Source organism: Hibiscus syriacus, unplaced genomic scaffold, assembly GCF_006381635.1.
Source record: "Hibiscus syriacus cultivar Baekdansim isolate YM2019G1 unplaced genomic scaffold, ASM638163v2 tig00111095_pilon, whole genome shotgun sequence".
Lineage (NCBI taxonomy): Eukaryota > Viridiplantae > Streptophyta > Magnoliopsida > Malvales > Malvaceae > Hibiscus > Hibiscus syriacus.
In genome coordinates this window covers 1,931,210-2,003,298 of record NW_024062980.1, presented here as the reverse complement: position 1 = coordinate 2,003,298, position 72,089 = coordinate 1,931,210, and the positions used below count along the sequence as shown (strand labels likewise).

General features: G+C 34.8%; 1 pseudogene; it reads left to right on the top strand.

Moving 5' to 3' along the window:
• Positions 1–45,560: 45,560 nt before the first annotated feature.
• LOC120152771 lies at positions 45,561–46,573 on the top strand (annotated as a pseudogene).
• The last annotated feature ends 25,516 nt before the right edge of the window (positions 46,574–72,089 follow it).

The window sequence follows — 72,089 nt, the reverse complement described above, 5'->3', positions numbered from 1 at the left end:
CATTGATATTAAAGTTCCTTATAACTAATAGAGATAATCTGGATATAGCTAATCTTGATCACAGTTCAAACATGCTTGTGACTCTGGTGTCCTCGTCGTTACCCGAATGGCAAACAAAGGCTAGTCTTATGTCACATTAATAATCGTTCTCATTTTCAATAATTATTATTGATGTACTCACTTGTAGTCTTATTAGAGAAGACTCGATGCCCTATTAACCCCCTTTTCATGCTCACAAAATTAGTTGGGGTTTCTACTTAAACCAAGATTATGGTATCGATAATAGGTATGGCAGTATCAATTCTAGCCTTATGATATTGATACTGCCCCGAGTACCGATACCAAAATCAACTTCAATGTTTTGGAAAATTGCTTGGTATCGATACTCTTGCTGATAATACTTTCACTTGATACCAAAAATGGCATCGATGTTTCAAAATAATTCCTAGTATCGATACTCCTAATAAGAGTATCGATACTCTACCCCTAGTATCGGTACTCCTATGAGTACCAATGCAAAAAATGACTACTAAATTTTTTAAAATGTCCACGACATCAATACTACCCTCGACAGTATCGATACTCACCTTGAAATACATATATTGATTGAATGTTTATCGATACTACTAGCCTAAAATCCCTTTTTTAAGGCTGTATGAAGAGAAATATCGATACTGTTCCTTGAGTACTGGTACGCCTACCCAAAAATACCCTGTTTAGGCACGAAAATGGTTCCCAAAAAACCCCTCACAAGCCTCTCTAAGGCTCTTAAACGTTTATTAAGTTTTATGGGAGTTCATGATATAATATAATCCATTCTAACACAATATAAACATTAAAACAACACATTTTCATTAAAACCCACAAAGGCACATAATTGCACCTATGAACACAAAAAGCAAGCAAACATAGTTTTAATGACATACATGCTCTAGAGGGGACCTTAATACCAGTTGATGAAAAGGGCTCCCAAGATCACCCAAGTACCAATTTTTCGTTGTTCTTGGCCTTTGTGCTTTCCCCTAAATCTCTCTAACCGTAAGTAAATAAGGTGATTACAATCTTGTTTAAGACTCTAAGTGAGTACAAACATGATTTTAAACACTTATAAACAACTTAGGAACATTTTTCAAGCCCTAAAACTAAAACATCTCTAACCCCCCTATTTTGGTCACCATGGACAAACCTTGCGATTTTGGACTGAACATAAGTTCTAGGGGGAGATTATCTTTCTTAACTTCACAAATTCATGCTAAGAATGTGGGATAATAAAGCTTCTACCTTTGGAAGATTTGGAGAAGAAGACGGAAGAAAAGATGAAGGAGAAGAAGACAAAGATGATCTTCCCAACGTGTGACATATGCACGATTAAGGGGATAAGCTTTTGTTTCAAACTATGGGTAAATTGCTCCCTTGGTCCTCTTTATTTTGACCCTAATCCAAAAATACCATTTTTAACATATTATGGACTTTCCTTTAAGCCCAGTTCTCTTTATTCTTGACCCAAATGATTAAATTAGGCTTCCTTAAGAAGTCTAAGCCTAATATTAAACTCGAAACTACTAACCCTATTTTCAGGGTGTTACAGTTTCAGACGCTTTTGGACCTTAAAAAATTCAAAATGGACCCTTATAAAACAAAAGCACATTCTATTACTTTGAACAATTAATTTAATAATTTAATAATAAATTATAGAAATGTAATTAAATTTTATCAAACACAACCAACAACTAGTAGATCTATTGGGATGAGGCACTAAATCCCTTAAGTAAGGTCAGAGGTTTGAATTCTGACGGTTGCAAATGGAACAAATTGGGTTGAAAGGGTCATAATCGACTCAAAAATATCCGATCCGAATTAATTGATCGATAGATTAGATATCGGTTGTTATGTCAAAATTCTTTTTTTTTTTTTGGATAATTTCAAAATTCTTTTTATCAAACACATTATTTTCATTATTTTGTGAGGGTGGAAGACGAGGCTTTAAGCTGGAGCTTAAGTTGCTCCCCATTGGCCGACTCTTATAAACTTAAATTGAAAATTATTTTTAATTGAAAATCAAAACGGTCTTATGATATGAATATTATTATATTTGCTCGGTCAAATTAGTATTATAATTGAAGTAGAAGTCGAGAGGAAGCTACTTTCTTTTTCTTTTTCTTTTTGTTATAGGAAGTGTAGGTAAGAGATGACTCCTCTTCAATTGAGATTTATATAATAATATACAGATTGCTAACCAATAATGACAACGGTAGGATTTGAACTTAGTCTTATAAACTCAAATTTTTTAATTTCAACTACTTGTATCAATACTCATTGACAGGAAAAAAAACTTTTCGCAAATTAAAAATTGTTATTTTTATTGAGAAATGGAAACGGTATTATTATATCAATTTGCAGTGATTTATACAATATCAATTCGTAAGGACAAAATTACATTTGGTAAAACAAAAGAAAATCACACAAAAATGCAAAGAAATATGAAATGCTATCGTAAACGCATATTTCATTAATATTAAGCCCTTAAAAAGCTTGAAGAAAATAATAAAACATCAGCTTACTAACACAAACATATACCACAAACTGAACCGATTAAAACAGATTACAAAGGATCCACCAGTATCATACGATACTACCACAGTATCCTGAACTAGGGATGAATCGAAAGAGACAATTTCTTGACGACCAATTAGTGTCAGAAAAGTGACAACTTTACTCCTAAAGGACAACATTATATTTTTCACATATATTTCCTTTGCAGAGAAGATTTTGGAAGTTTAAATTATCTAATATGTTACGATAAGGTCGATACAGAGTATGACAATTATTACTGTATAAACTTTAGTATCATATTCCATGTGAAGTGTGCAACGAGATACAGTCCGTGATATTATGTTGTTCCACTGGGAAATGAAGATGAGAAGCTTCTTGATGTTAACTCCATAACTAATGTTCTTATAGAACATTTCATGCATAATCACTACTTAACATTAAGTGACAAAAATAGAGAGTACGATGATAAATGTTGCGATGGCTGCATGTTATCGGTCTAGAATTCATTCTATTATTGTTCTCGTTCTGAGTTCTTTCTTCATAAAAGTAGTGCCGAATTAGGGTAAATGAAGAATATTTGGCTTCATTGTTGCCGATTAGTAGCCCTTGTCCTCACTTCAGACATTTTCAAATGTGAACTATGTGATTGGGTTTTTTGATGGCTTTGCCTCTAAATGTAATGAATGTGGAAGATGCATGGGCCTTCGATGTTAACAAATTGACGGTGTTAAGAGTTAAACGTTAATTTGTTAACAAATGAGGTGCGAAACAACACTCGGCACCTGATCCATATTGACCCCACAGAGCAAAAGCATACATACTTCACTACTATCAGTCTCGATAATTACCCGTCTCAAACCGAGTTGCCACGCCAACTCCAAGCCTTCGAGCACAAGCCGTACAACCCGAACGAGGGTTGCGTGCTCCGTCCATATTAACTTTATGTCAACCCAACTGTGGTGGGATCCAGCGAATATCATTCCTCCTTACTGCTGGAGCGACTGTCGTAGATAACACTTTATCCCTAGCCTGAGTTGCCTCAAGGACTAACCGACGACTCCGATGGATAACACTTCGGTCTCCACCTCTTCCGGACTGAAGATAGCTCGATTACGACGCATCCAAATGCACCAAAAAACTGAAGGAAACAGCAGCACCCAGTTCATCGAAGTCGAAGGGAAATAATCTGGCTGTTGGAGTTTTTTACAAATCCAATCCAACATCGGCAAACTATTGAAATCATCCAAACATTCTGGTTTTACGAGTTGTGTCCACGAGAGCCCCGCCACCAAATAGTCTTGGAAAACATGCGAGAGGCTCTCGTCAAAGCTCCACATAATCCGCAACTACCATTATTAGTCAAGTGACGCAGCATGCGTTCTACATTCGTCAGTAAGCATCCCTTACAAAGTGCCCAAAGGAACATCCGAACCCTCAGTAATCCTGGATACTGCTTTATAAGAGACCAAACCTTATTACCTGGAGTGCTCGTAGAAGGCAAACAACTGTTGTAAGCACTAGAAACATTGAAAGCACGGTTCGGTTCCAACGCCCAACCTGGCCTATCAGCTTCACCAAGAGGCAAGGGCGGCTTCACTGCAGTCAGGTGTAATAAAATTTCATCCGAGAGAACCGAACGAATCTTATCCCACTCCCATTCACCTTGATCCGACATCATGGAGGCGACTGATTCTACCAGCAAGTCACCAACGGACTAGTCTTTTCTGAACTTCATCAAAGGACCCAACTGCCCAACCCAAGAATCCATCCAAAAATCGACGGTGTTGCCACTACCCACGTTCTACACCAGGCCATTACAAACATCCGACCAAACCGAAGAGAGACCCGCCCAAAGCCGAGAGTACACATTCCTCTTAAGAGAGGACGACACGATCTGAGAAAGCTTATACTTGCCCCTGACTATCCGAAACCACAATCTGTCCGGTGTAGCAATTAGCTGGAAAACCAACTTCATTAGAAAAACAGCATTTTTGGTCATAAAGTCGTTTAATACCCAAGCCCCCATCATTTACAGAACTATAAATATCGTCCCAAGCAAATAAGTTAATACCTCGGTTACGCTCAATATGGCTCCAAATGAAATTACAGATCAATTGTTCATTTCGTCACAAATCTGTTTTGGCAAATAGCACGTTTGCATTGCATAAGACGGGATAGCGACAAGTACCGAGTTCGCCATGATGACACGCCCTGCCAATGATAAAGACTTCGCTTTCCAACCTGTCAACTGATTTCAGACCTTTTGAACCAAACATTTATACGTACCATAAGACACTCGCGTATGAAGTAATGGTATCCCAAGGTATCGACCCAAATCTACCACCAAAATAAACTGGAACCCATTGCTAAGATTCTCTCGAACCACCCTTTTCACATTTTAGAGAAGAAGATCATTGTCTTCACTAAACTAATCTTCTGACCAGAACAACTGCAGAACTTCGACAGGATATGCTTAATGACATTGAGTTGTGTCATGATAGCCTTCGCGAACAAGAATAAGTCATCCGCAAAGAATAAATGCGAAACCAAAGGTCCGTCTCTGCTTAACCGAATTGGTTTCCATATTCCCGCATTTACCGCAATCTGAAAAGAGTGAGCCAATCGCTCCATACATAACACAAACAAATAGGGCGATAATGGATCACCTGACGGAGACCTCTAGAAGGCATAAAACTATCAGTCGAGGAGCCATTCCAAATAACCTGAGTTGAAACATACGAGACACAATACATTATAAGACGATAAAGTTCTTGAAGGACATCCCACTTCAACCAGAGTATTATCAATAAAGCTCTCTTCCAACATGCTTTTTGATAAGTGCTTAATTTAGTTAATATTTTACTTTTAAATTACTCTTTAATCATTGATTTTTGTGGCTTATTTGTTCATTTTAATTCATTTTCTGTACATGATATAAGATTATGGAAATTGCACAAAAAGAACAAAATTCTGCAGTTTTTTTATTTTCGAAATCAAAGCTGGCTGGAATTCGGATTTGAATTAAACTCAAGTTTAGTATAATATTTTAAACATTATATTTTATCTTTATATTTTAGTTTAAATATGTTTTAGTATTTTAATTAAGTTTTAGGATATTATTTTTATATTTTTATCTTTGTTTTAGGTATTTTAGTTTAAATAAGTTTTAGTAATTTAATTAGGATTTAGAATATTATATTATTTTTAGGTATTTTAGTTTAAATAGTTTTAAGTGTTTTAATTAGGATTTAAGATGTTTTAGCTTGTTTTTAGGATTTTGAAGGCTATAAATACCCTCTAAGGGTGAGCCTAGAAACATATCTCTCTCATTTGAGAATAAAATCTTCTTTTTCTCTCTAGCTTTCTCTCTATTTTTCGCATACTTTTCTATTATGCTAAGTATGACTTTGGTTATGCTTAGCTAATTTTCTTTCAAGCCGAAGACTAAAGCAAAGGCTCAATTCCAAACGTGAGAATTGTAAGGTACTTAAATCGCTTCGGATTTTCTCTATGTTTTCTGAGCTTACTTTTCAAATCAAAACGATTTCGACGTTGGTCCGGATATTGTTATGGTTAACGTTTGAAGAAGGATTTGCTTATTGAAGCATATTCAAATTCCCGAGAACACACTTAGCAAAATTGTTTGCTAAGAGGAAACTGAGATCGAAATCAGTTGTTATTGAAATGACACAATCCGAGTTGGCAGCGAAGAATTGTTCTTGTAGTAACCGACGTGAATCTTGAAGTAAAAATTTGTTTAGATGATCCGAGAAATTTGAGGCGAAGCTGAAGTCTGAGGCTGCTTTCATAATAAGTTTCTCTTTATCTCAATCTCTTTAATTTGTTTATTTAATTATTTTTATTTTATTTAATTATTATTTTTGAAACAACTTTTAAAAATCTTCCTTTTATATTAATTACTATTAATATTATATTATTTTTCCTTTTTCCTTTTTCCTTTTATTTTTATATATTTTTTCAACTTCATCTGAAATTTTATATCTTTTTTCTAAAATCAAGAAAGAGTTTTATTAAATCAGAAATACCACAGTTCCTATGGATCGAACCTGTTTCTCTATACTACCTTTTCCTTTTTATTTATTAAGAAGCTAGAAATTGTTTTGATAACAAAACGACGATTATCAAATTGGCGTCGTTATCGGGGGGCAAGTACTGATTTATTTTTCTAGTTTTTGATTTATGACCAGAAGGAACCCATGTAAATTAGTAGATCCGGATCCGGAGATCGAAGCAGACACATGCAAAATTCTGATGCCAGAAGAACAAACGATTCGAGAACTAGTCACAACACCTATCACTCAGACGTCATTATGCATTAATTTTCCTAGTGGCGGGACTCCGTTTCAATTAAGACGAGACTCATTCATCTTCTTCCCACCTTTCACGGCTTTCACACTGAAGATCCACACAAACACTTGTTGGAATTCAACATGGTTTTCACTAGCATGAAACCACAAGGAGTTATCGATGATCAAATTAAATTGAGAGCTTTCCCTTTCTCCTTAGCCGACTTGGCTAAAGATTGATTATTTTATTTACCTCTAAATTCAGTTAATTTATGGGCTGACATGAATCGAATTTTTCTTGGCAGGTTCTTTCCAACGGCTAAAGCAAGCGAGTTGCGAAGAAACATTCTTTCTATTCATAAAAAGAATGAAGAAAGTCTTTATGAATATTGGGAGCGATTTAAAAAGCTTTGTGCAAGTTGTCCGCAACACGGATTAAGTGAGCAAATGTTACTTCAATCCTTTTATGAAGGCCTTTTACCAATAGATATGAAAATGGTGGATGCCGCCAGTGGAGGAGCATTAGTCAACATGACCCCAACAACAGCAAGGGAATTGATTTCAACCATGACAGTCAACACTCAATAGTTTTCAAGTGAACCCAGCCGACGGGTTCACGAGATAAATATATTTCCCCTTGAAAATAAGTTAGATAAATTAACTGAAGTAGTTAATTCACTTGTTACAGGAAAATCTAGAGCAACAAGAGCATGTGGGATATGCACAAAGCTAGACTATCCGACAGATTGTTGCCCGCTGATACAAGAAAGAGGATGGCGAGAACACCCAAACTTCAGCTATGCGACAAATCAAATACCATCATTGGAGGAACTCATAGGGACGTTAGCAATTTCACAAGAAAAGTTCGTTGCATCCCAGGAAAAATCCCAAAGACAAACCGAAACACATCTTCAAGAGTTAGATAACCAAGTAAGCTGACTAGCTCAAACTATGTGAATATTGGAATCACAAGGAAGACTACCTTCTCAAATGGAGTTAAATCCGAGAAAAAATGTTAGTACCATCACACTCCGAAGTGGAAAAGTTATCTCACCCGAAGTTCCAGCAGAAAGAGTCGCACAACAGGAAGAACAAGAGGAAACACCACCTTTAGAAATACAAGGTACATCTGACTCACATCCTTCTCTTTCTTCTCATGAAATCACGCCACCGCCCTTCCCATCAAGGTTAATAAAGCATGATAAAAGAGCTGAAGAAAATGAGATCTTAGAGGTGTTCCAAAAAGTTCAAGTCAACATACCTCTTCTTGAAGTAATTCGACAAGTACCAAGGTATGCTTGATTCTTAAAAGAACTTTGCACTACAAAGAGCAAATTAATGGGGCACGAAAAGGTAAATTTGGAAGAACATGTCTCTGCAATTTTTCAATGAAAGCTTCCACCAAAGATGAAGGATCAAGGTATGTTCACTATACCTTGCAAAATAGGTGATTTTAAAATTAAACGTGCAGTGTGTGACTTATGAGCTTCAATTAATGTTATGCCATTTTCTATATATAAAATGATTACTAACGAGCCTTTGAAGAAAACATGAATAACCATACAGTTGGTTGTTTGATCTGTGATCTATCCAGTGGGAGTAATGGAAAACATCCTGGTAAAGGTCGATGTATTATTCTTTCTTGCATATTTCTATGTCATTGACATAGAACATGATAGGTCGGATTCTTATTTCGAGGTACTCTTAGGCTGACCCTTCCTAAGCACAACACATACAAAGATCGATGTTAGAAATGGTATACTAACAATGAAATTTGATGGTGATATCATTGAATTTGATGTTTACAAAGCAATGAAATGACCTGATCATGTTGAAAGAATTAATTCTGTTGATGTTATAGATCCTTTAATTGATGATTATATTGAATCTAATTTTTCTTATGATCTTTTTAAGGATCTTGAACTTTGCCACGAAGAGGAAGAAAGAGAGTTTGAAAATATTAATTCAATTAATTCTGATTTATCTTTATCTTCCTCTAAAACTAAAATTTTTCCTTCTGTTTTGCAAGCACCTGAGGTAGAATTGAAGTAATTACCGGAGCATTTGAAATATGTCTTTTTGGGTGAAAATGAAACTTTGTTAGTGATCATCTCAAGTAAATTATCCGAAGGAGAAGAGGAAGCTTTGATAGTAGTATTACACTCTCACAAAGAAGCCATAGGATGGACCATTGCCGACATTAAAGGATTAAGTCCCTCGACTTGCATGCACAAGATCAAAGTCGAAGAAGAAGCAAAGACATCATGTGAAGGACAACACCGATTAAATTCACCAATGATGGAAGTAGTAAAGAAAGAAATTCAGAAACTCCTTCATGTTGATGTAATCTATCCAATTTCGGATAGTAATTGGGTAAGTCCAATTCTTGTGGTTCCCAAGAAAATGGGAGTCACAGTGGTCGAAAATCAAGAAGGGGAGTTAGTGCCAACAAGAGTTCAAAATGGATGGCGAGTTTGTATTGATTATAGGAAGTTGAACTCTCTTACTCGAAAAGATAATTCCCCTCTTCCTTTTATAGATCAAATGATTGAAAGATTAGCTGGGAAAACTCATTATTGTTGCCTTGATGGTTTTTCAGGTTTTTTCCAAATCCCAGTGGTGCCAGAGGATCAAGAAAAACTGACTTTTACTTGTCCCTTTGGTACATTTGCATATAGACGAATGTCCTTTGGTCTTTGTAACACACCGACCACCTTCCAAAGATGCATGTTAAGTATATTTCCTGACTATGTGGAGAAGGGAATCGAAGTCTTTATGGATGACTTCACGTTTATGGTAACTCTTTTAATGAATTTCTTGATAATTTAACTAATGTGCTTAAAAGATGCTTAGAATATAACCTTGTTTTGAACTATGAAAAATGTCATTTTATGGTTGATAAAGGGTTAATTTTATGTCATATTAATTCCTAAAAAAGGATTGCGGTTGATAAAGCTAAAACAGATGTTATACGCTCATTTTTTTACCCCACAACTGTGAGGGAAATTCGTTCTTTTCTTGGCAATGCAGGATTTTACCGCATGTTTTTTAAGGACTTTTCGAAGATAGCACAACCTTTATGCAATCTACTTCAAAAGGATCAAGACTTTGACTTTAATTCAAAATGCAAGGAATCTTTTGATTCATTAAAGGAAAAGCTTATTTCAACTCCAATTGTTCAGTCGCCAAATTGGAATCATCCCTTTAAACTTATGTGTGATGCATCGGACACTAGCTTTGGAGCCGTTCTCGACCGAAAAATAGGGAAAGAGCCACATGTCATAACCTATGCGTCCTGAACTTTAGACTCGGCTCAGAAAAATTATTCGACTACGGAAAAAGAACTTTTTGCTATAATTTTTACTTTAAAAAATTTAGATCTTATTTTTTTGGTACTAAAATTACTATTTTTTCTGACCATGCAACTATAAGGTATTTGATGAGTAAAAAGGAAGAAAAATCGAGGCTTATCTAGTGGATTCTACTTTTACAAGAATTCAACTTGGAAATCAAAGACAAAAAGGGATACGAAAATCTGGTAGCAGATCACTTGAGTCGAAATCCCCTTTCCACATCCGAACCTCCACTTAGAGAAGAATTTCCTGAAGAAAAACTGATGGTGGCGCAAAGCATAACTCCATGGTTTGCAAATATGGTTAATTATTTGACCACAGGTAAGTTACCATTAGATTTGCTGAAAGCTGAAAGCTGAAATCAATCGAATTAAGCGAGAATCCTTCTACTATATTTGGGACGATCCTTATTTATAGAAGCACTGCTCGGATCAGGTAATTCAACGATGTATTGTAAAAAGTGAGGTAAACTCAATTTTACAATTTTGTTAGCAAAAATTATTGATGTTTGGGGAATCAAAGAACTTTTTGCTATAATTTTTGCTTTAAATTTTTTTTGGGCCAAAACGTACAACTCATAAAATTCTTAAATGCGGTTTCTATTGGTCTAACATCTTTCGGGATTCTTATCTATTTTGTAAAACTTGTGAAAGATACCAACGTACAGGTAATTTAAGCTGTAGGAATGAAATGTCGCTTAATTCTATACAAGTTTGTGAAATTTTTGATGTTTGGGGAATCGACTATATGTGTCCTTTTATTTCGTCATTTGGAAATACTTATATTATTTTAGTTGTGGATTATGTTTCTAAATGGGTGGAAGCTAAAGCCACTCGAAACAATGATGCTAAAACTACAATTAATTTTTTCAAAAATATTTTTTCCAGGTTTGGCATGCCACGGGCTATAATAAGCGACAGAGGAACACATTTCATCAACCGAGTAATCGAGTCGCTAATGAAGAAATTTGGAGTAACTCAAAGAATTGCTACCGCTTACCATCCACAAACAAATGGGCAGACAGAAGTATCAAATCGAGAAATTAAAACGATTCTCGAGAAAATTGTTAAACCGGACTGAAAGGATTGGAGTTTAAAATTAACCGATGCACTTTGGGCATATCGAACTTCTTATAAAGGTCCCATTGGGATGTCACCATACCAGCTTGTTTTCGGTAAACCATGCCGTTTACCGGTTGAGTTAGAACATCGGGCTTATTGGGCTTTAAACAATGTAACATGGACATGGATGCAATTGGTGAAGCTCAGAAATTACACATTCAAGAACTTGAGGAAATTCAAAGAAATGTCTATGATAATGCTCGGATATATAAAGAAAAAAAAAAGAATTTTACGATATTAGAATTTCTTTTAAAACTTTTTCTGTCGGTCAAAAGGTTTTATTATTTAACTCCAAATTTAAACTTTTTACAGAAAAACTCAAATAAAAATGGCTCGGACTGTTTACAGTTACTCAAGTATTTCCTCACGGTGTTGTTGAAATTGAAGATAACTCAGGGGTACGATTTAAAGTTAATGGTCAAAGATTGAAGCCATATTATGAAAATGCTCTGGTTGGACTAATCGAAGAAATCAATTTAGAGGAACCCACACTTTGAAAAATTAGGTCGTCGAGCTAACGACGTTAAGAAAAAGCGCTTGATGGGAGGCAACCCATTTTGTTATATTTTTGTTTTTATTTCATTTTATTTCGTTTTATTTTTATTATATTTTTTAGCAAACTTTATTTCATCTATTTATTTTATTTTATTTTATTTTTCTCTTAACTGATCTGAATTCCGATCGAATATTTAACAAAAAAACAGTGTAGAAAAAAACTGATTTGGTTCGAACAGTGCAAAAAAATACACAGCAGATTTGAACAATGCATTGCAGAAAAAAACAGTGCAGAAAAAAAAACAGATTTGGTTTGAACTGTGCAGAAAAGTTCAAACAAAACAGTGCAGTATCGGACATTCTACTCTACAACAGCTCGTCTCGACGTAGTCGTGGTCGCCACTAGATTGGGGAGTATTATTTTTTCCTCTCTTTGTTTTTAAATTTGATATACGTTTTGGGACAAAACAGAATAAGTGAGGGGGAAGGATAAACATGTGTCAAAGTTTTCTTGACTTGTTTAATTGTTTAAAATTGAGTTATTCTGATGTTGATAAGTTGGAATCGTTGATTGCTAGTCTTGAATTTCGCTTTATACTCTTGCTTCCTTTTGGATTACGACCATGTTTTTGATCGAATTTAAATTGTATGATTGGTGATTGATATAGCTGATGAATTTTTTGTTGAGTATTGATATTTGATGCTTTTTTCGATAAAGATGAACTTGACTCAATGCATATAAACTTTTCTTGTGAGATTTGAGCCTAACAAGCATACATTTTCTTTCTTGCTCATTATTTGACTTGTGTGTGCCGAACTAATTAGGATATTCTAGAACTTGTAATCACAATGCATATCGAGACTACATGTTGAATGTAATGTTTTAATGTGATAGGGGCACCTAGGATAAACCCACTTTTCCCAAAAAGCCTACCCATTTATATATCCACTAGTGAACCACATTTGAGCCTATTTCCCTTTCTTTGTTTTACAGCTCATAATTAAACCTGAAGTCTTTCTTTTTATTTTTCATCTCTTTTCACACCCTTGCCGAGACGTGAGATCTTGTATCATTGTTGTTCCATGAAAAAAACGTTGTTCACTGTTTTGAATAACAACAAAAAAACCAAAAAAATGGAAGAAGAAAGAAAAATACCCTTTGTTCGAAAAAAAAAACTAAAAAAGGAAGGAAAAATCGATCGCTTCAATTGTCTTCCATCTATTCTTTTTCCTTGTTTTGTTCTTCATTGCGCTTCATGCTAATTCGTGGATTGTTCTTAATTATTTTGATATATTGTTTCGGTATTTTAAACCTTTCTTTTCGGCCTTTTCCCTACCCTAACCTAAACCCCGTTACACCTTATTTAAAGACCCCTTGATTATTGCATTATGTTCATTTTTCGTAGTGGAGACTTGATTGGTTTCCAAGCCTATGGTAATATTTTGGTTAGTTTCGGTTTGAGCTATTTCATTTACTCCAAACACTTTAAGCGGATATGTGTGAATCTTTGTGAGGTATTGAGTCTTGTTTCATTGAAGTTGACAATTAATTGTGATATCTTGCTTACTTTAATTTTTTCTTGGTTGTATCTTTGCTTGATTGTAACTTGAATTCGACAAATATTATAGACTTAATTCGATTGGAAGTTTGAGGAATAAATTGAAATTGAAGATGACAACTTATGATTTTGATATGTTAATTAAGGAATGCTTGAGGACAAACATTGAATAAGTGAGGGAGAATTTGATAAGTGCTTAATTTAGTTAATATTTTACTTTTAAATTACTCTTTAATCATTGATTTTTGTGGCTTATTTGTTCATTTTAATTCATTTTCTGTACAAGACATAAGATTCTGGAAATTGCACAAAAAGAACACAATTCTGTAGTTTTTTTATTTTCGGAATCAAAGCTGGCTGGAATTTGGATTTGAATTAAACTCAAGTTTAGGATAATATTTTAAACATTATATTTTATCTTTTTATTTTAGTTTAAATAGGTTTTAGTATTTTAATTAAGTTTTAGGATATTATTTTTATTTATCATGTTTTAGGTATTTTAGTTTAAATAGGTTTAGCATTTTAATTAGGATTTAGAATATTATATTATTTTTAGGTATTTTAGTTTAAATAGTTTTAAGTGTTTTAATTAGGATTTAAGATGTTTTACCTTGTTTTTAGGAATTTGAATGCTATAAAAACCCTCTAATGGTGAGCCTAGAAACATATCTCTCTAATTTGAGAATAAAATCTTCTTTTTCTCTCTAGCTTTCTCTTTACTTTTCGCATACTTTTCTATTATGCTAAGTATGACTTTGGTTATGCTTAGCTAATTTTCTTTCAAGCCGAAGACTAAAGCAAAGGCTCAATTCCAAACGTGAGAATTGTAAGGTACTTAAATCGCTTTGGAATTTTCTCTCTGTTTTCTGAGCTTACTTTTCAAATCAAAACGATTTCGACATTTGTCCGGATATTGTTATGGTTAACGTTTGAAGAAGGATTTGCTTATTGAAGCATATTCAAATTCCCGAGAACACTTAGCAAAATTGTTGCTAAGAGGAAATTGAGATCGAAATCAGTTGTTATTAAAACGACACAATCCGAGTTGACAACGAAGAATTGTTCTTACAGTAATCGACGTGAATCTTGAAGTAAAAATCTGTTTCGATGATCCGAGGAATTTGAGGCGAAGCTGAAGTCTGAAGCTGCTTTCACAATAAGTTTCTCTTTATCTTAATCTCTTTAATTTGTTTATTTAATTATTTTTCTTTTATTTAATTCTTATTTTTTATTTTAAAAACAACTTTTAAAAATCTCTCTTTTTTATTTATTACTATTAATATTATATTATTTTTTCCTTTTTTATTATTTATTTTATTTTAATATATATTTTCAACTTTATCTGGAATTCTATCTTCTTATAAAATTAAGAAAGAGTTTTATTAAATCAGAAACACCACAGTCCCTGTAGATCGACCCTACTTCTCTATACTACATTTTCTTTTTTATTTATTAAGAAGCCAGTAATTATTTTGATAACAAAACGATAGTTATCAATTTTTCAAGATCAATTTTGATCATCATCCAACCAAATTTACCTTTCTTCTGGCGCATAGAGTGTATCACCTCCTGCGCAATAATAGGATCTTCTGAAATATTCCTTCCGGATACAAAACTAGTTTCATTTTTTGAGACCTAAAGAAGCATTAACGGTTTCAGTCTATTCACAATGACCTTCGTAATAGACTTATACAAAATCGTACATAAACTAATCGGGCGAAACATGGAAAATCTTTCCAGATTCGGGCCCTTCGAAATTAAAACAAGAAAGGTTAGATTTAAATCCTCTGGAAACATCCCATTCTCAAACGCCTCACGCACCACTTGGTAAACACTATCCCCAACGACGTCCTAATTTTGTTAATAGAACCATGCATGAAAACCGTCCTCACTAGGTGATTTAGAAGGACACATATCAAAGACCGCTTGATGCACCTCCACATTCATAATCGGCACATCAAGCGCATTAATGCACTCCCCACTAACAATCAAAAATCGACCCCAAACAGGATAAACAACATTAAAAAACCCTTGGCTGGCAAATAGAGCCGAAAAAATGAACTGCACCACATTTCAACTCATTTAAAATGCATACACCATTCTTCATTCTTTAAACGAAGCATATCGATTGTATTCTTTCGTCTTCTCAATTTGGCACTAGTGTGAAAAAACTTTGTATTACGATCCCGTGAATAAACCAATAACACCTGGATTTTTGCATCCAAAGGCTTTCTTCCTGACTCAGGACAACCTCTAAATCATCCTTAAGTTGAGACTCTAAAGCCAAAAGAGCCTCCGAATGGCGATGCATTAAAGCTTTTTCAATGCCATGGATACGTGCCAACAATTGAGCCTTCCGTTTACCAATTGATCCAAAAGCATCCCTATTCCATAACTCAAGCTTACTTTGCAATCGATGTAAATTAGTACCAATCGCCTCATCTCACCTCCAAGTGTTCCTTAAAATAACGCCAAAGTCCTCATGGTGTTGCCAAGAAAACAGGAAACGGAAAGGGACTCCGCCAACTTTTGTGTATGCAATATGAGAGGGCAATGATCCGAACCCAATCTATCCACGTGAAAGACAATCGAATCTTTGAACAAATTAGACCAACATAACGCTGATAAAGAGAACCACGACTCCAAGTGAATTCAGTCCCTTGAAAATGGACTTCTAATAACCCTGAGTCGAAAACGAAAGAAAAAAACCTTGACTAACACCATCTCTACCAACAGCTCCTCCACAACGCTCGTCCGACCTTAAGATATCATTAAAGTCCCCCAACAGCCAGAGACAATTACTCCCCGGGTTAAGATCTTCCAGAACACTCCAAAACTCATTTCGAATGGCTATATAAGGACTCACATACACCACCGTAACGAAAATATGTCTATCCATCTCAGTAACTCGGACCAAAGAATGAATAAACTGGTTTGTGTAGACACTCATTTTCGTCCGATTTATTTTTAAAACGATTTTTTATATATATTATATATAGTTTGAAATCATTTTGGAAATTATATAATATATGTTTTTAAAAATATTTTTCGAAAACTGATATAATATATGGTTTTTAAAATATTTTGAAAATATATATAATATATAGTTTTGAAAAACATTTTAAAACTATATTATATAGTTTTTGAAAAACATTTTAAATATATATATATTATATGGTTTTTGAAAATCATTTTTGATAAAACTTATATAATAGATAGTTTTGGAAAACATTTTGAAAAACTTATATAATATATGGTTTTAAAAACATATTTGAAAAAAATTATATAATAAATAGTTTTAAAAATATTTTTGAAAACTTATAAAATATTTTTTAAAAATCATTTTTGAAAACTACATAATATGTAGTTTTGAAAACTTTTTTAAAAATATAATATATAGTTTAAAAATTATTTTTAAATAATTTATATCATATTATTAGTATTATTATTATTACTACTTTTATTTTTCATTTAATTTATTTTGTTTTAGTTTTCCAGGTCTAATGTTTCGGTACGGTTCAAGGGGTCCAAGTCCAAAAAATCCGAAAACTGGGCCTGACCCAACCCAGATTACATTAGGGTTCCAATGTTTGTCAAGGTGCCGCACAAACCAAACGACTGAAAAGGTAAAAGGCACAAGTCAATATGGATCGTTGGATCTGACCAATCCAAAGGCTAGAAAGCAACCTCAACAGTCAGAGGTGATATCAAGAGTCAGAAGCATCGCGCATCGTATGTCAAACATGCAACACGATCGGAGCAAAGATCGAAACTAGCACGTTCCGAAAAACGGACACCTAAATACACGCAACAACCGACCACCCCTGAATATCCGGGATCGACCCCAAAGCAGCCGAAAATAGTCCCCAACGGGGTTGTATAAATACCAAGCATCACGAACCCATCAAGGGACATCGACACGAAATCATCAAAACTAAACCACAAATACAACAAAAAAATAGAATCCATGAGACAACAAACAAAACCCACAGTAAGTAAACCCCAACACAAATATCAGACAAGAAGCAAAAGTCAAAAACAAAACGCCAGGGAAACAAACGGTTTTTAGCAAAGAAAGGTAAAGGTCGAAGGGTTTAAAACCTAGATCTACAACGTTTAAAGGTGTTTTCGCGTGATCGGTGCTCGGGGTTAAAACGAGGGGCTTTAGAGGATGATTTTGGTGGGTTCGAGATTTTTTCCGACCGCCAGCGGTGGCGGCCGGAGCGGCGGCAGCGATAGTCAGCCTGGGGTCGGTCTCCCTCCGGTGAAGGAGGTTGAGAGAACTTTAAATGTTCTCTCTTTGTTTTCGAAAGGGTGAGGTAAAATGAGAGGTATGAAGGAAGAAACCCCATTCTTTGGGTTTATATAGCAAACACAAAACTACGCCATTTTGCATGGGGCTTTCTATGCACGGGTAAACTGTGTTCTCGATCCTTATAAGTTGTAACATTTACATTTTGGTCACTTGAATAAATTTTCAACATTTTTTAATTTGGACTTCTAATCTTATTTTGTTTATATCTTAGACACCATTTCATTTTTAGGGTTAATTACTTTCCAGTCCTCCTAGTATTCTATTTCTTTATTTTTAAAGTTCTTTTTGTTTTTCAATTTAACCCATTAATTTCAATTTATTTCAATTCGATCCTCTAATTTTTTTTAATTTTTTTTAATTTTATTTTCTTAAGACTTAACCCTTTTTTTATTTAGTATTTATTTATTATTTTTCTATCTAACATTTTTTGACATTTTCTAGAGAAATTCCAATCGATCAAAGGTAAGTAATAATAATCGGGTTTTTAAATTTTAATTATAATTTTCAATTTTCGCAATTAAGACAAACGGAAAATTAATTGGTACCGAAAGGGCGGTTCAAGGGTGCTAATCATTCATTGACCGTAACCGACTCCCGAACCAGACACATTTCTTGTGAAACGCAGATCAGGTAAGATGGTGTCCGATCCACCTAAATGTTTTTTAAAGTGATCAGTGGCGACTCCAATTCGTGTAATCCAAGTCGAAGCCCAATTTCAAGCCCAACCGAAAGACGGTTGCGACAGCTTGGCGACACCACTGGGGACATGTAAGTGAGTCAGGCCGAAATTAATTTAGGGTTTTCTTTTTTAGTGAAAATTACAAGTTTAAATTTTAATTTATTTATTTGATTCTAATTATTTATCTTTGATTATTTTTCAAATAAATAGTTGTACTGACTTTTTTCCCCAATGATTTCAGATTTTTTTAAAGTTTCTATCTCTGGCTCTATACCTGAGCTCCAAACCAGACTTAAGTGGGGGTGAAAGTGATGCTCTCGTGAGAATTTATTCTTTGTATGGGCCTAGCAAGTAACCTTCAGGATTCCTATACTTTATCCATTCGTGTGAATTTATTCTCTGTATGGGCATAAGGGAATGTTTCCTCTCGAGTTTAACTTAGTCCACACAAGCTTGTAATGGGCTTAGGACTAAGGGTCTGGCAAGCCCAAGGGGGCACCAGCAAGGAGAACTCGAGTACCTTTTTTAGAACCTAAACCGGGAGACTACAAGGAGTTAAAGCCCACCCCAAAACCTCATTGCAAACACTAGGCTGCTTTGATATTATTGCCTACTTTTATTTCATGTTCTGTGAACTAGAAGTTTATGGGTTAGGACTTGTTCAAAATCAACTTGTGGGATAGAGATCATGTCCGGGTAGGAATAATAAGCATGTGGGGTAGATATCATGTGGGTTAGGACTTTTTATTTTCATTATCATTTTGATTATTATATTTATCTTACTAACGTTTTTCCTCCTTTCATTTTTGTCTTCTTTTATTTTATTATTTGTATCACTTGCATTATTCAAAAGAGGTGTTGATCCACCAAAAACGTTTTCGTTAAACGTAAACAATCTGCATTAATGGACAAATGGATTATAAAACGAGAGGTGAAAAACTCAGAAGTCCATCTATGGTCAAAGAATACTCAGGATGAACCGGGATTTACACTGTGCACACCAAAAGTTGACTTTTCGAGCTGGCAAAGGTTGCAGAGGCAAGACGAGAAAAATTGAATTGGAGAGTCCCTTCACAGGCAACAGACCATTATTGAAAAATTCAAGAAACAAGCATCCAAACTTCGAATAGTTCTTATCGGTGGAGCGCTCCAATGGCATTGTCGTTAGGAACAGGCTCAGTAGAGAGTAAAAATCGGAGATGTAGTCATTCGAGACTTTTAGGAGCAAGCAGTTCATCACTTGCACAGTTTAGCCAGAGAAGCCAGAACGGTTCGAAAGGGCATTCAATCGGTGACAGAAAAAAGACGTAAGAATAATCAACCTGTCAGAGGTTGTTCGAGATCTATACCATCAAAATGTTTGTTGTCTCTTAAGACGTAACACTTTTGTCCCCAATAAGGATTATTTATAATAACAGACACATTTTTGGATTAATGCCTCGAATATTTCATGCATCATACATTCTTGCATATTTTGCATAATTTTTATTTTTTATTGCATCCACACGAACTAACAAAAGATTTTCATAAACAAAAGGATACAAACACTGGACGTACCTCCACAAGCTTCGAACACGTGTCATCCTCACAACACTCGCACAAAGGAAAATGGAAGCCAAGATTGCTCAACTTGAAGAGAACATACCAAGATTATAGAAGGGACTGAAAGAAAATAAATCAAAATCAACAAAGTACCTTAGATTCCATCACTAGGAACCAGGACTTATTGATTGACCAGATTATTTCACGGTTGTCTGGCTTGAATCAAATGAATGCTCCTTGGGCAAGTGGGGCATCCTGATGAGGCCTTATTCAATTTTGAGGCATCTTGTTTGAATTTGTTTTTTGAATTTTCTCATATTTGGAACTTGTTTTTTTAACTTTCTTTGGATATTTCAATGAATTTATGCGGAGCATTAAATCAAATTTACAACTTGAAATTCCTTGAATATCAACTGAATTAAAAAACTCTGTAAATGATTTAGAGTTATAGATCTTTGACAAAGTAACACGATTAAAAAGTGGTAAAACAAGGAATTTGACCTTACCCAGAAAAGATAAGACCAAACACCACACCTTTCTCTTACAAGAACCGATGTAGCCTTCTCATCTCATAAAAGAATGAACAAGAGGCTTGGTGTATGTATAGGAGCAGACAACATGGGGCATCTCTTGTGTATGACATTATTGTACTTTCATTGAGGACGTTCAGTGATGGTAATGATCTTCACAAATGGAATAGTCGAGTAGGTGAATCTAGTTTAGGTCGGTTACTTGGAAATTAAACTCTAAAGATGAGATTCCTTAACTTTCAACAACACCTAGACTATAACAGGTTCTTCTTGACAAACTTAAGAAGTTGAATCCGTATACCCAAATTATAATTATATATATACAGTAAAGCTTGAGTTGTCCCTCTAGAGCAATTGGTTAAATGCCCCGGCTTTATGGATAATATTCAGCTTGCTTGATAAAGGCGATTATAATATCTATACAATGATATTGAGCTGTCCCTCTAGAGCAATTGGTTAAACGTCCCGACTTTATGGATCTAGCTAGCCATACAATGGCAAAATTAAATAAGGAGTTTCGGTAAAGATGGACTAAGGGAGTTAATGAACACCTGTTATAGTCAACTTCACACGAGCACTCAGGAATTTCATTTTTAGACTGATATTTTTGCACTACTTTTGTTAGAGGAGTTTACACAACTTGAACAAATAGAAGATTTTAGAGAACCAAAATAGAGGGTCTAGTAATTAATAATGCTAGTTGTTTCATTTTGTCCGCATCCAATTAAAATGTCAAGCCAAAGAAAAAGCATGTTGCAATGACCGAAAAAATGACATTTTTTTATGGTTGAAACCTTAGGTCAACCTAAAGCCAACTCATCCATTTGAACATTTTTCAAAGAGCTATAACTCTGAAAGCGTTAAAAGAGCTATTGATTAATTTGATATTCTTTGAACTCATGTTTATAATTTGATTCGATTTGACTACGAGCTTGAATTAAGGGGAAATGTTTTACAGAATTCTTCTATTTTCATATTCCTTTTTCCCTCTTGACTAAGAGAAAGGAAAAAAACATTTTCAAACAGGACAGTCTCAAATGTGAAAGGTTCTGGAAGGTGCTAAGGCTCATTTTGCCTCTATTGAAGAAAGAACGAACAATGCCAAATTTCGAGCATTTCACAAGACAATCAGTCCGAGAGATCAGATAGAACTTGTGACATTACCAATAACCTAAGAAGAAAATGGGGCATGGTCGATTCCAAGGACAAGTCCAATAGACAAAAATGAGGCTACATCCAAGGGATAAAACAAAATTAATTCATGTTGCATGCATCTTAGACATACTTAAGAGCATCGCATTTATCATTTTAGCATACATAATTTTTGCATCTTTTTGAGTCAAGTTTCAACTTCAAGACGAAAGATACTCGATTCAAAAGCACATTCAAAAGTTGATGGTGGTTGCTCGACCTCACAACAAAGGGGCGACTGTCTGACAACAAAATAACTTTCCGAGTTTCGTTCAGAATTAATTTCAACTTCACATGAAGGATATTGAACTCGAAGCAAGACAATTTACTCGATATTGGATTTCAACTTCACAACGAAGGATATCCAACTCAAAGCAGCATACAATACTTGGATTTCAACTTCACGACGAAGGATATTAAAGTCAAGGCTCAACTTCACAACGAAGAGGTCATCCACGATTTCAACTTCACAACGAAGGATATCGTGCCAACTCTAAATTGGATTTCAACTTCACGATGAAGGATGTCCAATTCAAAGCTCAACTTCACGGCGAAGGGGCTTCTCAGTTTCATTCAGAGCCAATTTCAACTTCACGGCGAAGGATATTGGACTCGAAACAATACAAGCTTGGATTTCAACTTCACGATGAAAGATATTCAAGTTAAGGCTCAACTTTACAACGAAAGGGCCATCCACGGTTTCAACTTCATGACGAAGGGAATCGTGCTCACCAGCAACATTCATCTTTAGATTGGATTTCAACTTCACGAAGAAGGATATCCAAATCAAGGCTCAACTTCACAACGAATGGGCCATCCACGGTTTCAACTTCACGACGAAGGGAATCGTGCTAACCAACAATATTCCTATTTAGATTGGATTTCAACTTCACGACGAATGATATCAAATTCAAGGATCAACTTCACAACGAAGGGCCATCCACGGTTTCAACTTCACGATGAAGGGAATCGTGCTCGCCAGCAACATTCATCTTTAAAATGGGATTTCAACTTCACGACGAAAAATATCCAATTCAAGGCTCAACTTCACAATGAATGGTCCATCCACGTTTTCAACTTCACGACGAAGGGAATCGTGCTCACCAGTGACATTCATCTTTAGATTGGATTTCAAATTCACGACGAAGGATATCCAATTCAAGGCTCAACTTCACAACGAAGGGGCCATCCACAATTTCAAATTCACGACGAAGGGAATCGTGCTCACCAGCAACATTCATCTTTAAGATTGGATTTCAAATTCACGATGAAGGATATCCAATTCAAGGCTCAACTTCACAACGAAGGGGTCATCCACGGTTTCAACTTCACGACGAAGGGAATCGTGCTCACCAGCAACATTCATCTTTAAGATTGGATTTCAACTTCACGATGAAGGATATCCAATTCAAGGCTCAACTTCACAACGAAGGGGTCATCCACGGTTTCAACTTCACGACGAAGGATATCGTGTTCATTTGCAACATAGCTCAAGGAAAGAAGGGTTATTTTCCAACCAAAGACCTTCGAGTTCGACTACGCTCAGCTCCAAGGCGCATCATTTGCAGCATAACTCAAGGCTATAATGGTTATATGCCAACAAAAAACCTTCGAGTTCGACTACGCTCAGCTTAAAGGTATATCATTTGCAGCATAACTCAAGGCTAGAAGGGTTATCTGCCAACCAAAGACCTTCAAGTTCGACTACGTTTAGCTCTAAGGCACATCATTTGCAACATAACTCAAGGCAAGAAGGGCTATTTTCCAACAAAAGACCTTCTAGTTCGACTACGCTCAGCTCCAAGGCACATCATTTGCAACATTACTCAACGTTAGAAGGGTTATCTGCCAACAAAAGACCTTCAGTTCTATTACACTCAGCTCAAAGGCACATCATTTACAGCTTAGCGCAAGGTAAGAAGGGCTATCTGTCAATAAAAACCGTCGAGTTCGATTTCATTCAGCTCGGTGACACATTATCCAGAAAATAATTCTTGGTGAAAGCCAAGGTCTTCAAGTCAAGAAGAAGATCTCGGGGCAATCTCTCAATATCAATACAACATAACTCAAGGCGAGAAGGGTTATCTATCAATAAAAACCTTCGAGTTTGGTTCCATTCAGTTCGATGAAACATCAATCACACTACTTTCCGGTGATAGCCGAGGTTTTCAAGTCGAGAAGAAGACCTGGGTTAGCCGTGCCTTAGTGACAAAAAACTATTTTCCGGCAGCACAGCTTAAGTCGAGAAAAGTTATTTGTCAACGAAGACCTTTCGAGTTCGATTTCATTCAGCTCGAGGGCCTATCAACCACATGGTGGAGTCAAAGAATTATTTTCCAGTCGAATTTTTAAACCAATGTCTTTAAATATAGAAAAAGATTGAAGGGCAACGAGAAGCCACATTTCGATTCAAATTTCGAACTACGACTTCAATTCCATATAATTTCAAGATGGACTCGACTTCGCGACGGAGGAGACATCTGCAACCCAATTCGACAGGGATTGAAATATCAAACTCTACCGAACGAAAATTTGTGTCCTTTTATCTTTGTCGTATTTTTCGTTCCACAAAAAAGGACAAAGAGGGGCAGCTATAGACACTCATTTTTGTCCGAATTTTTTTTTAAAAACGATTTTTTATATATTATATATAGTTTGAAATCATTTTGGAAATTATATAATATACGGTTTTTAAAAATATTTTTCAAAAAACTAATATAATATATGATTTTAAAAATATATATAGTATATAGTTTTGAAAAACGTTTTGAAAATATATTATATAATTTTTAAAAAATATTTTAAAAATATATATATTATATGGTTTTTGAAAATCAATTTTGAAAAAACTTATATAATATATAATTTTGGAAAACATTTTAAAAAACTTATATAATATATGGTTTTAAAAACATTTTTGAAAAAACTCATATAATATATAGTTTTAAAAACATTTTTGAAAACTTATAAAATATTTTTTAAAAATCATTTTTGAAAACTACATAATATGTAGTTTTGAAAACTTTTTTAAAAAATATAATATATAGTTTAATTTTTTTTAATATATATATTATACAGTTCATATCATATTATTAGTATTATTATTACTTTTATTTTTAATTTAATTTAATTTAATTTAATTTACTTTAATTTAATTTATTTTGTTTTTCTTTTCCAAGTCTAATGTTTCGGTCCGGTTCAAAGGGTCCAAGTCCAAACAGTCCGAAAACTGGGCCTGACCCAGCCCAGATTACATTATGGTTCCAATGTTTGTCAAGACGCCGCACAAACCAAACAGCTGAAAGGGTAAAAGGCACAAGTCAATCTGGACCATTGGATCTGACCTAATCCAATGGCTAGAAAGCAACCTCAACAGTCAGAGGTGATATCAAGGGTCAGAAGCATCGCACGTCGTCGGTCAAACATGCAACACGATCGGAGCAAAGATCAGAACCAGCACGTTCCGAAAAATGGAAACCAACGGGGCTGTATAAATACCAAGCACCACGAACCCATCAGGGGACATCGATACGGAATCATCAAAGCCAAAACACAAACACAACAAAAAACAGAATCCACGAGACAACAAACAAAACTCACAGTAAGAAAACCCAAACACAAATATCAGCCAAGAAGCAAAAGCCAAACACAAAACGCCGGGGAAACGAACGGTTTTTAGCAAAGAAAGGTAAAGGCCGAATGGTTTAAAACCTAGATCTACGACGTTTAAAGGTGTTTTCGCGTGATCGGTGCTCGTGGTTAGGACAAGGGGCTTTAGAGGATGATTTTGGTGGGTTCAGAATTTTTCCCAGCCGTCGACGGTGGTGGCCGGAGCGGCGACGGTGATCGACCTAGGGGCCGGTCTCCCTCCGGTGAGGGAGGTTGAGAGAACTCTCAATGTTCTCTCTTTGTTTTCGGAGGGGTGAGCTAAAATGAGAGGTATGAAGGAAAAAACTCCATTCTTTGGGTTTATATACTAAACGCAAAACTATTCCATTTTGCAAGGGGCTTTCTGCGTATTTTCGCGCACGGGTAAACTGTGTTCTCGGTCCTTGTAAGTTGTAACATTTACATTTTGGTCACTTGAGTAAATTTTCAACATTTTTAATTTGGACTTCTAATCTTATTTTGTTTATATCTTAGACACCATTTCGTATTTAGGGTTAATTACTTTCCAGTCCTCCTAGTGTTCTATTTCTTTGTTTTTGTAGTTCATTTTGTTTTTTCAATTTAACCCATTAATTTCAATTTATTTCAATTTATTTCAATTCGATCCTCTCATTTTTTTTATTATTATTATTATTTTTTATTTTGTTTTCTTTAAGACTTAACACTTTTTTATGTCGTATTTATTTATTATTTTTCTATCTAACATTTTTTTGACCTTTTCTAAAGAAATTCCAATCAATCAAAGGTAAGTAATTCGAATCGGGTTTTTAAATTTAAATTTAAATTTTTCAATTTTCGCAATTAAGACAAACGACAAATTAATTGGTACCGAAAGGGTGATTTAATGGTGCTAATCATTCCTCGACCGTAACTAACTCCCGAACCCGACACATTTCTGGTGAAACACAGATCATGTAAGATGGTGTCCGATCCACCTAAATATTTTTTAAAGTGATCGGTGGCGATTCCAATTCGTGTAATCCAAGTTGAAGCCTAATTCCGGGCCCACTCGAAAGACGACCGCGACAGCTTGAAATATTGAGTATCGTAATATCTATCTCATCAGTCCAAAGCAACCAAATTCCCCCACTAAAGCCTTGTGCTTCAACTCGAAACAAATTAGGGAACCCCAAATAACGAATCACTCTATCTGCTTTTTTGCGACTCATTCTAGTCTACATTAAAGCCACAAAATTAGGCCGAAACTTCTGTATAATTCTTTTAAAATGATGGTGATAGGATGGGCTCGTAACACCCTGACTGTTCCAAAACAAACAATTAAACATTAATAACACCTCGAGAAGGTTGGCCATCCTCGGCCGCTTGTTCTGTCTGAACATTAGTCTCGTCATCATGAACCATGGACTCATCGATCCTTGCACCCCATTTGATCTAGAAGCCATTCGGGAATCAATCCTGGCCGTAGAAGATTGGACCCAGTCTGACAAAAGATGTCGTCCTGGTATTTTATGGGTAGCCCATTTTTTAAATCCTAATCCTTTAGACAAAACATCACGCCCACCTTTACTTTGACTAGGTATCCCAACGCCCCCCGAATCCTGTTACCCTCACGATTACCACGTCCTTGGTCATCAATCGAGACATCGACATGCTTCCCGGTCAGTATAGCTGGCTCATGAAACGTCACTTGAAATTCTTGATTAACTCTCGAAGCTTGAAACACACAGTTTTCGGACAAACTAGCAGTGGAATGTGAATTCAGTACATTACCCGATATGTCCTTAAGGGCACTCTTTCTCGTGCCTGTACCTGAATCATGGATAGTCAACGCATCATTCTTCCTTGACTTACCCCGTTTCGAACCTTCCTTACTAACTAACCTCTCGTCCCTCTCTACATCATTCCCCTTGGACGTGCTTCCATTGAGCCGGTCATGAGTAACCCCTGTAGGCAGATTATCATTATTATGTGTAAGTTCAACCTGTTCTTCCTTCCTCTCAAGGTCAGCAAGAGCCTCAAAATGTGACTTACCTGACACTACACCAATCTCCTTGGAAGCATTCTCTTCAACAACGCTCTTCTTCGGTTTATGATAACGACTCTGTGCGACCATCCAAGGACCATAATAATCATCCCAAGAGTCAGACGGATTTGGATCATGTGTTGTCTCGAAATCAACCCGCTCCTCCTGCACCCCATCCGTCGCCTCCAAGTGTTTCCCACATAAATCCTGGAAGTGTCCATAAACACCGCATTTAAAGCAAATCTGTTGCAACCCTTCATACTCGATCTGTTGAACAAACCCATCAGTACCAATACAAGGAAGCAAGGGCTTATTCAGATCAACAACAACAACCAACCTCTCATACTTTCCCTTCTCTCTCGCATTGGTGTTATAATCCACTTTTACTACCTGGCCAATTTCAGCAGCAATGACATTAAATAACGACCTCGTATAATAGCGATGCGGAAGCCCCGGGAGACGAATCCAAACAACCGCTTGTGAAGGATAGCCATCCGATGTCAAGAAGCTACGACTCCAGGGTTGAGCCGTCAGGTAGCTACCAAACACAACCCAAGTTCCCTCAATGAAGACTTTATTATAATCGTCTGTACAATCCAATTTCACCAAATAATAATTATTATCCAAGTCGATCAAGTGGAAATTACCTTGAGGTTGCCACAAAGCCTTTATCTTATTCCACAGCGCTCGATAGCCAATTGTCTTCCCCAACAAACGGACAACAATCGACAAGCTCATGTTTTTATCACTCGAATAAACTTCACCTAAACCCTAAACTACACCTCGAAGTTTATTTGAGTCAAGTTTACTCGATTCGTATAGAGAAAACTTGACTCGAATAAACTTCGAGATGTAATTTCATAAACTCGACTCGAATCGAAAAATGTCAAATACAACTTAAATAGTAACTCAAATAACTATAAATTTTTATTAATTAATGGATTGATTTTAAAGTTTGAGTTTGAGTTGAGTTCCTCGACTCTGTATCATAAATGTATATCTCATGAAAAAATATGAGGAAATATACATGTATTGTATATGGTTATATATAAAAATCATTTAAATTGGAATCAAATAATATTATAAATATTTATGATTAAATTTAAACATAAACACGAAAAATCGACTCGACTCGACCCGACTCAACTCGAGTGTTATAAACTCGAATCAACTCGAAGGAATTTCAAGTCAACTTCAAGTTGTAAAATAACACTCGTCAACTCGAATAACTCAAAATTTTTTAACTCGATTCGACTCGATCAAACACTCACCCATCATACAAGTAAAATAAAGATTTAAATCCATATTCTTTTTAAAAAAATGTAAATTAAATTAAGATTTGGTGATATGAAAAATAATATTCATATATGGTATAGATGTGCTATAATTTAATGTGAAGATAAAAGCATATGGATGAAGGCATATAGGTAGGCATTATAGGATTATGTTCTTTTTTCCTTGGTATATGAATAAAGACAATTATTTTGTCTCCCTATAATCACTTGACATTGTCAATGTGTTCAGGTACCCTAATTGTTATTTAATGAATAGTTATTGTATGTATCAACTCCATTTTAATTTCCAAAACTTCAAATCATTTGTGAGAAATGGTTTAATTTTAAATGATAAATATATTAGTTTTGAGGTAATTTTTTTTTGAAAAATAGGCATTGAATTCATATTTATGAGATTAAAAACGAAAAAAACTAAAAGTTTTGGAGCCTAACAGTTGCCGATAGTGACTGAAGATGACCGACAGTAACCGATGATGAGAGTTTTTTTTATTGAATTTATGGATTAAATTACAATTTTATCTAAAATTTAAGAGTCAAAATAATATTTCATCCGAAATTTATTGTCAATCCCTTTATTAACACGTCACATCACCAAATTAATAACCTTTAAAGTCTTGGTGATCAAAATGCTATAAATCTAAGTGACCATAATGTTATAAATATATAATATAAGTGATCAAAATTTATTTTTTTAAATTAATAATAGAATTAACATTTATAAAAACAAAAGTGATGATTATGATAGTTTACTCTTAAGTTATTAGTTGATTAATTTAAATGAGGTGTTGTATAAACTCATTATGTGATGATTTTCTCGATTCGAGTTACGTATGATTCAAATCTTTGATACTGTTAGAAGGATCAAATATTCATCTAATTAGATTAATTGATAATTAATATAATCGAAACAATTTTTAGAAACAGACAAAATAAATATTGTAGGTTGTATTTTGAATTAATCTTTTCCTAGATTAGGAAAAGTAGGACTTTTAATAAATTAATTAGACATATTATGATACTAATTTAGATTTTAATAAATATCGTAACTAAAGACTAGAATTAACCTAAAATGATGTTCAAAGTCATTTGTTCTTAATGACACGATTTTATTTAAACAATCCCATTTATTTTGGAATCGCTTTTATATAGATTAAATTTATTAATACTGCCCCCTAAACGTTTTAAGGTTTTTTCTTATGTAAAATAATCTACCCCTAGGAGTATTTTAAAGTTTGATTTAAGTTTTGGGTTAATTTTTTTGGTTGTCCTCTTGGTTCGTAAGATTTTGTTCTAATTAATTTAGACCGACTTATGTTACACATCTGATTTTAGTAGATGAATAATTTAACGGGGATTTTCTGAATTCATAAAAACTCTAATTTGAAACATATTTAAATAATATTATGTTACTTATTACTTGAATTAATCCTCATTGATTATTTTGGGTTAATTTAACTTAAGGTAGAAAGAAATAAGCTTAGGCTATTAATTAATTAGGTTTTGACAAATAATAAAATTGATTTAATTTAGGGTTAATTTGGATTACGTGTGTACATTTTCTAAGCATGGTGTAGCCATGCATCGTGGAGCCTATAACAAGGTATTCTTAGGAGAAATTATTAAATGGTATCGACTCATCACGTTATCTATAGTTTCAACCAATAATATTCGTTCACATCATTTTTTTAATGTGAATCTTTATCTTTTTCTCAACATATAAATAAATAATTGGTAATTATTTAAGAATTATTTTAAAAAAGTTGTAACTGTCATTTATTGGAACCATAAATAAATAGGGGTGTAAAAAAACTGACCCGACCTGTAAAACTGACTGAAACCGACTCGAGTTAAAACTGTTTTTGACATGTGCTGTGACGATCCGAAACCGACTTGAGTCAGAACTGGTGTTGACCTGAACCCGAGTTGGACCTGGAAATTGTGGATTTGAACCCGACTTGCATCTGACCTGAGAACGACCTGAACCCGAATTGAACCGAAAATATGATACCCAAACCCGAACTGCATCCGACTGATATGAACCCGAACTCGAGATTGACCTGGTAAATAACTGGTATTACCCGACCTGTTTTCAACCTGACCTGTTATGAACATGACCTTTAATTGACTCAACCTGTTTAAAGTGATCTGATATTAACCTCACTTATAAGTGAAGTTACAATTAATATAATTATGTTATTTTAAATTTATAATAAACTTATGATAATTAAATTAATATGATTACTTTTTGAAATTTTATCATAAATTATTATGATAATCAAATTAATATAATTACTTTTTTGAAATTTAGTTTTATATTAATTATAATTTGTATATTATAAATTTGATTTTTATGTTAATTCTAATTCATAAATTTCTTTATATTTCTTATATTATAAATTTTATTTAAAATCACTAAATTAAATTCAAATATTATCTTATTAAACTTGATTTTATTAAATTATATTAACTAAGTTAAAATAGTCATAAATCTAATTTACTTTTAATGTGAAAATTGAATAATAATTTAAGTAAACTTAACTTGATATTTTAAAATCAAAATAAATTAATTGAAATAGACTTATTAAATATTAAAAACTTGAATAACACTATAAATACTAAATAAATATTTATAAATGAAGGTAATTTTATTACACTTGAAAACATTAAAATTACAATAAAATCAACTAAACAAAATAAATGTATGTTGAAATAAATGCTCTCAGATCTTATAGCTAATGTTTACAAGGCTAAAAAGCCTAACTATACTACCAGAAATATCATCATCGAGCATATACCTAAATGCTGCCAACATGTTTAATTATGGGCAACTTTCTAGCTTTAAAAGTCAAAATGCCACCAACATGAGTAACTATTTAGATAAGAATTTATAAGGTTCTAAAATTGATTTAAGTCAGACCAACAACAATAATTTACAAGGCATCAGTGAGTAATAGATAACATCAACCGGCAAGCATCAATGTACCAATTTAGCAAGCATCGTTTCATCGATTCAACAAGCATCTTGCATTAAGAAAGTATGCAATCAGTGGTAAAGCTAAAGGGAATTCGATGGCCAACAGTGCTAAACATTTCCGACTTTACCAAACCCTTACAAATATCAAGCAGAAGCAAACAATATCAAACAAAAGCAAACAATATAAAACATAATAAAAAAGAATCAAGCACCAAGTATTGCATCTTGTAAGGCAGTAAGGCATCCTACAAAAGAAAAGACTTATTAATAAATAATTTGGAAGTTTTATTAAATAAACATAATAAATATAAAATATCATTAGATTACCTTTGAAGGGAATAAAGAAGACAGAATCTCCAATTCGAATAATTTCAGGGACCTTTGAACACCCTAAAAATTAAAAACAAAAATTAAAATAATTAATAAATAAATTGAAATATTAATGACGTTAATGTAAAAAAATAATTTGGATTACCTTTACAACGAAGACTCGTTAACCACATAAAGGTATTCTTCGTCCTTATCCTCCGACTCAAACCCATACAACCAATTACGGGTTGTTACAAAAATCTCAACATTTTAGGTAAGAGTTTAGCTCTTAATTTGTTCAAAATTTGACCTCCCATACTAAAGGAGGATTCGGATGCAACCAAAGTAATTGGAATAGCCAATATATCTCTCGTCATGCGAGAAAGTATCGGATATGAAATACTTTGATTTTTCCAATAATCTAAAATATCAAATTCAGTTTCTCCAGTATGAGGCACAAGAGACAAACTGATGTAAGAATCAACATCAGATCGTCCACTCCTTAAACCAGCTAAATTGGCATCGAAAGTCTAAAAAATAAAAGACAAAGATTAGTAAATGAAAACAAGAAATAAATAAATTAAATTCAACTTAAAATTGTAATTACTAACCTGAAGTAAATATGGTTTTCTAAAAGCTCGAGGTCGATTGGAACTTGACTCACTTATGCCCAAGGATTTGTTATTTTGGACAAAAGAAGAAGAGGAAGAACCACAAGATGCATTTTTTGAATAAAATACATATAAGTCAAGAAACTCATTATAAATGAGACTTACCCTCCTTTGAACCTCATCCTTAACATAAAGAACATTGTACAACTCTTTCAGAAGTTGTAATTTATATCGAGAATCAAGTAAAACAACAAAAGACAGAATCACGTGGGGGCACTCGATTGGGATGCTTCAAAACGAGTCTTGTAACCGGGTCACTTGTAATGGGTTTGGACCGGGTTGTATTGTTTGTAATTTGGGGCCCGATTATTTGTAAATTGATTTGCGCTTGAAGTGAAGCCTGCTAGAGAAATAAAAACATATACAATATTAATACTAATAATAATTATAATTTATAATAATAATTATTATAATATAATAATTATTATAATATAATTTTTTATTTTTTCAGACAAAATGGGTGTCTACATATAGTATATAAATATAAACTATAGTATATATATAGGTCATATATAAACTATATAGTATATAAATATCAACTATAGTATATATATATATAGGTCATATGTAAACTATATAACTTATATATATAGTTCATATGTAAACTATAGTTCATATATATAGTATATAAATATAAACTATAGTTTATATAAATAGTATAAATATAGTATATAAATATAAATATAGTATATGTTTATATAAATATAAATATAAATATAAATATAAATATAAATATAAATATAAATATAATATAAATATAAATATAATATAAATATAATATAAATATAATATAAATATAAATATAAATATAATATAAATAAATAAAATATAAATATAATATAAATATAAATATAAATATAAATATAAATATAAATATAAATATAAATATAAATATAAATATATATAATATAATATAAATATAATATAAATATAAATATAAATATAAATATAAAATAAATATAAATATAATATAAATATAAATATAATAAAATATAAATATAATATAAATAAAATATAATATAAATATAAATATAAATATAAATATAAAATATAAATATAAATATAAATATAATATAAATATAATATAAATAAATATAAATATATAAATATAAATATAAATATATAAATATAAATATAAATATAAATATAAATATAAATATATAAATATAAATATAAATATATAAAATATAAATATAAATATAAATAAAATATAAATATAAATAAATATAAATAAATATAAATATAATATAAATATAAATAAAATATAAATATAAATATAAATATAAATATAAATATATAATATAAATATAAATATAATATAAATATAATATAATATAAATATAAATATAAATATAAATATAAATATATAAATATAAATATAAATATAAATATAAATATAAATAATATAAATATAAATATAAATATAAATATAAATATAAATATAAATATAAATATAAATATAAATATAAATATAATATAAATATAAATATAAATATAATATAAATATATAAATATAAATATAATATAAATATAAATATAAATATAATATAAATATAAATATAAATATAAATATAAATATAAATAAATATAATATAAATATAAATATAATATAATATAAATATAAATATAACTAGTATATATATAGGTCATATAAACTATATAGTATATATAGGTCATATAAACTATATAGTATAAATATCAACTATAGTATATATATATATATATAGGTCATATGTAAACTATATAATTTATATATATAGTTCATATGTAAACTATAGTTCATATATAGTATATAAATATAAACTATAGTTTATATAAATAGTATAAAATATAGTATATAAATATAAATTATAGTATGTAGTTTATAAATATAATATAAATATAATATAAATAAATATAATATAGATATAATATATATAGATATAGATATAGATATAGATATAGATATAGATATAAATATAAATATATATAAATATAAATATAAATATAAAATAAATAAATATAAATATAAATAAAATAAATATAAATAAATATAAATATAAATAAATATAAATATAAATATAATATAAATATAAATATAAATAAAATAAATATAAATATAAATATAAATATAAATATAAATATAAATATAAATATAAATATAAATATAAATATAATATAATATAAATAAATAAATATAAATATAAATATAAATATAAATATAATATAAATATAAATATAATATAAAATAAATATAAATATAAATATAATATAAATATAAAATAAATATAATATAAATATAAATATAAATATAAATATAAATATAAATAAATATAAATAAATATAAATATAAATATAATAAAATAAAATATAAATATAATATATAAATATAATATAATATAAATATAATATAAATATAAATATAAATATAATATAAATATAAATATAAATATAAATAAATATAAATATAAATATAAATATAAATAAATATAATATAAATATAATATAATATAAATATAAATAAATATAAATAAATATAAATATAAATAAATATAAATATAAAATATAAATATAAATATAAATATAAATATAAACCCTAAACATAAATATAAATATAAATTAAATATAAACATAAATATAAATATAAATATAAATATAAACCCTAACATAAACATAAACATAAACATAAACATAAACATAAACATAAACATAAACATAAACATAAACATAAACATAAATATAAACCCTAAACATAAACCCTAAACATAAACATAAACATAAACATAAACAAACATAAACATAAACATAAACATAAACATAAACATAAACATAAACATAAACATAAACATAAACATAAACATCAACATAAACATAAACATAAATATAAACCCTAAACATAAACCCTAAACATAAACATAAACAAACATAAACATAAACATAAACATAAACATAAACATAAACATAAACATAAACATAAACATGAACATGAACATGAACATGAACATGAACATGAACATGAACATGAACATGAACATGAACATGAACATGAACATGAACATGAACATGAACATGAACATGAACATGAACATGAACATGAACATGAACATGAACATGAACATGAACATGAACATGAACATGAACATGAACATGAACATGAACATGAACATGAACATGAACATGAACATGAACATGAACATGAACATGAACATGAACATGAACATGAACATGAACATGAACATGAACATGAACATGAACATGAACATGAACATGAACATGAACATGAACATGAACATGAACATGAACATGAACATGAACATGAACATGACATGAACATGAACATGAACATGAACATGAACATGAACATGAACATGAACATGAACATGAACATGAACATGAACATGAACATGAACATGAACATGAACATGAACATGAACATGAACATGAACATGAACATGAACATGAACATGAACATGAACATGAAACATGAACATGAACATGAACATGAACATGAACATGAACATGAACATGAACATGAACATGAACATGAACATGAACATGAACATGAACATGAACATGAACATGAACATGAACATGAACATGAACATGAACATGAACATGAACATGAACATGAACATGAACATGAACATGAACATGAACATGAACATGAACATGAACATGAACATGAACATGAACATGAACATGAACATGAACATGAACATGAACATGAACATGAACATGAACATGAACATGAACATGAACATGAACATGACATGAACATGAACATGAACATGAACATGAACATGAACATGAACATGAACATGAACATGAACATGAACATGAACATGAACATGAACATGAACATGAACATGAACATGAACATGAACATGAACATGAACATGAACATGAACATGAACATGAACATGAACATGAACATGAACATGAACATGACATGAACATGAACATGAACATGAACATGAACATGAACATGAACATGAACATGAACATGAACATGAACATGAACATGAACATGAACATGAACATGAACATGAACATGAACATGAACATGAACATGAACATGAACATGAACATGAACATGAACATGAACATGAACATGAACATGAACATGAACATGAACATGAACATGAACATGAACATGAACATGAACATGAACATGAACATGAACATGAACATGAACATGAACATGAACATGAACATGAACATGAACATGAACATGAACATGAACATGAACATGAACATGAACATGAACATGAACATGAACATGAACATGAACATAAACATAAACATAAACATAAACATAAACATAAACATAAACATAAACATAAACATAAACATAAACATAAACATAAACATAAACATAAACATAAATATAAACCCTAAACCCTAATCCCTAAACTTAAACCCTAAACTCTAAACCTTAAACCCTAAACCATATATACTATATATATATATATATATACTATATAGTTTATATTAATAAACTATATAATTTATACAATATATATTATTTATAATTATACATAATATATAAATATAAATTGTATAGTTTATATATAATTCATATATAATTTATATATAAACTATATAGTATTATAGTTTAAACATGGTATATATAGTTTATACATAATATATATAAACTATATAGTTTATATATATAATACATATACTTTATATATAAACTATATAATTTATTTAATCTTTATTTGTAATTTCATATTTGTTTAATTTAGTCCTCCATATTTTATTTGCATCTGAAATTGACCCATACTTATTAGTTATTTCTATTTATTAATTGGTCCATAACTATTTAAATGAGTATAATTTAGTACATTTTTGTATTAATTTTAACCTCAAAATTTAAAATTATTTCGATTTGATCCCTTTTGTGTTGTTTAATTTATTTAATTTTTATTTGTAATTTCATATTTATTTAATTTAGACCTCCAAATTTTATTTGCATCTGAAATTGACCCATACTTATTACTTATTTCTATTTTTAAATTGGTCCAAAACTTTTTAAATGGGTATAATTTAGTACATTTTTGTATTAATTTCAACATCACAATTTAAAATTACTTATTTTAATTTGATCCCTCATCAATGTGTGTTGTTTAATTTATTTAAATTTTTATTTGTAATTTCACATTTGTTCAATTTAGTCCTCCAAATTTCATTTGCATCTGAAATTGACCCATACTTATTTCTTATTTCTATTTTTAAATTGGCCCATTACTTTTAAATGGGTATAATTTAGTACTTTTTTGTATTAATTTCAACATCACAATTTAAAATTATTTTGATTTGATCCCTCATCAATGTGTGTTGTTTAATTTATTTAAATTTTTATTTGTAATTTCACATTTGTTCAATTTAGTCCTCCAAGTTTTATTTGTATCTTAAATTGATCCATACTTATTACTTAATTCTATTTGTAATTGGCCTATAACTTTTTAAGTGAGTATAATTTAGTACATTTTTTGTATTAATTTCAACCTCACAATTTAAAATTATTTCGATTTGATCCCTCATCAATGTGTGTTGGTTAATTTATTTAAATTTTTATTTGTAATTTCATATTTGTTCAATTTAATTCTTAAATTTGTATTTTTCATAAAATTGATGATTATTTATATTCTTAGTAATTTACTCTAAATCATACACAATTACAAATTGCAATTCAACGTTCGCGAAAGATGAAAATAATTAATCCAAAAATAAAATTAACCCGATTTGAACTCAATCCGTATTTGATAGAGATCCGACCTAAATTTTATCTGCCAATGATGTGACCCGATCTGAACGAGATTCGCCTGAAGTCCATCTGAACCTGAATTAACCTGTTTTTTAACTGGTTCGGACCTGAACTGACAACGATCCGAGCTGAAAGTAACCCGACCTGAACCCGAACTGTATCTGGTGTCAAATCAACCTGAAAATGAACCGACCAGATCCGAGTCGAAGCATCAAATTTACCTGACTTGACCTACATCCGATTTTACCCGACCTGCCAGGATCTGACTGAAACCTGAACTGAAACCTGCCAGGTCCATGACATAATTTCTCCATTCTTGGTCACCATTTCCTTTTCACTTTCCCGACACAGACACAAACGAAAACCTTCGATAAATTATCTAATCGGCAATGGCGTTGGCCACTGCAACCGCCACATTGCTCAACCCTTCTTCTCCTTTGACTCCCCCCTCAAATCTTCAGCACCCATTTCCAAATCCATAATTTCCTTTCCAACGATCTCTCGAAAGCTCACACCTTTTCGTTCAATCGTGAATTCCAGCTCTTTTTCACAGTCAAACTCCACTGCCGCCTTCACCGTCACCCCAATTACATCCCCTCTTCATGATTATGTTTCCCATTATTCATCTGACGAGCCTCAAAAGGGTGCTGATATCCTCGAGAAAGCTCTAGAGCTTGAAGGGGTGGGGCACGTGTTTGCTTACCCGGGTGGAGCTTCAGCGGAGATCCACCAGGCTTTAACACAATCCAAATCATTCCGAAACATCCTTCCACGTCACGAACAAGGAGGAATCTTCACCATCGAGGGTTACGTGTTGCGGAAGACGGCTATCGGATAGAGCAAAATCGCAACTGATAATTTGAGAAAATAAAAATGAAGATAAAAGAGACACAAATTTTTACGTGGAAAACCCCTAAATAATATAGGGTAAAAACCACGGGCAACGGTAGAAGAATTTCACTATGAGAAAAATAGGAATTACAACCTCTCTCGATCTACCAAGGAGAAAACAATGATAATTCTCTCTTGATAAAAAGGAGAAAACAACTCTCAAGAAACTCTCTAAATTATCTCTAGTATTGGAAGAAAGCTAGAATGCTTTGGGATGGTTTTGAAGCTAAATGAGCTAGGGTATTTATAGTTGAAGCTTTAAGGACTAATTTGTAAATATCCTAAATTACAATGACTAATTGCATAGTTTTACCATCCAAAATTTTCAACAATTTGGTGGCCAAATTTGACCAATTTTGCCACCCCATTAATGCCACCAAATTGCCACCCATAATGTTGACAATTGATGCAATTTGGTGTGCCAATTTTCAACAATCTCCCACTTGAAGATTTGATTGGAACAATCATATCTTCACACCATTCTTTCTACCTTGTACCTTTCATGTTGCTTACGTTTCTGACAGGCCACAGGAGGATCGACACCAGGTAAATTTATCAGCATTAATTGCCTTCATCATGAAATCTTCTATGTTGTCTTTGGTATGGATCTTCTGCATATCTACTGTTCCTTCTTCCACCTTTTCACGAATGAAATGGTACTGAACTCGTATGTGCTTAGTCCTTGAATGAAATGCTGGATTCCTTGCTAGATGCAAGGCGCTTTGACTGTCACAAAACAGAGAGACATACTCTTGATTGTGCCCAAGCTCCTCCAATAGCATCTTCAACCAAATTGATTCTTTACTGGCTTGTGTAGCTGTTACATATTCTGCCTTTGTTGTGGACATAGCCACAACTGACTGTAATTTTGAAACCCAGCTTACAGCTCCACCAGTAACTTTGAACACATATCCTGTAGTAGATTTGCTTTTATCCAAATCCCATGCATAGTCAGAATCTACATACCCATTGATTAGTAAGTTTGATACTCTGTAACATAATGCAATATTTGAGGTCCCTTTGATGTATCTTAGGATCCTCTTTACAATATTCCAATGCTCTTTGCCTGGATTCGCCATGTACCGACTAACCACTCCCACTGCTTGTGCAATGTCTGGTCTTGTGCATATCATAACGAACATTAAACTTCCCACTGCTGATGCATACGGTACTCGAGACATCTCCATCCTCTCTTCTTCACTGCTAGGACTCATACTGGAGGATAATTTGAAGTTAATAGGAAGAGGGGTAGAAATTGGCTTACAATCTTGCATGCTAAATCGTGACAAGATTTTCTTCAAGTAATTCTTTTGTGAAAGCCAAATCTTCCTATTACTTATGTCTCGGTGAATTTGCATCCCTAGAATCTTGTTTACTGATCCCAAGTCCTTCATTTCAAATTCCCTAGCCAGTTGTGCCTTCAATTCTTTAATATGATCTTTGTTGGGTCCTGCAACCAATATGTCATCCACATACAACAGCAATATAACAAAATTGTTATCACCAGACCTCTTGAAATAAGCACAAGGGTCTACATTAAGTATGTTGTATCCAAGGCACATACTGAAGGAATCAAATCTCTTATACCAACACCTCGGCGCCTGCTTTAGACCGTACAGAGATTTGTTCAACCTGTAAACCAAGTTCTTCTTTTCGTCTTCTTCAAAACCTTCAGGCTGGAGCATATAAATCTCTTCTTCAAGATTTCCATGAAGAAAAGCTGTTTTAACATCTAGTTGCTCTAGATGTAAGTTCAATGTAGCACACATTGCTAAAACTACTCGAACTGTTGTTAGTCGAACCACAGGAGAAAATATTTCATTGAAATCAATACCTTCCTTTTGAGCATATCTTTTGACCACCAGTCTTGCACGATACCTCTCAACTTGATCGTCACCATTTCGCTTGATTTTGAAGACCCATTTGTTACCAATTGGCTTCCTTCCTTGTGGTAGTGGCACAAGGTCCCATGTATTATTTTTATGAAGGGCTTCAATTTCTTCATGCATCGCCATCATCCACAGTGAAGCATCTGAGCTGTTTATTGCCTCCTGGTATGTTGATGGCTCACCGTCCTCTGTTAAAAGGCAGTATGCAATATTACCTTCTATAACATAATCTGAGTGCCAATTGGGACGTCTTCTCACACGATCTGATTGATGAGTTGTTAGAGTTTCAGAACTCTCTGATTCTTGTTCATCATGTGCTGGTTCTGCTTCAGAATAATCTCTTTGTTCAACCTCCTTTTCCACATGTATATGCGTAGTCTCTGACTTTTCAGCGCTATCATCATCTTTTTTTTCTTTGTAGTTTATCTTCTACAAAGATAACATCCATGCTGATGATCACTTTGCGGGCAGTGGGATCTCACAAGCGATACCCCTTTACACCATCAGCATACCCCAAGAATTTGCATTTCCTGGATTTTGGATCCAACTTTGAAATTTCTTGGGCGTTGTACATCACGTACACAATACTTCCAAATACATGGAGGTTTGAATAATCAACTGGTTTACCAGTCCACATCTCCATTGGTGTATTCAGCTCTATTGCAGTTGATGGAGCTCGATTCACCAAATAACAGGCGGTATTGACTGCTTCTACCCAGAATGATTTTTCTAGGCCTGCGTCCCTCAACATTGCTCTTGTTCTTTCTAACAAGGTTATGTTCATCCACTCTGCCACTCCATTTTGTTGAGGAGTGTTCGCCATTGTGAACTGTCTTTTGATGCCTTCTTTCTTGCAAAAGTCATCAAATTCTTCGCTTGTGTATTCTCCTCCATTATTTGTTCTGAAACACTTGATCTTATTTTCAGAATCAAGTTCCACCCGCGCTTTGAAGTTTTTGAAAGTTGAAAACACGTCTGACTTCTTCTTAATAGGGTACACCCAACATCTCCTGGAGTAGTCATCATTAAATGAGACAAAGTATTTTGCTCCGCCTAGGGATGTAACTGGTGCTTGCCATACGTCAGAGTGAACCAATTCTAGAACACTTTTGCCTCTAGAATTTGATGTGTTGAATTTCAACCGGTGCTGCTTACTTGTTATGCAATGCTCACACAAAGTAAGTGATACATTCGTTAAGCCTGGAAGTAGCTTTTGCTCCACAAGGACTTTCATTCCTTGTTCTGACATGTGTCCAAGTTTCTGATGTCATAGCATTGCAGAATCTGAACTATATGAGGCACAGAGGCTTCTGCTTCTAGCAAAGTCTCTCCATTCAGCATGTACAAGTTTGCTGCTATCTTTTCGCCTTTCAGCACCACAAGCGCTCCACGGAACACCTTCATGATTCCTTTCCCTGTTTAAATCTTGCTTGCATTATTATCCAATAATCCGTAGGATAATAAATTTTTTTCAGGCCTTTCACGTGCCGCACATCTCGAACAACTTTAATTGTTCCATCATACATCTTTAATTTGATGGTTCCAATGCCAACGATCTCTAAGGCATGATCATTGCAACTATACATAGATCCTCCTGAGACAGGTTCATAATGATGGAACCATTCTCTTCTTGAGGTCATGTGATATGTTGCTCCTGAATCAATGAGCCATATATCTGCAAATCTTTTTCTGCCTTCCACGGTGGTTGACGCTTCACAGCATAGAGCATCTCCATCATCTGAAGTGTTTGCGGTATTACCTTGTGGTTTGGAGTTTTTATTTAGACTCCAACAATCCTTCTTCAAGTGACCCTTCTTTCCACAGTGGTACCACTTTAAATTTTTCTTGCTCCTCGACTTCGATCTACCATGTTTATGACTGCTGCTTTGGCCACGTTCTGTTGATCTCCCTCTCATCGTTGTCAACGCTTCTGCTTGTTGCAGATTTACTTGTCTGTCTTCCTTGTTCTTGCACCGATTTTCTTCTTGTAAAACAGCAGCTGCAACGTCATCGAAGACTAGACTGGTGACATTACTGTTTGTCAAGTTAATGATGAGTTGATCGTACGAATTCGATAGACTTTGAAGTAGAAGTTCAGCACATTCTTGTTCTCCTATTTTACAGCTTAAGGATGTAAGCTGAGAAAATAAGGTGTTCAGTGTATTTAAGTGCTTCGTCACTGAAGTAGATTCTGACATACGAAGAGTGTACAATTTCCTCTTAAGGAAAATTTTATTGTGCAGCGATGTGGCCTCATACAATTTGGTGAGATGATCCCATATCTCCTTAGTTGTCTTCTTCTCTTCGATGCTTGACAATACTTCATCTGCTAATGCTAGATGAAAGTTTGCCATAGCATTCCCGTCCATCTCGTTCCATTTGATGTCATCTGCGAAATCCACCGGCCTTTCATTGATAGCCGCTAGACATCCGTCTTTCCTTAGGATGACCTTCATCTTCAATTTCCACAATGAGAAATTTCTCCCATTGAATTTTTCAATATCAAATTTCGTTGCCATAGCTTCTTCTACGGATAGCTCCCACTATTTCACTATCGTGAATAGTTCTCTGGAACCTTCAAAGAATGGGTAATAACTTCTTATTTTCTTATGTTGGAGGATCTACTTTTTGGTGGCAACCACAAAGACAATAAGCATATATTACACATTCTAATCTAGCTCGGATACCAATTGTTGCGGAAGACGGCTATCGGATAGAGCAAAATCGCAACTGATAATTTGAGAAAATAAAAATGAAGATAAAAGAGACACAAATTTTTACGTGGAAAACCCCTAAATAATATAGGGTAAAAACCACGGGCAACGGTAGAAGAATTTCACTACGAGAAAAATAGGAATTACAACCTCTCTCGATCTACCAAGGAGAAAAAAATGATAATTCTCTCTTGATAAAAAAGGAGAAAACAACTCTCAAGAAACTCTCTAAATTCTCTCTAGTATTGGAAGAAAGCTAGAATGCTTTGGGATGGTTTTGAAGCTAAATGAGCTAGGGTATTTATAGTTGAAGCTTTAAGGACTAATTTGTAAATATCCTAAATTACAATGACTAATTGCATAGTTTTACCATCCAAAAATTTTCAACAATTTGGTGGCCAAATTTGACCAATTTTGCCACCCCATTAATGCCACCAAATTGCCACCCATAATGTTGACAATTGATGCAATTTGGTGTGCCAATTTTCAACAATCTCCCACTTGAAGATTTGATTGGAACAATCATATCTTCACACCATTCTTTCTACCTTGTACCTTTCATGTTGCTTACGTTTCTGACAGGCCACAGGAGGATCGACACCAGGTAAATTTATCAGCATTGATTGCCTTCATCATGAAATCTTCTATGTTGTCTTTGGTATGGATCTTCTGCATATCTACTATTCCTTCTTCCACCTTTTCACGAATGAAATGGTACTGAACTCGTATGTGCTTAGTCCTTGAATGAAATGCTGGATTCCTTGCTAGATGCAAGGCGCTTTGACTGTCACAAAACAGAGAGACATACTCTTGATTGTGCCCAAGCTCCTCCAATAGCATCTTCAACCAAATTGATTCTTTACTGGCTTGTGTAGCTGTTACATATTCTGCCTTTGTTGTGGACATAGCCACAACTGACTGTAATTTTGAAACCCAGCTTACAGCTCCACCAGTAACTTTGAACACATATCCTATAGTAGATTTGCTTTTATCCAAATCCCCTGCATAGTCAGAATCTACATACCCATTAATTAGTAAGTTTGATCCTCTGTAACATAATGCAATATTTGAGGTCCCTTTGATGTATCTTAGGATCCTCTTTACAATATTCCAATGCTCTTTGCCTGGATTCGCCATGTACCGACTAACCACTCCCACTGCTTGTGCAATGTCTGGTCTTGTGCATATCATAACGAACATTAAACTTCCCACTGCTGATGCATACGGTACTCGAGACATCTCCATCCTCTCTTCTTCACTGCTAGGACTCATACTGGAGGATAATTTGAAGTTAATAGGAAGAGGGGTAGAAATTGGCTTACAATCTTGCATGCTAAATCGTGACAAGATTTTCTTCAAGTAATTCTTTTGTGAAAGCCAAATCTTCCTATTACTTCTGTCTCGGTGAATTTGCATCCCTAGAATCTTGTTTACTGATCCCAAGTCCTTCATTTCAAATTCCCTAGCCAGTTGTGCCTTCAATTCTTCAATATGATCTTTGTTGGGTCCTGCAACCAATATGTCATCCACATACAACAGCAATATAACAAAATTGTTATCACCAGACCTCTTGAAATAAGCACAAGGGTCTACATTAAGTATGTTGTATCCAAGGCACATAATGAAGGAATCAAATCTCTTATACCAACACCTCGGCGCCTGCTTTAGACCGTACAGAGATTTGTTCAACCTGTAAACCAAGTTCTTCTTTTCGTCTTCTTCACCGTGTATGCTGATAATTACATATGCTTGGGATGCACGGAACCGTGTATGGGTCTCGGCTCATTTCAAAGCTCCGATCCGTTGTCTTTACATATGCTTGGGATGCACGGAACCGTGTATGCTAATTATGCTGTGGATAAAAGTGATTTGTTGCTTGCTTTTGGTGCTCGGTTTGATGACCGGGTGACCGGAAATCTCGAGGCTTTTTCCAACCGGGCTAAGATCGTGCATGTTGATATCGATTCAGTCGAGATCGGGAAGAACAAGCAGCCTCATTTGTTGGTTTGTTCGGATGTCAAATTGGCATTGAAGGGGATGAATAGGTTATTAGAGAGTAAAGGAGCTAATCTTAAACTTGATTATTCAGCTTGGATCGAGGAGTTGAACAAGCAGAAGGTGAAATACCCTTTGAATTATAAGACCACCGGTGATGATGCGATTCCACCGCAATATGCCGTTCAGCTTCTAGATGAATTAACCGACGGGAACGTGATTGTGACTACTGGCGTAGGTCAGCATCAGATGTGGTTTCTCAGTTTTACAAGTACAATAAACCTCGTCAATGGTTGACATCTAGTGGTTTGGGGGCAATGGGATTTGGATTGCCTGCTGCCATCGGAGCCGTCGTTGCGAATCCCGGAACAGTTATTATCGACATCGATGGAAGTTTCATCATGAACGTACAAGAGTTGGCAACGATCAGTGAGGAGAATCTTCCCATCAAGATACTATTGTTAAATAATCAGCATTTGGACATGGTTGTTTAAGGGGAGGATATGTTTTGCAACTCCAACAAATCTCATCCGTACTTGGGCAACCCATGGAACAAGTCCGAGATATTCCCAAACATGATGAAATTCGCAGACGCGTGCGGAATATCCTCCGCACTTGTGACGAAGAAGGAAGATCTCCGAGAAGCGATTCGGAAAATGTTTGAAACGCCAAGATCGTATTTATTAGACGTAATCGTTTCACATCGACAACATGTCTTGCCCGTAATCCCGAGTGGACGGACTTTCAAGAATGTGATTACAAAGGGTGATGGAAGAACAAAATACTGATTTCAATGATAGTAAGATATATGTGTCTTAGTAATGTAATGTATATATGAGCAACAACATAATTATGGATGCGATTACGAGGTCATGATTGTAGATGTTATAATAAAAAAAGGTATTGAATGAGACATTGCTTATCAAACACCGATGATGGATTCGAGTAAAGGGTGTTACAACTTATGGATGGCCTCTCCTATGCGATGCTCGATAGTATCCCTCTCGTAGGAATCACCGGTCAATTCCCTAAACAATATAGCGTCCGTCCTTAAGTTAAGAAACATTACAAATAAGATTAGAAAAAAAATCATGACAAATTAGTTTTATTTTTCAAGACGCCATGTAATTTGTTATTATCAATAATTTGTAATTGATTGATAAACTGAATATATTTTAATGAAATCAATATTGTTAATCAATACTTTGTACAACTCATAGAGTGTGTAGTGTTTGGTTAATTATTGCAAGTGGCTTCAATTTACACAATAAATGTGCTGAGCTTCCTCTCCAATGTGTGATTGCTCTTACTGGAGCTCGAACATGATCCAAACATGAATACCCCTCCTTTTCTATCGAAATTTCCGAGGGCGGTGCAACGCTTGTGATACTACACGGGGTGTATTTCGTTATAAGGATTGTAATTTCACGCTACATCGTAAATGTTTTTCAGGGCCAAGTACAACTCGTCACAAATGCGATGAGCATCTTCTTTCGCTTATTTATTATGATGACAATAGTTATTCAAAAGCGATTAATGTGATGTATGTAAAGAAAGTCAAGATCCAAATCATTGGTTTTATCGTTGTATAACATGCTATACATTCGAGAGACAAATTTGGAATTTGTGAACATCCAATTTGCTTTTGAGATATATTTACTTTCATTTGTGATGTATGTGGCACTACAGGAAACTCATGCTTCATATGCATGTGGTGCAAGCAACATTATAATCCATAAAGAATGCATTTCCTCGTCTCGTGCTATTAAAAGCAAGTGACATGACTATCATATTTTAACACGATCCTTTCTTTCGATTCTCAATTAAATTGACACAAATGGTGATCGATTTTATCATTCACATGTTTAGCATTGATTCAATGATAAAATTAATATAAGGTGAGCTTGATGGGAAGAAAGGGCATATGACGACTGTTGGCGGTTCATCTTTTCTAATTTAAACAAAAAACTGCTATCGTGGCAAAACGACCGTTAGCCGATGGTTTTTATGGGAACAAAGGGCTTATGACCCTTCCAATGCGATGCTCGATAATATTCATCTCGCTGCGATCACCGGTCAAGTCCCTCGATAAATGATTCCAAGAGATTCTGTATGTTGAGGTAACAAGGTCTATTACAAAACATTATCCTCTTCTCCTTGATGTGGATGATATCCCTAGGACCATTACCGAAGCCAACTTTGTATGTTGGTGGCAGTCTGGCGGGTGTCTGAACTCCGGGGAGGAGTCGAAGAGGTTTATCGAGCTTACGAGGATACCTGTCGTGAGTACTTTGATGGGTCTTGGCTCGTTTCGGGGCTGGGATCCGTCGTCCTTAGAAATCCTTGAGACGTATGGACTTGTGTATGCTAATTAAACTGTGGATAAGAGTGATTTATTACATCTTTTAGTAAATTAAATTTTTCATTGAAATGAAAACATTCTTATTATATCACTTTACGATGACGGCAACTATTATCATTACTAGTATTATTATTTTATACATTCATATTAATTTTTTTCTTATGATTATTTCTAGTTAAATGTCATCTAATATATTTAAATAAATTTAAAATTTAATTATTATAAAAATTAAATCTTAAATAAGACAGATGATAATATTAAAATCTTGTTTGTAAAATATTATTTCATCGTTGGGGCATGAAATAAGTTTTTTTATTATTGTTATCGTCGTTCGATTAAATTATTAAGTAGGAAGCTGAGAGAAAGCCGTTTTTCTTGGCAAATTGATTTTTTTAAGAATGAATACTCACTCTTACGTTTAAGAATGACATAGAGTAATATGAAGTCTCCAACTGATTTAGATGAATCCAAATGACCCAATATTCGTTACTGATACATAGTTGACACTCGGTGGTGGACCCACATTATTGAGGTGGGTAAAAGTCCAAATTTTTTTCGATTAGTTAATTATTTTATTGATGATGTCCACATTGAAATTTTATTTTTGCTCATCTCATTTAAAATTTGTGTTATTAACAAAAGTGTCTCCCTTAAAAAATATTTATAGATATGTCACTGATGACAACAACTTTGTGTACAACTCTCTTTAACGATGTGGATATATTGGTCTCATCCATCTCATTCCATTGTTGTTCGAGTTCAATGTTCTGACCCTCCCATCATCGACGATGATAAAAAAAATTCGACGTTGAACTGCCTTTTTGCTTCCAACTTTAGGGAAAGATTAGTTTTCCATATAGTAGACTTGACATCTTCATCGTTGAGCCTCAAGTCTATGGTAATGCTCGCGTTTTGGTTACTATTGATAGCAGATTTCTCTACAAAAACGACGGTTTCATTATCGTAGACATTGGATTTATTGAAGTTGTATTTGATATTGGAACATGTGAACATATGATTTATGTGAGCCTTCGTTACCTTGTGAGCGACCACATGTTGACCATCTACTCTCCGTGCGAATGCATTTTGTGTGAAATCATCAACTACCACGTGTTAATACACATAGTCTACTAGTCTAAGCTATAACCTCTCAGGGCAACCAATCATTATCAATAATAGGATAACTCCTGGACGATCAATCAGTACCAATAATATCACCTCCCAAGATGACCAATTAGGACCAATAACACCATAACTCCTAGACGATCAATCAATACCAGTAACATGACAACTCCTAATGAACACTTGCCCATGATATCATAAATAGTCATACAAACAAAACCAAAGGAAGGGAACTCGAAGAACCTGTATTGCATTGTCTCACATTGCATATTTCCTTCAAAGAGAAGATTTTGGAAATTTGGATTTCATAATATGTCATGATGAGTCAAAATAGAGCATGGTAGTTACTACCATTCATTATGTAATGTTATGTTCTACGTGAATTGTACGATGAAAGAAAGATAATCTCTTTATAATCTTCAAGTAAATGAAACACGTTATGGATTGGTGCAATAAGAGTTTTTTTCTTTAGGATTGATCTACTTAAGTTATTTATTAAAATTGATGGATGTAGGTTCTTAATTAAGAAGGTGGTGAAAACTAATCTTCCTCTCTAAATATACTAAAATGAGTGCATTACCTATAAGTGGCAATTGATTTGCCGTGGTGATTGAGTTCTTCTTTTACTCTTGTTTAAGTTATATTTTTGCAGAATCACATATTTCATTTGTTCCTTTGTTGCTACAAAATCAAAGATAGAAGTGCACCAATCCTTTGAAGATCTTAATTTAGACTATAACCTGCGATGTGTATAATTACACTAATTGCAAACACCTAAAACATGCAACATGTTTTTGGCATCGTTGTTGGGGATTGAATATAGCTATATTTTTTAATTTTTTTGCACTTATTTTTATTATAATTCGCTTAAAGTGGTTCTTGTGTTATCTTTACGGGTTCTACCCTTTTGTATAATGAAAAGGAATCTTACAGGAGAACTACTTCCATTTATACCTGAAATTGAACAATTACTCCGTAGGAGAAGAAGGAAGCGACTGGTATTAACTCAAGAAATGGATAACAAATACAATTCAATTGCCAGAGGCAAACAAAATTCCGACAATAATGAAAATGATCCACTTGCACCACCCGCTCTCAGAGACAGATATTGGATTTTATGTTGGGGGCGAACTTGAACTTAAGGGGGGGAAACTAAAATTCCAGGGGTCAACTAAAATTCTAGGGGGCAAAACAAATCTTTAATAGGAAACACAGAAAAAATTTAAAATATCTGGTAATTTTAGATTTTCAGGGGCGATTGCCCCCACCCGCCCCCTCGATACATCACTACCTGCTCCAGTTTGTAGACTCGTTCGGGAACATCCAATTCCTATTTTAGATGACTTGAATCCTGGTTTAGTAGCCACTGCAATCCAAGCAACGCAATTCAAGTTGAAACCAATTATGTTCAATATGATCAACTCTATTGGACAATTAGGAGGCACTCACGAAGATGTCAGACAACACTTGCTGACATTCCATGAAATTTGCAATTCTTTTAAATAACAAGGAGTTCACAAAGATGTGCTAAAACTGAAACTATTCCCCTATTCGTTAAGGTGTAGGGAAAAAACTTTGTTGAATGGTAATCAATCTAGATCTCTAGAATCATGGAAGCATATATGTTATAGTTTTCTACTCATGTATAATCCCCCTTAATATGAATGTCTGATTATGTAATGATATTATTTCTTTTCGTCGAGTAGATGAAGAATCTACGTACAAGTGTTGAGATCGATTCAAGGAACTTTTACACAAATGCCCAATGCACGTATTCAAGGAGTGAAGTCAAATAGAAATGTTATACCATGGAGTCAATGCACTAACCAGGATGATGCTTGATGCATCAAGAAATAGGACTTTACTTGATAAATCTCCTGACGAAGCATTCAAATAGCAAATAATGACTACCATTTCCCGTTGACAATAAGGTGAATAGGACGGAGGTATGTAATTGAGTCGGAATCGAATGATGCATCGTCCTTCTCAAATTGTCACCTTAACCAATTTGGTTAAGAATTTTCATTCTCCAACTAAGACATAAGAGGTGAAGGTAGCTAGTGCATATTGTACTTTATGCTCTAGTAATATGATTTTTCCTAGTGTCCACTGAATCCAAAATTGATATGTTATGTTGGAAACTTCAATTGGAGTAATAATCCTTATTCCAACACATACAATCCAAGATATAAGTAGCATCCAAAATTTCTTGGAACAATTAAAATGTCATCGACAATCAAGCGTACCAAAATGCTAGGTGCGAATCGTTAGGTTTTCGGCAAAATATGCCACGCTTAATGCAACATCAACCAATACCTCAATTCGTCAAACTCTTCTTTAAAAGCAATTTTACATGATTTCATGCATAAAACTGATTCATATTGTAACATCCTACACCCGTACGACACAAAGTCGACTGATGAGAGTGCCACACGAAACCACCGAAACGGCTAACCAAATTTTTTTAAAAATACTCAAATAAAGACATAAACTTATAAATATTCATGAAAAAATAAAAAAAATCATTTACACAAACATTTTATATTCGGGAGATCCTAAAAATAAGTAAACAAATTATACAAACCATCTTTTAAAATAAATAGTAACTCAAGTATACAAAATAAGGATTTTGAATATACACACCCTCTAAGAACTTGAGACGTACTCTGCTCTGTGATCTGGGTCTGGATCTACTTAACACAAAAACTCTTCAAGTGCTCCACCTAAGAATCTACGTAAGGAAACAAATTCTAAACATTGAGCTAACTAGCCTAGTGTCACACTAAAAATAATAACATACTAAAAAGGGGTACAATGACATGCTCATACAACTGATAAAATAATATAGTGAGTATAGTTGCATACTCACTCTCTACGCTATGATAGACATCATGGTGTGGTTGAGGGATTTCTACGTCCCGGAGCTCACGCACCGCTCTAGTCTACCGAGGATGTGGCCCTCAGAATCACTACATGGAACACCACACTCCCGACTATACCACCCCTTGCGAGTGTCGGACCTTGCGCCCTAGCTAGTCAATTTAAAGTGCCTTGCGCACTCCCTAAGGATATCCAGACTGATTCTATAATTTGACACCCTGAATTAAAGAAACTCGGGTGTCCAAATCTTTTCCCAAGCATCAAACAAGCCTAGTCTTATTTGTCTCAACTTTATCTCGTTTCTACATTTGATCAAACGTTATTATTGTTCCCACTTGTAGTCTTATTCAAGAGTAATATTAGAGTTCTTGGGAACCTCATTTCCCTATTACATACTCTTGAAAATCCTTAACTGAAAAAGTATGCTAGAACTGATATTGGCCTTTCAGTATCTATACTGACCTTTTAGTTTCGATACTTTGCCTTAGGTATTGATACTTTACTCTAATTTCACACATTTAAAAAGGGAATAGTATTAATACTCACTGCCTAATATTGATACTTCCCAACGAAGGTACTGATACTGAACGGGGTATCGATACCAATTTTAATTCGGTGTTTTAAAAATAACCTTAGTATCGATACTCTTATGGGAAGTATCAGTACTTTTACCATGGGTATCGATACTCCCATGAGTACCGATACCAATTTTAGCTTCCATGTTTTCAAAAATTTCTCAGTATCGATACACCTTGAAGGAGTATTGATACTCATGTTAAAACTAAGCCAATTTTTACCCTACTTGAAGAACAATATATGCACTATAAGAACAATACCTATACCCCTGCTCGAAAAGGCCTAACTTAGGCTCAAATTTCACACCCAAACTTACCCACATTGCTACAATGAGGTTCCCAATTGCTATTAATGTCTTATGTGATCATTAGGGGTCATAAATAAGGCTTTATAACGTATTAAAAACTTAAAACATATCATCTATCATGATCATGCTCACCAAGCTTTTATATAAATTTCTATGTTATTTGTACTTCAAAATGACCCCTAGAAAGTATAAAATAGGTGTAAGTGTGGTTACCTCAAGATTCTTTGCTAAATGCAAAGCCGCAACTCACTCAATTGAAGCTTTCTCTTTTCCTTACTTTCTCATAGTTATTTTTTTAAACAAGGGTAAAAAAAGGAAATTTTCTAAATTAACTATGAAATGAGAATAAAGATTAGAATATTTCTTACCCCTTAAATCTAGCCAAAACACCTTGAATCCCTAAATTTTACTAAACCTTTCAAAAATTCATTTTGAAAACTATGGTGAAAAACTTACAAAATGGAACTTGAATTGAAGCTAGAAGAAAAAGATTAATAATCTTACCTTGGCTCAACCAAACTAAAATTGGAAATGCTTGGAATCTCTACTTGTGCAAGGAAGAGGTAGAGAAGAAAATGGAATGAAGAAGAAGAAGGTTTGGTAGGATATTTGGGGGGTTTAGTTTACGTGACCTGATATAAAATAAGGGGGAAGTTTTTAGCTTCAAACAAAAATGATTTTTTTAAGAATGAATACTCACTCTTACTTTTAAGAATGACAGAGTAATATGAAGTCTCTAACTGATTTAGATGAATCCAAATGACCCAATATTCGTTATTGATGCATAGTTGACACTTGGTGGTGGATCCTCATGTATTGATGGTGGGTAAAAGTTCAAATTTTCTTCGTTTAGTTAATTATTTTATTGATGGTGTCTTCCCTAAAATTTTATTTGTGCTCATCTCATTTAAAAATTTTGTGTTATTAACAAAAGTGTGTCTAACTTCAAAATTATTTTTGGATCCGTCACTGATGACAACAACTTTGTGTACAACTCTCTTTAACGTTGTGGATATCTTGGCCTCATCCATCTCATTCCATTTTTGTTGGAGTTCAATGTTTTGACCCTCACATCATCGACGATGATCAAAAAGTTGTCGACGATGATCAAAAAGTTGTCGACGTTGAACCGCCTTTTTGCTTCCAACTTTAGGGAAAGATTAGTTTTCCAATTCCATATAGTAGACTTGACATGTTCCATCACCATTTGGGTTTAATCCAAGCCCGCCGGTGTTTCTACCACCGATTGTGTACCCTCCCCGACGGTTCCACCAGCTCCCCGGACGGTTCCACCAGCTCCCCGTGCGGGTCCAACCACAACACTATGGTGTGTGGCTAAGCCATCAGTGCCTGGCCCAATCATGCAAGAGGCAATGAACTATGCATGTACATCTGGAGCAGATTGTGATTCAATTCAGCCTAGTGGGTTTTGAGCCTAACACAGTTTTTGCACATGCTTCCTATGCTTTTAATAGCTATTGGCAGAAGACAAAGGTTGCTGGTGGCACATGCGAGTTTGGAAGCACAGCCATACTACTTGTCACAGTTGATCCAAGTGAGTTTCTCAATTAGATCTATGCATGAAACTGGATTAGGCTCGGTTCGGGCCTCCCTTTGAGTAAGGCTTTTCAAGCCCGGACTTGGGTCAGTCTCTAAATATCTCTATTATTACCCTTTTTTTTAAGTTCATTTTAATCTTAAAAGAGAGAAAACACATTTGATCGTGATTAAATTGTTATCTTTATTTTCTTATATTTCCTTAATGTAGATGCTCGTTTCTATCCGGGGCCAAGTCGGAAAACCCGAAGCAATGAGAGCCCAGATGAGCCCAAACCAGATGAAGGTCCAGCTCAAGACCAATTGACAACAGTTGGATGCAGAAAAAGAAAGAGATCGAGGTTGGTTTTTAGCAGTTGAAATAATTAGATAGTGGGGAATTAAAAAACTGTAAATAGTCAGTTTTGAGGGGATATCAATGACTGAAAATGAGGAAGGATCAGAGAGCATGAGGAGAGGAATGATAGACCATTTTTTTGACTACACACGATAGAACAAAAAAGGAAAAGAGGAAAAACAATATTTCCATATTACAAGGTCAAGCATTGTAACAGAGGAGGGGGGGAATCGTTGTTTTTCAGGAAAGCAATAACAAGCAAAGAGCCATTCTTTTGGTATATTCTCTCTTTATTTCAAATTCTAGTAATTTGTATGAGTGTTTTTATTTCTAAACCAAAAAAAAAACAAAATAAAGGTAAGGAAGATAGAAATAGACAGTTAGATTTACCTCTGGTTCTGTTTTGATTGATTGTCAAGGTCGGTTTTGCTGCGTCCAGGTTGGGTTTCTGTCCCGTTTGGTTCATTTTTCTTTGGTGTTTAGGGTCCGAAGCTCTCGAGTTCATGGTCTGAGATTGGTTCAACACCGAGTCATGTTGGTTTCATACGTTTTGAAATCTTGTTTAGACTAGAAGCAAAATCAAAAGAGAAGTTAAAGGAAAGGTTTAGCTTAGCTTACCTTACCGGTTTAGGCCCTCGTCGGAGTCTATAGGCGGCATTGGTCGTTCGTTTTGGTTGAGGGTTAGAGAGGAAGGAGGCGTCTAGGCTCATTAGGTCGGTTCGGGTGCTTTATCGCTGGTGACTATCACGGTGATGGTCGGGGAGGTGAATCATGCCCGTATAGGGCTTTAAGGTTATCACAGAGGGCCGAAAGAAGAGGCGAGAGAGAAGTAGAAGAAGAGGATAGAAGGGAAATGGGTAGAGAGAACGACGCTAGGGAGTGTTAGGAGAGCAAATGAGAGTTAGGGTTAAACTTACGTTAAGTTTGATATATATGTATGCATTAAAACTACAAACGTTTTGTTACCCCGTTTCACGTGTGGGTTAATCACCTTAGGGGCCACACAATGTTTCGTTTTAAGTCATTTTAGTCCTAGAGTCGAGTCTTCTATATTTTAATTTTGTTACTTTATTTTACCCGCAATTAAATATGGTCCAAATTGTAATTGTATTTAATTTATGCAGTTTTAGACATTTAACCTCTAAATTTTCGCATGTTAATTTTAGTCCTGCATATATTGGCTTTATTATGGTTTTAATCCTTTGTAATAATTGTTAGTACTCAGTATGGTAATATTCGTATTTATGCCTTAATTGTCATTTTGTTTGCATTTTAGATAGTAAAATTCTGTTTAATATGACTTAGTCATTAGTCTAATATGTATATATCTTTTTTAAAATTTATAGTTTAGTATGTTATGATTTTGTTTTTATATTTGAGTCATATTTGTACATAATATGTTAATATGCATAATTTATGATGTTTAATTAAAATATATGCATATAATTTTTTGTATGTCACATTGCATAATATTTTTAATTTTGTTTAATTAATTTTGGCATGACGTCTACTTTTTGCATAATTTGCGTGATATCCTCATTTGCATAACTCGACCTATTACATAATCGGACTAAGGGTAATACCCTTTTAATTTAAAATTGTTGAAGTGGGCTGTCATAACTGATTTGAGGTCCGCTTTTAATGATTTTAAAATAAAAGTGTATCCCGAAAGTGAAACCAAAAAAATTGATCCGTCACCTAAAATTTGGGAACGAGAGAAAAAGAAATGTTCGTTTATTTAAATATATCGAGAAAAGGTTGTTATATCTTTAAGATCTGGTCTCGATATTTGTAAATAATCGAACATTCTTTATCTTTCTAAAACGATTCGGTAATTTTAATTTAATTTATTTGAGTGCTTTTGAATGTTTTTAAATTTACATCCTTGTTTTATGAGATCAAAAATTAAATTAAATTTGAATTTGTAAAGTTCATTGCAAAGACGTTAATTAATCGGCTAGGTACCGATTTAGGGCATTGTGGGGGTGCTAATCCTTCCCCGCACGTAACCGACTCCCGAACTTGAATTTTGGTAACACAGACCCTAATTTGTTGTTTTAATTAAAGTTAATTTTTATTTAAAATAACAAACATTTTTGGGTGCCCAATCACACCCTAATCAAAGATTGGTGGCGACTCTTTGAACCGTATTTTTTCGATCGTAGAGGAAATCCAAAATTTTTCGAAACGAGAGGTTTTTTAAATCGCATTTGTTTTTAAATTAAAAGAGGTAAATTAAAAATTAATGTGGTTTTCAAAATCTCACCTTTTTACCTTCTACGAAAAATCGTTTCGACAGCTTGGCGACTCCGCTAGGGACCATTTTTTTAGAGAGTCAAGCCGATTGTCAATTAATTAATTGTCTTTGCAATTGAAAATTAAAAATTCGTTTTAATTTGATTTTTGATCCCTTGTTTGGTTTTTAATAAGTTTTGTTTGTATTTTGATTTTTTTTAATTCGATTAACAATTAAATAGTTGTACTAATCTGTTTGCTAATGGTTTCAGAATAATTGTTTGTTTTAGGAATTGATTTTGAGTGTTTTTTATTGTTTGTTTTTTTTGCTTTTCCTCACACACTGCACAGCTGCATTATCATAACATGAGCTAAAGCCCCGCTCCGTCCTATTTAAGTAGGAGTGAGAGACTATGCCCTCGTGTGGTTTTCACCTCCGCATGGGATAGTGGATCGCTCCTGGAGCTCACGCCTTATGGTCCTCGTGATGGTAATCACCTCCGCATGGACATAAGGAGGTATGTTCCCTCGAAATTGAACTCGATCCCCTAAAGCCTGTGATGGGCCAAGATTGAGGGTTCGGCAGCCCAATGGGGCACCGGCAAGGACAATTCGAGAACCTATTACTTTAGAACCTAACCCGGCATATAGTGAACATAGAGCCTGAACTTAGGTTGAACCAAACCCGAACCTTAAGAATCCCGTGAGGAGGGTACACAAGGAAAAGCTTTTTTGAGTCATTTATTTTCGTTTTTTCGAATAAATGCATGCGAACTAGATATCATGCGGTTAGGTGTATTTTTTGAACAAGCATGCGAATTAGATATCATGCGGTTAAGATTTATTTTTGTGGATAACAAAGCCTGGGGGTAGATATCATGTTGGGTAGGATCTGATAAAGCATGATGGGGTAGTCAGCATATGTGGGTAGGATTTTTTATCTTGAATTAATTGCTTCATGTTTACTAATCGATCTTTTGTTGTTTTTGACTTGTTTCTTTTCTGTTTTACATTGCATTGTCCATTACATGGTGTTGATTTGGGGTCGATGTCCATATAGAAGGCCAGTAATATGGAACGAACGGTTCAGAAAGAGGTTGAGGACAATGCAGATGTTCTGAGGTGGTCGGAACAGTCCCAATTGACCAATGGAGACAGCGTGATGCCTGGATATGTGTCAGAGTTATTTGGTTACACTCACATCAACGTGCGTCAGAATGATCTAAGTGAGCTAAAGGAGATATGGGGAAGATGGACAGTAGCCGATAAGGAGATGTTTTATCAGTTGTACGGCGATATTCCTTATCTTCTGGATGTTTCTATTGACCGAAATCTGTTTAGAGCATTGGCATAGTTCTGGAACCCGGCTTATAGCTGTTTCACATTTGGTAGAGTGGATCTAACACCAACAATAGAGGAGTATCAAGCTTTGGTCCGTTGTTCGAGGTCACAGATGGATAAAGTATATACCAAGCTTCTAGTCACTCTTTCGTTTAAGAAGAAATTACTATTGATGACCGGAATGAGTGAAGATTGGGTAATCAGAAACATTAAGAAGAAGGGAGACAGTGAGTGCATCTCTTGGGCTGCTTTGAAAGAAGTAATTGATCATCACCCTGATAAGAGAAAGAAGCTTGACTTGTTTGCTTTAGGGATTTATGGGCTCGTTATTTTTCCAAAGGTGCTAGGATATGTAGACGTATCAGTCGTTGACCTGTTTGAAAGATTAGACAAGCATGTGGATCATGTTCCAGCCATTTTAGCTGAGACGTTCCGGTCTTTGAGTTCTTGTAGGCGCGAGGGAGAAGGACGCTTTATAGGATGTGCGCCTTTGCTGCTAGTGTGGATTCTAAGTCATTTCAAACATGTTGAAAGAGCACCAGGACGAGTGTTTCTAGAGGGGTTTTCGCCTTTGAAAGATTTTCTTTCTAAAGAATGGCCTGGGGGTTTTACCGAAGAAAAATGGATGGTCATCTTCAAGGATATCAGAGATGGAGATATTTTTATGGCGAGCTTCGTGGAATACCTCTTCGGATATACTTTACCGATGTGGAGAGCGAGATTGGGTTCTTTTGCCATGTATATGGGGTTCTGTTGGGTATGCACCACTACTAGTTTCCAGACAGTATGGATCGAGGCAGTTCATTCCAGCCACGTGGGACTTGGTAGGATCGGATTTTGCATTCAAAGGAGATCAGTATAAGGTTAAAGTTAAAGGGGTTGCTGAGGCTTGGAAGCAAACTCGTCGTGTGAATCTGTTCACTTATGATCTCGAGTTATCTCAAGAGTACGAGCAGTGGAGAAGTAGTCGAGTAAATGACAATATCCCGATGGTGAATCCTGAAAATATTCAGCCGGTGGAGGAATAGTTGAGAGTGGTGCCATCTCCATTAGAGTTAGCCAAGCGTGATTTCGAAGCAGAACGGAAACAATGGAGAATGACTTTGCAGAAACTGGAAGATGAAGTGTATCAAAAGGGATTGGAGATCGACATTCAGAAGAGTAGAGCAGATCGAATTGAAAAAGTAGAGAAGCAACTTCGGCTAGACTTTGACGATCTTCGGTTAACTTATCAGCGAATGGTAAAAGCTTAGGCAAGTTCTAGCTCGAGTAAGTCTGTCGAATTAAGGCAAGAGGTGACGAGCCTCAAAAGAGTAGCCAGAGAGAGTCAAGAAGAGCTTAAGCAAAGCAGGAACCAAGTGAAGAGTTTATCGAAAGAAAAAGGATTCTTTAGAGCAGCGGTTACAAAAGAGTCAAGCCCAGAATGAAAAGTTGAAGGAGGAAATTTCAAGTTTAAAGACCGCATTACGACGATACCGAAGCAGGGGAGGTTGAAAGTCTGAAAAAACAAGTGAGTGAGCTTGAAGCCATGGTTCAAGATTTTCAGAGGCAATCAAGTGAGCTATCGATAGTTCCTTATGAGGGGGATATACAATGGCGTTTTCGATGGGAGCGAGCTCAGGCGAGAGTTAAGCAAAGAGAGAACTTTATTGCTTGTTACCTAGAACACGCACGGGGAATAGCTCAATATTTGGTCATTTTATCGGAGGAAGCTGCTGATGTGACTGAAGAACTGGATCCCGAGGCTGAAGAAAACCAGAAGATCGTGGAGTTGCTAGCACATGTACAACAAATAGGAGAGATGGTGCAGATTTATTTGTGATATGTTTCAACTTTGTAATTGAACGTCGTTCTAATATAAAGAGTTGTTCTAAGGAGTCGTTCCAGGATCAACACCCTGCATTTTGCATATGCATTTTTAATACATTTAAATTTTTGCATCGCATTTTATTCATTCATAATCATATATCTCATATTCATTAATAAATATCAGCGATAACAAAATGACTCTGTGACAGAGTAATACTGGAAAATCCCAAGCATATCTACAGAACCAAGAAGAAAGTTATGGAAGACAAACTTGCCCAAATTGAGAAGGCTCAGTTGGAATTACAAGATAATATCAAGAAAATGCAAGAAGATATGATTAATGCCCAAAAGGAGATGTTTGCCAAGTTTGCGGGTATGTTGGAAGGAAGAAATCCAGAACATGGGAAAAGCCCTATGCCAGAAGGTGTAACTGAAGACCCACTTCATCATCCAGGGTTAACCCCAGAACAATCTCAGAATGTTCAAGTGACCCCTGTTCATGTCGGGAAGGTGCACATTAATCCAGTCGGTGCTTCTGTTAACGTACAGCCTGGATCTAGTTCGTATCAGGAAGAACATCAATATCATCAAGTTCCGGACCTTGATGAAGAAGCCAAGAAGGACCAAAACAATCTGTTGGAAGAGAAATGGAAGCAGTTAGAAAGAGAGGTCAGAGCCATGAAGGAAGATACCAGTGTCTATGGATTTGACGCAAAGGAGTTAAGTCTAGTTCCTGATCTGGTCTTGCCTCCAAAGTTTAAAGTTCCTGACTTTGAAAAGTTTGATGGTACCAGGTGTCCCTTTGCACATATCACGATGTTTTGTAGGAAGATGACCGGATACATAGGGGACGATCAATTGTTGATACACTGCTTTCAGGAAAGCTTAACTGGCTCGGCAATCCGATGTATAACCAGCTGAGTAGAGCTAATATTAAATCGTGGAAAGACTTGGCTAAGTCCTTTCTTGAGCAATACAAACATGTAAAAGATGTTAGACCTAACAGGATGATGTTACAAGGAATGGAAAAGAAGTCTAACGAGAGTTTTAGACAATATGCTCAAAGATGGAGAGATGTAGCAGTGCAAGTCCACCCGCCATTGGAAGAGGAGGAAACAAATATGCTTTTTGTCAATACCTTAAAGGCTCCTTTTTTCTCGCATCTTATCGGTAATCCTTATCGAAGTTTTACTGATGTGGTTACAGCAAGAGAAATGATTGAAATGGCTGTTAAGAGTGGGAAGCTCGAGGGAGGAGAGTCTAGTAAGAGGCCACCAACGAGGAAAAAGGAAAATGAAGTCAGTAATGTGAGGCAGTACGATTCTAATAACATCACTGTTTCCCGTCCTCAAGGAGCAGGGCCATCAACACAAAATGATAATAGACAAGGGGCAAGGGACCAGAGGAGAGAGAGGCCTCAATTTGATCCAATTCCAATGACTTATAAGGAATTGTTTCAGATTTTATATGATCGGCATGTGGTTTCACCGTATCACGTGACTCCAATACAACCTCCTTTTCCCAACTGGTATGATGCTAGTGCTCAGTGTGAGTACCATGCAGGGAACCCTGGACATTCCATTGAGAATTGTACTGCTTTTTAGAAGGTTGTCCAAGCTTTGAGAACGAGGAATGTCATCAACTTTGGTGACAGTGAGCAGCCAAATATAGCTCAGAATCCGTTGCCAAGCCATGCAGGGGCAGGAGTTAATGCTATTACTGAAGAGAAAGGAAAGAGAATTGTAAGGAATGTTGGTGAGGTGGTATCACCCATGAGTTGGGTGTGGTGCCAGATGGTCAAGGTAGGATTGTTGAAGCCCAGTTTAATGGGTAAACAGTTTAACAGTGGAGAGGTATGTCTGTATCATAACAGTGAAGGACACAATATTCAGCAATGTCCTGACTTCCTATCTTTGGTACAAGACATGATGGACAGTAAAGAAATTGAGTTCTTTAGAGAGATTGCTGAAGAAGAGGAAGCGGAAGTTTGCGCTTCAGAAGGATCGTCTAAAGGGGTATACAATGCCAGTTGTCCCCTGATTATTACTCCCAAAAATCGAGTTGCTGAGAAGGTAGCCCCGAAAGTGGTTATTACACCTCCATTTCCATTCCCATATCGAGATAATAAACAAGTGCCTTGGAGATATGATTGCCAGATGGGAGATGTAACAAAAGAGAATGAAGAAGTAGATGAGGTGGGACGCTTTACTAGAAGCGGTAGGTGTTATTCTCTTAATCCACCTAAAGAGTCTGAGAAGAAGGTTGCAGTTGATAAGGGGAAAAAGGTTGATGTGCAGATAGAAGAAGATAAGCCTGTTGTCAATGAACCAGTAACCGAGAGTGAAGCGGTAGAATTTTTGAAGTTTCTGAAGCATAGTGAATATAGTGTTGTGGAACAGTTACACAAGTTGCCTGCCCGTATTTCTGTTTTATCATTACTTTTGAGTTCAGAGGCCCATAGGAATGCTCTGTTAAAGGTTTTGAATCAGACTTTTGTTCCGAAAGAGTTGCCCATTGAAAAGTTGGACCGGTTAGTTTCCAATGTACAAGCTGATAATTTTTTATCTTTTTCTGAGGATTAAATCCCTTCTGGGATGATGGGTAATCAGAAGGCTTTGCACATCACAGTTAAATGTAAAGGGCATGTGCTGTCCCGGGTTTTGGTTGATAATGGTTCGGCTTTGAATGTGATGCCCTTAGTGACTCTAAAGAAGCTTCCAGTAGATAATACACTTATGAGAACCTGTCAAAGTGTGGTTCGAGCTTTCGATGGAACTAAAAGAGAAGTGTTGGGCAAGATTGATGTTCCTCTGAATATTGGTCCAGCAACTTATGAAGTGGAATTTCTCGTAATGGACATTATGCCTACGTACAATTGTTTGTTGGGAAGGCCTTGGATTCATCAGGCCGGTGCAGTTCCGTCCACATTGCACCAGAGACTGAAATTTGTGATTGATGGAAGGTTGGTATGTATTCATGCTGAAGAGGACATTATTGCTTCTGTTTCTACTACTGCTCCGTATATTGAAGTTGATGAGCAAGCCGTCGAGTGTTCTTTCAGATCGTTGGAGTTTGTCAATGCTACGTTTGTGGCCGAAGGCAAGAAGATACCAAAGCCTCGATTGTCAAACTGTACCAAGATGGGGCTCAAATTGACTCTTGGAAGATGAGCGAAAGTTGGAAAGGGGTTAGGTCGACAGTTACAAGGACCGGTGAATCCAATATGCCCTGTTACTAAAAGAGATCGATTTGGTTTGGGGTATCAGCCAACTCCGAGGGATAAGCTGAGGGGAATTAAAAAGGGTCAGGAAATGAGAAAGGCCAGATTGGCTGGTGAAGACCTTGGCTGGGAACCCATGACCTTCCCGCCGTTGAGTAGTATTTTCATATCTGGGGGACATATGTTTCAAGGGAATTCAAGGAACACTGAGGTGATGGTTGAGGATGCCTTGGGAGATTTAGGCATTAATGTTATAACTGATGATGAATTTGAGGAAATGAGAGTTATGGGCATTTATCCTGCACCGCCGGGATTTGTGTTGAACAATTGGACCGCGGAAGAACTGCCTGTAGTTTACAAATCTTTTACAGAGTAATGCACTGGAACTTTCTCCCTGTTGTTCATACTCTGGGGCAATAGGTGATTTTATGTAAAGGGTTAAGCTGTTTGTTTTTTCTTGCTTTCAATAAAAGATGCATTCTGTTAGTTCCAAATGGCAAACATTTTCCCATGCATTTCATTCATTCATTCTTTGTTGTATATATGTATGTATTTATTTCTTTCTATTTATTTATATGGGAAAAGATCCTCCCATATGTATATATGTATATATGTATATATATCTTCTCTTTCATTATTTTTTCAGGAGCTCAGATATCAATAATATGAATGCCAATGACTCTGACCCGGAGATTGATTTCGAGACGCCTATATGTCAAGGAGAAATCGAGGATTGTGATGATGATGAGGGATGTGAACTACCTTCTGAATTGCTGAAAATGGTGGAGAATGAAGATAAGCAGATTTTGCCTCATAAAGAGTCTACTGAGATTTTGAATTTGGGGACAAATGAGGATAAGAGAGAAATAAAGATTGGTACCACTCTGTCAGTTGGAGGTCGACATGATTTGATAGAATTGCTTCAAGAATACAAGGATGTGTTTGCTTGGTCATACGAAGATATGTCGGGTTTAGATACAGAGTTGGTTGTTCACAAACTGCCAATAAAGCCTGAATATAAACCGGTACAATAAAAATTGAGAAGAATGAGACCTGAGATGCTACTCAAGATTAAAGAGGAAGTGAAGAAACAATTTGATGCCGGGTTTCTTAAAATGGCCAAATATCCTGAATGGGTGGCTAATATTGTCCCAGTACCGAAGAAGGATGGGAAAGTTCGAATGTGTGTTGACTACAGGGATCTCAACCGAGCTAGTCCAAAAGATAATTTTCCTTTGCCACATATAGACACGCTAGTGGATAATACTGCTGGAAATTCTTTGTTCTCTTTTATGGATGGTTTCTCTGGCTACAATCAAATTAAGATGAACCCTGAAGATATGGAAACAATGACGTTCGTTACCATGTGGGGAACGTTTTGTTATAAAGTAATGCCATTTGGATTGAAGAACGCCGGGGCAACATATCAAAGGGCCATGGTGACATTATTTCACGACATGATGCATAAAGAGATAGAAGTTTATGTCGATGATATGATTATCAAAGCTAAGACAGAGGAAGAACATATTGTGAATTTGAGAAAACTCTTTAAAAGACTAAGAAGATGCCAGTTAAAACTCAACCCAAATAAATGTACTTTTGGGGTGACATCTGGGAAGTTATTGGGATTCGTAGTAAGCCAAAAAGGAATTGAAATAGACCCAGATAAAGTAAAGGCTATTCAAGACTTGCCAGCCCCACGAACACAAAAAGAAGTCAGAGGATTTTTGGGGAGATTGAATTACATAGCTCGGTTTATTTCGCAGTTGACTGAAAAGTGTGATCCCATATTCCGCCTTCTTCGTAAGAATAACTCAGGGGAATGGAGTGAGGATTGTCAAAGATCTTTTGAAGCAGTGAAAAGATCTTTGTCGAGCACTCCAATTTTAGCGCCACCCATCTCAGGCAAACCCTTGATTCTTTATTTGTCAGTTTATGAAAATTCAATGGGGTGTGTGCTGGGGCAACGTGATCAAACTGAGAAGAAAGAAAGGGCTATCTATTATCTCAGTAAGAAGTTCACTGAATGTGAGACAAGATACTCACTCGTTGAAAAGTTGTGTTGCGCTTTAGTATGGGCTACCCGAAGGCTTAGACAATATATGTTGTATCATACTACTTGGCTTATATCCAAGCTTGATCCCTTGAAATATTTAATGGGTGTGCCTGCATTATCTGGAAGATTAGCTCGTTGGCAGATCTTATTGTCCGAATTTGACATCCAGTATGTAAACCAGACGGCAATTAAAGGAAGTGCTATAGCGGAATTCATTGCAAGCAGAGCTTCGGAAGAATATGAGTCGTTGAGCTTTGATTTCCCAGATGAAGATTTAATGGCTATTTCGGTAGAAGAAGCAGTGTCATCCACTAGCAAATATTGGAAGTTGAACTTCGATGGTGCTTCAAATGCCATGGGACATGGAATCGGGGCAATTTTGGTCTCACCAGAGGGAGAGCATTATCCTTTCACCAGTCGGCTTAATTTTGATTGTACTAACAATATGGCCGAGTATGAAGCTTATGTTCTGGGTCTTAGAACTGCTGTTGAACGCAAAGTAAAAATGCTTAAAGTGTATGGGGATTCAGCTTTGGTGATATACCAACTCAGGGGAGAATGGGAAACAAAAGATCCTAAGCTTGTAGAATACCGTAAGTTGGTTATGGAACTTGTTGAAGAATTTGAAGAAGTAACTTTCAATTACCTCCCCAGAGAAGAGAATCAAATGGCAGATGCCTTAGCCACACTGGCAGCAGCATTTAAGATGAGCGAGCATTCGAATATGATGCCCATTGAAATGAAAGCTTATGAGTATCCAGCCCATTGTTTTAATATTGAAGAGGAAGAAGATGGAAACCCCTGGTATTATGATATCTTGCAATATATAAGGTATCAGAGTTATCCAGAACAGGCTACTGAGAATGATAAGAGAACCATTAGAAGAATGGCATCAGGGTATGTGCTTGATGGTGAGACCCTATACAAGAAAAGTCTGGATCAGGTCTTGTTAAGATGTGTGGACGCGAAAGAAGCCAAATTGATTCTTGAAGAAGTGCATGAGGGAATATGTGGTACCCATGCTAATGGGCATACTATGGCTAGGCAGATTATGAGATTTGGGTATTATTGGTCAACTATGGAAACAGACTATATCAATTATGCCCGAAAATGTCACAAATGTCAGATTTATGGAGATATGATACATACTCCTCCTCATCCATTGCATGTAATGACAGCGCCGTGGCCATTCTCAATGTGGGGGCATGGATGTTATTGGACAAATTTCGCCCAAAGCTTCAAATGGTCATCGCTTCATTCTGGTAGCCATAGATTATTTCACCAAGTGGGTAGAAGCAGCTTCTTACGCAAATGTTACCCAGTCTACAATATGCAAATTTTTGAAGAAAGAGATCATTTGTAGATATGGTTTGCCCGAGAGGATTATCTCCGATAATGCGTTGAATTTAAATAATAAGATGATGGACTCGGTCTGTAAACAGTTCAAAATAAAGCATCATAATTCCACCACTTATCGCCCAAAGATGAATGGGGCAGTAGAGGCGGCCAATAAGAACATCAAAAGGCTCATAGAGAAGATGACTGAGACTTATAAAGATTGGCATGAGAAGTTGCCATTTGCTCTGTTTACTTATCGAACTTCGGTACGGACTTCAACTGGGGCAACTCCGTTTTCTTTGGTTTATGGGATGGAAGCTGTCTTACCTATTGAGGTGGAAATTCCCTCACTTTGGATTTTGTCAGAGGTAAAGCTTGATGAGGCAGAATGGGTCCAAGCTAGGTATGACCAGTTGAATTTGATTGAAGAAAAGAGATTGAAAGCTATTTGTCATGGTCAGATGTATCAAAAACGTATGATACGGGCACATGGTAAGAAAGTTCGCCTTCGAGAATTCCATCAGGGAGATTTGGTGCTTAAAAGGATTTTGCCTATTCAGAAGGATTTCAGAGGAAAATGGATGCCCAATTGGGAAGGACCTTATGTTGTCAAGAAAGCCTTTTCTGGGGGAGCTCTAGTCCTAACTGAAATGGACGGATCAGAATTACCATATCCAGTGAATTCCGACGCTGTTAAGAGATATTTCGCTTGAAGAAGAAATAAAAGAGAAGAAGAACAAATGAAAAAAAAAAGAAAAATAATAATAATAAAAACGAAACGAAAAAAATGGAAAAAATGAAAAATGAAAAAAGAGAAAAATGAAAAAAAAAAGAGAAATAAAAGGAGGGTTCAAGATGAAAACCCGAAAAGGGCATATTGGAACCAAAGGAGGTCTCAAGTTGAAAACCCGCAAAGGGCGACTTGAGTTGAATTTGAAATTCAGAATTCGTGCATGGTGGAAGATTCTGAATTAATTTTGGAAGTGGAAAGAGCTCCTGATATGGATAGTAACAATGACAGTTGGTGATCAGGGATGAGACTGAAGATTAATGAGTCTCGATTGAAATAACCAAGAGGAATTGAATGCACATGAGATTCAATACTGGTTTAGGGCATCCAATGATAGAGATTTGGGAGTTTAGAAATAGCTTCATACTCTTAAGCATCACAAATTTGGAGATCTTTTTGACAGAAGCTACATTCGAGACATTCTAACGGCGTGCCAGTTCATAAGCATTTGCATTATTGATATTTGAAGACGCCTACTCTTTTGTTCTTTTACTGTTTCCAGTTAAAAGTTTGCCATTTAGTTGCCTAAAATTCTCTGTATTTATATAAATAAAGAGATGTCTTTTCTTGATAATTTCCCTTTTGCAAACATCTTATTTTGAAAGGTTAAAACATATGGCTTAACTTGAAGTACATGAGATCATTTTGTATTATTGTGGAAAAGGTTTTGGAAAATACAGGTATTCTGAAGTTGACAATGGTTTAAACATGTAAGCTTGTGTGGCCATGGGAAACTAAAATCCTCAAATTCAAAGAAAATCTCAGCCATTAAAAGATGACCCAATGAGGTTACCATTAATCAAGAAGTTGGTCATGGGTACTGACGGGTTTCAAGAAAGAAATAAGTCAAGGTACTGTTAAGCCGAGAGATATGGAATTGAGATTGTTAACTGGGGTGAACTGGTCAAACGTTGTGTGCCCAAGATGAAGTCGAGTTCCATCGAGATCAAAAGGAGATAGAGTTCCTTCAAAGAAGAAAATGCATTGAATTGCATAATTGCATACATTTTAGGCATGAGTAGGATCATGGCATTCATAATCGTATGATGGCTTAAATATCTACAGGTTTCCCAGGGATGGTTGAAGATTGAAGATATGAAAGCATCGAGATGAAGATAACTGGTCTTGAGATTTTTACAAGAATGATGTTTATACGAAAATTGAGTCAAAGCAGATTCAAATATCCAATGGCTCCAGACAAGTTTTCACGATGGAGATGGATTTTCAAAAAATTTCTCAACTTCTAAATTATTTTTTAGTATAATATTTTTCAAATATACATTCATGATGAATAATGTTTGATTTTCAGGTTTGACCTTTGAAGCAAATCATCTATAAGCCTTCACGAAAGAGTAGTGAAGCAAATTCGTTTGTTGAAGATTGAGTCCTATACTCTCTGAAGGAATAGGGAGCGGACAAGTTCGTTGAAGATTGAGTCCTATACTCTCTGAAGGAATAGGGAGCGGACAAGTTCGTTGAAGATTGAGTCCTATACTCTCTAAAGGAATAGGGAGCGGACAAGTTTGTTGAAGATTGAGTCCTATACTCTCTGAAGGAATAGGGAGCGGACAAGTTCGTTGAAGATTGAGTCCTATACTCTCTGAAGGAATAGGGAGCGGACAAGTTCGTTGAAGATTGAGTCCTATACTCTCTGAAGGAATAGGGAGCGGACAAGTTTGTTGAAGATTGTTCGAGTTCTATACTCTCTGAAGGAATAGAGAGCGGACCCGTTTGTTGAAGATTATTCGAGTCTTATACTCCCTGAACGAATAGGGAGCAGACACGTTTGTTGAAGATTGTTTGAGTCTTATACTCCCTGAATGAATAGGGAGCAGACACGTTTGCCAAAAATTGTTCGAGTCTTATACTCCTTGAAAGAAAAGGGAGCAGACCCGTTATTTGAAGATTTTTCAAGTATCACTTCTCTTGAAGTAACAGTAATATTGAGTGGTTTAATATTTTGAAGTTCTCATGACCGGACAAATTCGACCATCTTTTGATCTTTGTTCTATTCTCGTTACACGACAATGAACAAAGAGGGGTAGCTGTAGATGCTCGTTTCTATCCGGGGCCAAGTCGGAAAACCCGAAGCAATGAGAGCCCAGATGAGCCCAAACCAGATGAAGGTCCAGCTCAAGACCAATTGACAACAGTTGGATGCAGAAAAAGAAAGAGATCGAGGTTGGTTTTTAGCAGTTGAAATAATTAGATAGTGGGGAATTAAAAAACTGTAAATAGTCAGTTTTGAGGGGATATCAACGACTGAAAATGAGGAAGGATCAGAGAGCATGAGGAGAGGAATGATAGACCATTTTTTTTTTACTACACACGATAGAACAAAAAAGGAAAAGAGGGAAAACAATATTTCCATATTACAAGGTCAAGCATTGTAACAGAGGAGGGGGGAATCATCGTTTTTCAGGAAAGCAATAACAAGCAAAGAGCCATTCTTTTGGTATATTCTCTCTTTATTTCAAATTCTAGTAATTTGTATGAGTGTTTTTATTTCTAAACCAAAACAAAAAACAAAATAAAGGTAAGGAAGATAGAAATAGACAGTTAGATTTACCTCTGGTTCTGTTTTGATTGATTGTCAAGGTCGGTTTTGCTGCGTCCAGGTTGGGTTTCTGTCCCGTTTGGTTTATTTTTCTTTGGTGTTTAGGGTCTGAAGCTCTCGAGTTCATGGTCTGAGATTGGTTCAACACCGAGTCATGTTGGTTTCATACGTTTTAAAATCTTGTTTAGACTAGAAGCAAAATCAGAAGAGAAGTTAAAGGAAAGGTTCAGCTTAGCTTACCTTACCGGTTTAGGCCCTCGTCGGAGTCTATAGGCGGCATTGGTCGTTCGTTTTGGTTGAGGGTTAGAGAGGAAGGAGGCGTCTAGGCTCATTAGGTCGGTTCGGGTGCTTCATCGCTGGTGACTATCACGGTGATGGTCGGGGAGGTGAATCATGCCCGTATAGGGCTTTAAGGTTATCACAGAGGGCCGAAAGAAGAGGCGAGAGAGAAGTAGAAGAAGAGGATAGAAGGGAAATGGGTAGAGAGAACGGCGTTGGGGAGTGTTAGGAGAGCAAATGAGAGTTAGGGTTAAACTTACATTAAGTTTGATATATATGTATGCATTAAAACTACAGCGTTTTTTTACCCCGTTTCACGTGTGGGTTAATCACCTTAGGGGCCACACAATGTTTCGTTTTAAGTCATTTTAGTCCTAGAGTCGAGTCTTCTATATTTTAATTTTGTTACTTTATTTTACCCGCAATTAAATCTGGTCCAAATTGTAATTGTATTTAATTTATGCAGTTTTAGACATTTAACCTCTGAATTTTCGCATGTTAATTTTAGTCCTGCATATATTGGCTTTATTATGGTTTTAATCCTTTGTAATAATTGTTAGTACTCAGTATGGTAATATTCGTATTTATGCCTTAATTGTCATTTTGTTTGCATTTTAGATAGTAAAATTCTGTTTAATATGACTTAGTCATTAGTCTAATATGTATATATCTTTTTTAAAATTTATAGTTTAGTATGTTATGATTTTGTTTTTATATTTGAGTCATATTTGTACATAATATGTTAATATGCATAATTTATGATGTTTAATTAAAATATATGCATATAATTTTTTGTATGTCACATTGCATAATATTTTTAATTTTGTTTAATTAATTTTGGCATGACGTCTACTTTTTGCATAATTTGCGTGATATCCTCATTTGCATAACTCGACCTATTACATAATCGGACTAAGGGTAATACCCTTTTAATTTAAAATTGTTGAAGTGGGCCGTCATAACTGATTTGAGGTCCGCTTTTAATGATTTTAAAATAAAAGTGTATCCCGAAAGTGAAACAAAAAAATTGATCCGTCACCTAAAATTTGGGAACGAGAGAAAAAGAAATGTTCGTTTATTTAAATATATCGAGAAAAGGTTGTTATATCTTTAAGATCTGGTCTCGATATTTGTAAATAATCGAACATTCTTTATCTTTCTAAAACGATTCGGTAATTTTAATTTAATTTATTTGAGTGCTTTTGAATGTTTTTAAATTTACATCCTTGTTTTATGAGATCAAAAATTAAATTAAATTTGAATTTGTAAAGTTCATTGCAAAGACGTTAATTAATCGGCTAGGTACCGATTTAGGGCGTTGTGGGGGTGCTAATCCTTCCCCGCACGTAACCGACTCCCGAACTTGAATTTTGGTAACACATACCCTAATTTGTTGTTTTAATTAAAGTTAATTTTTATTTAAAATAACAAACATTTTTGGGTGCCCAATCACACCCTAATCAAAGATTGGTGGCGACTCTTTGAACCATATTTTTTCGATCGTAGAGGAAATCCAAAATTTTTCGAAACGAGAGGTT